The 72,089-nt window shown below is 37.7% G+C and overlaps 1 protein-coding gene across 1 annotated transcript; it reads right to left on the bottom strand.

Moving 5' to 3' along the window:
* Window positions 1–15,254: 15,254 nt before the first annotated feature.
* On the bottom strand, window positions 15,255–21,097 carry LOC149795192 (peptidoglycan-recognition protein SC2-like). Its single transcript, XM_089964928.1, has 3 exons — window positions 20,758–21,097; window positions 19,014–19,208; window positions 15,255–15,804 (listed from the first exon to the last, which is right to left on the bottom strand). Exons 1-3 carry the CDS (start codon window positions 21,080–21,082, stop codon window positions 15,476–15,478), a joined length of 849 nt encoding a protein of 282 aa, XP_089821054.1. The 5' UTR covers window positions 21,083–21,097; the 3' UTR covers window positions 15,255–15,475.
* Window positions 21,098–72,089: the final 50,992 nt, after the last annotated feature.

The raw sequence follows: 72,089 nt of genomic DNA on the forward strand, positions 1-72,089 counted from the left end.
GTAAGGAGGGTGTAGACTTACGAACCAGAAAACGTTAAACCGATTAAGTGAATAAAGTAAGTTTTATACTTTGTACCCATCATGACCAGCGCTATATGTTACAGTACTACCAGCGACCGCAGAAAATCTGTTGTTTGAGTGACGTCACTATTATGAGAATGGCATCATTCACTAAACTTTCGAGAGACACATTTTTGTTATTATTGGCCTGCCGTATTGTCGTGCCAATTAGGCATATATGTGGTGCTTGCTTCTCTTAACGTACGCTGTATCACTCCATTGAATTTCCAAGTGGATGTTTAGTAGAAAAGCCTCAAGATATTCTGTGACATTTTGCGTAGTGTGAAGCGTAGTCACGAAACCTGTGCGATTTTCAAATGTTTATTCTCTGATTTTGGTTTGTGGTACGCTTCATTTTACACTTCTTAATTATTCAAATATACCCCAACTTTCATATGAATCATCACGAGATCACTTTTGCATACCATGACATTGCATGAAACAAGAAAATTCACAATACTAAATTCCTGAAAACTAATCATAGCTAACATTACATCAGTAAGTAGACTATGTACTTACGATTTAAAGACATATGATGCAGTTGTATATTCTGCACTCGGGACCTACATCGTGACAGACTGGGGTCTCGGTGTGGTGAATAAATACAAGACTGACGGGTAAATGAAGGTTGGAAACAGACTTTAGCGCGGCAGCACCCCAGGCCGACCGGGACACGATCTTCATGTTAGCACACGATGCTGTGCCTGAAATTAAATTCTGCATCACTTATACACCACATGTCATAAATTAGTTTACGTAAAAATCCATTAAACCTTTTTGAGCAATGCATTTGTGTACTCTGATTTCATTTCTTCTTTTAATTTATTCCAAAGGAACGCAGTCCATTGCGTGTCACTTGATGTGTAAGAATGTAGTATGATATATAAAAAAATAACAGTCTTTGTGCTCTTGCAGTTGACAATCATTTATGTATCTAAATTCAAGATATCAGAACATGTATTCAAGATATCACAACATGTCTCCTAATTTGTGCAAAAAGCAGAGTATAAATGTACGCTATCCGCTCTTCGTTAAATACGTTAAGCTTCTCCAATTGGTCGAGGAATATATAGCCTTGCAGGGGGCGCTCTGCATATATTATGTACATCTGAGAGTGTGCCTTTTTTAAGGTGAAGTTGTCTGCATTTGCCACATGCACAATGGAGAGAATAATGGCATACATCTATGTTACGTTCATGTACTGTGGATCTTGTATTGTGGAAACTGTACGTTATCTAAGCACGCAGCTAACCAAAAAAAGCTGATTCCATGCGCTAGAAAAAACAGCCTGAATTAGAATAAAGTACACTGTCTTTTGCAGTTATTAAAATAATGAAAAAAAATTTGCAAGACTATAAAATACCAGCTTCTCAACGTACAACGAATGAATTAAAAATATATAAAATGTGATCAGCTATTTTCAAAAAAAAGTTTACATTGTCATCAGCGCTAGCAGTTTTTGACAGGTGCATTTCTAAAGTAAGGCCATGAATTATACTATATAACCTAAGTTACACCCATCAATTTAACACCAAAAATAAAGGGAATTACAAGTTCGTTTAACAAAACCTAAGATATATGAGGGTTTTATTTGAAGAAGAAGAAAAAAAAGACAATAGGATAAGCAGTATGGAAACAGTGGGAAATTCTTTTCGTTTAATCCTATGCAAATTACGAAATTGTATAGCTCCACCATAACAGAGGTAAAGTTTTGAACTTTTTGTCTCGCTAAGGTCTCCAAAACATACCATGGAATATTGTGTGATTAGAGCTTGAAATATTTAAGTAACACATTTTAAGTGAAATACAACTATATGTAGTTGTAAATGATTCCTGTATCAGATATAAATAATAAATTACAATTTCCTCTCTGGTGACAAAAATTTGAGCACCTGATATTTTTCATTTCTAAATTTGTGCATGTTGCATATTCTATCATAATAACACTTATCTTTACTTTTGTTCATTTTTGGGTGGGTGGGGATGGGAATGATTATAACAGTAATTGATCGTGTCTTACATAAATGTTATTTTACTCAAATATGTCATTATGAACTTACTAATACATGAATCGAAAGTAAATATCTTGTACAGCAAAATCATTTCAAACAAAAATACGCACAGGCACAGGATACGCAGTTCATGATGTTTTGTGATATTAACCTTTCCTTTTAGAACCTGCAGGAAATAATATCTATAACATCTTCCATTCTTTCATACACTTTCTTGAAGGTTTGTGGCTGCTGCAGCACAATCACTTGTTAAGGTCTGACACTCCTTTTGTTTGGCATAGAGGACAATAACATTCATTTGAATATAGAAAATCAAAAAAAAAAAGGCTGCATATTAATTCAAAAACAATTTGGATGTGTCGGGATTATTAGTGCTACAAATTTTTTATTGCATTTTTATATAAGAAGAACTTGCTTTGCCGTATTTATTTATAAATATCCATCCTATCAACATTTATATTATGGAAACGGAACCCATTGTCAGATATTAGTAAAATGTGTAGTGTTTACTCACGTGAATATGGACCTGATGTTACGTGTTTAGGCTCGAATAAATAGTAACACACGAAAGAGCGAAAACAACAAGCTTTGAAAAAATATAATAATTTATTTTCCTGGAAAAATGCTGTAAATTTGTTTTTAAAAATATGAACGTACGGTTTTATAGAATGAAATTCAAAAATAATCCAAGAATAATCCAAGAATAAAAGTTTAGTAGTCCTAATAACAAAATGTTCTACTGATTTCAAGTTCGAATCCAGACGAAGACTCCAAGATGGAAGACGATGATGAATGATGTAACCTGTTGTATTGAAGTCTACAGTTAATTGTAGAAACTAGAATTATTACTCCGGTTTTGGAAATCTAAATAAATTTCTTATAAGAACTGTCTTTGATTAAGAATCTCACATGATCACATGTATTTTCCAGGAAAAAATAATTAATCCTTTCGAATCCTAGTAATTTGAAAAAAATAATTAATCCTTTCGAATCCTAGTAATTTGAAATAACTCCAATCCAAGTAATTTGAAATGACTCCAAACAGCACAACATACACCTTCCAGTGTAATAGCCCAGCTTCTGCTGAGAACAAATCTCCAAAACAGAGGTCATATCGTCATCTAAAGTGTAAACAGGGGTCACGTGATCATGTTCTCGAAGCTCTGTGCGGTCCTGACTTAAACCAATCATGTTACTCTAAGAATAAAAATTGCTTACATCTTAAACACATAGTCCCATCATGACCTCGACAACAAACAATCATTTTAAAATTAAAATAAAACTTGTTTACGTGGTTGCTACAAATTTTGAATCAAGGTTAAGATCTAGATCAACACCTGGTGTTTATAAAACGATCAGTCAAGGTCAAACTATTTTCCGAAAAAAAGTATCTTCTCTAGTGAATACTTTACAATACAATAGCATGAAATGAAAAATAAAAAAATTTAAAAGTGACAAACAATTAAATTAAAATAAATATATATTAAATCAGATATAATTAAATCAAATATACATAACACTAGCCATAATGTTAGCTACGTCATGAGAAAGTATACCCAGCATAGTCCAATCAATTCCGTCAATTTATTTCAGTCAAAGGAAATTCAAATTATGTTTAGACTTAAAATATAGATGTGCAATTAGAAAGAACACAAAACTACACATTTTCAGGTGACAAAGCTTAAAAGTAACATGCACGGATTAAAAATGACAAACCAACGCTGTCGATACCGCCATGTAAACAGCATCTTCGTGTCGCGCTCTCAGTGCAAAGCCTGCTTACGTAATGTCCGCTACAGTAGAGACTGTCCTCCTGGCAAGTTCCGCCCCAACACAAACATCCATAGTCGTCATCTAAAACATGGTGATGATGACAAAGATTATTATTATTATTATTATTATTATTAGAAAGAGAAATTAGTGTCGTACAATCTATGACATGTAACAAATGATGCTAGAAAAATTTATGGACAAAATGTTACAGAAAAGCAGCCGAATCTCAGAACTACATCAGCCATTGTCTGGTCATTTACGAGCTCATTTTAGCCATACAAACCCAATTTCCTCCATTGGGATGCAATTTTGCATTTATTAGTAGATAGAAACTATCTCATTTCTATTTTGAGATTCTAAAACTCACCTCATACTATGCATGGCAAGCCACACTGCTGTTGCGTTGCTAATAAAATGTCACAACTCCGAGATAAAAATGACAACAGATATCTTTCACTTGAAAAAAGGGTCAACGACTCTGAAATAAAAATTTAAACAGAAACCTATCAGATGAAAATGGGGTCAAGTCGGAATGAACGGTAGACATAATAAAACATGTCATTTGCATCTGTCGGATAAAATGTCTTCAAATTACATGTTTGGGGGACAAAAACTAGGCTGATAATAAAAAGGAATTCAGCGATGTGGTAACTTTTGAAATAAAATGTCTTTAAACATAGATGGAATGTAAAGTATCGTGACAAAAATGCCTTGTTTAACGAGGAAGATCACATTACCATGTACATGAGTCCATAACATTATTAGTACAAGTATAGACTTCATGGCAGTGGTCTGACACTTGCTCTCTAACGTTCTCTTTTATACTAAAACTGGAATGATGGTCTTTTCTAATTAATGACAACTGAACAAGATATTGATATCTATATCTATATTTGATATCTATAGTTGCCTTACGTCTTTTCCCAGTATAAGATAATAGGGTTCTATGTTCTCATTACGGTGATTGTACACGTTCCTGTAATTATGCAAAGATATCTCTCTCTTTCTCTCTCTCTGTCTTTCTCTCTCTCTCTTCTAGTTCAAACATGCACAAAGTTTTCAAGATCTCAGAGAAATGTATTTCGACAATGTCCACTCAACCATTAGAAAAATATTGCCTTTTATTACCAAAATATTTTTATAAATTTCATACGGTGTGCATGTTGTTACCATTTTGTTTTATGTAGAAGAAGAAAGTATATTACTTCAAACTTTAAATGTTTTCATGAAGTGTATTTGTAGTATGGTCCTATTCTTACTGAATTTTGATTCTTGATAATCGAGGTATGAATTAGAAACTTATCGTAAAAAGAAAACAATCCAAAAAATTACACCAAATCAAAAATAACCAAACCAATATTGTATTCCAAACATGAAACGGACCCAAAAGAACCTGTTACGATTGTAATGTAGTAGATTGATTGATTCAGTCACAAAATAATTCGACAGTATTTTGCTCACCTTTGCTCACCTTTGTCATAGTAAAAAGAATTAAGCAGATTAAACAAAACACGAAAAATAACAAATACGCATATGCTATAATATATACACAACTGGAGAGTGACAAATTGTCATTACAACGGATATAGAAAGACAGAGAGAGAGAGAGATAGTATAACCTAGTAAAACAAATAGTCAGTTTTGTAACTCATTCAGCGTGATTGTATAAAAGGAATAAATATAGAGATAGTTTTCTTGTTCTACAAATTTGATAATGATCTTCATAACATGCTTCTGCAAAAGTAGAAAGTACTGAACTATGAATAGTGAATTCAAACCAACATCTAAAATCGTGCATTTCTATATAAGAAACCATTTCTGGACAATTTCTAGTTTTTACAACATCAATGCTTCCAAGTCTCTAACATAAAAGTGATATTTCGGATTTACATGATGGAAGAAATATAAGTTTGTAATATAGCATTACTTAATCCTACTCAAGAATATTTGAACCACTTCTATTTGTAAAAACAAAAATATCCAAAGGTGTTCTTACCAAACTTATATCTCCATAGCAGACCACTTTACAACAAAAATCCATTTTCAAGAAAAGTTTCTGAACTTTCCCAACATCTTAATAACAAAAATACCCGTAGGCCTCTGGAACTAAGAGCCATTTTAGCGCTGGACACTCAAAAAGTTACATTGTTTATCCATTAATCACTCACTATCCTATAATTGTTACTGGTTACATAGTGTTTGTTCGTATTCTTGTTGGTATTATTATTATTGTTATTATTATTTCGAAAGTCATTAGGAAACAATGAATTTTCATGGATATAATTTACCGTCATACCACGTGACAATAAGAATATATATGGCGCTACTGCTCCTCTTCTGTTGCAAACTTCATTAAGTTCCGCTTCTTTTCAAAACGCAGCTACTTCTAGTTAGGTACTATGTTATTGTGGTCTACATTCGAGATTTGCTTCGAAATTGAAGAGCTTGAGAACGTGCGAACTACACAGCTCCCAAACTAAAGATTTGACTGTGGAAGTGTTCCAATAACCATTTGCAATTCTATGTTTGCGAAAATGAATATAAACTCATGTTTTTCGAAGAATTTTGATTAGTTTGACGCACAATCAAGATATTTACTAGATGCGGTCTTAGCAAGTCACGAAAATAAACAAAAGTAAAGAGGCCTAGTTTTGTTAATGATTTATTACTCTTAGGATGCGTACGTGTCAGTCAAAGTGTTCGTAGGATACTATCCAAATTTGATTGTACATCGAAATATGGCAGAGGTGCTAGCGTGGGAGCGATGGTGCAGAATGCTTTTAAAGGTCAATACAAACTAGGTTTCCACTTTATCACCGGAGTTTAAACCAATTAGGCACAAGATCTAAAGTTTTAAAACAATTATGCCATAGGACTTATCCATATAAACGTTTGTAAATTCGATGATTTACTTTGTGTTTGTTATTTATCTAGTTTGTCTCAGTTTTGTAATTGCCTTAGACAAAGACTCATTGAGCGTCGAAATTGCACATTCCATTGTTATGTATATTTAATTTGCATTGTTTTTTGGTTAGTTTTTTTAAAATATTTTGTTTATTTCATGATACGCAATGGATTATGTAAAGTTTTATTTTATAGCTGACCTTGTTCAAAATCAAGGTCATTTTGTGCTTGACCTAAATCGTTGATTTTTTAATTCTGTAAACAACTAATACATAGCTAATAGTTTTCACCCTTAGTAGGGGTTTAATTTTAAGATCATTATTAATAGAAGAAGATATATTGATTGTGGTCTGAGTTAAGGGCATTATTTTTTCCATATTCTTTAATATAATGTTAGTAAAAAAAACCTTCTACTTATAACTAATATTTTATCTCGCAAACATTTGGAACCTTCCAGAATGAAATGTTACATTAAATAACAGTTATAGTTTTAGAAAATGCTAATTGTGACCTAGGACAGGTAGAGGAGTATGAAATCTTGTCGCTGAAAAAAATATTTATTCGTGCTGTAAGATGTGAGGTCTTTATTGATAGAAATAATGTAACAGAAAAATAAAAATCGTATTGAAGAACATTTGCAAAGTATGAATGCCTACTTCTGTCTTCGTACAGAAGATACTGCTGGTAACATTTACTACTAGTACAGACTTCATGCAAGTGGTCTTGCACATATGATCACAAGCTTGCAAAAATGACACAGGTTTATTTCAGTTCTCGAGATATTGTAAACCTCTATCGCGCCAGACGATGCCATTTACATAGTATCATTGATAACAGGAAACAATTATACATTTTCCACGTGTATAACTATCTATATATTATTTATTTATTTACTAGGTCAATTGTAAAAATGTGGGATGCCGCCGCGAGTTTGGAACTCGAGATCTCTTGTTTGGCAGCCAGGGCACATATAGAAAATATAAGATCTCGACATAAAAAAGTTAAGTTGTATTAATGTTTAAACAACATAAACAAAATTTGCGCACGAATTATTAATTTCCGTGACAATTTAAAAATTTTGTTCTGCTATCAGAAGGTAATATGTGTGACTTAGTTTTTAGGAGTGAGGTATGAAATAAATAATAAAAAAGAAAGATCGAACAAAAATATAAAAAAGTATAACAAAATAAAAACTGGAAAGAGCGAGTTAACGAAAGTTAGATCATAAAAAGCAGAAAAGAAAAGTTTTAACAAACGTTGGATGCCGCTTTGAGTTTCTGCATACTGTAAGCAGGTAAGGGGACATGTTCATAATCTATATATGCTCGTGTAAAAGGCTTTGCATACAGAAAGATTATCCCAAGTACCATTAATAACACTTGAAAGCAGCCAGACAGCCCCTTAGTAACTACTCAGGTACGGATAATTCCACACTCCTTTTCCCATGTCAAAACCACAAACAATGATAAAAAATAAATAATATATTTGTGAATAATGTAGATTGTCATTTATCATGATAGCGTATAGTTTTTCCAAGCTCATTTGTATACACTTTTAAGTTTTATTCTTAACTTGTATAATACCATTGAGCGTCGTTCGCATATTTATTATTATTATTATTATTATTATTATCACGTAGTACAGATACGTTCAACCAAAACGTACTTTTAAAGATAAGTATTTTAACATTTTCTTTGAAGATTGAACATCCGTGTCGTTTAACAAAATTTCAAAAAGCCGTTTTTAAATAACAGTCCACACAAATACTTGATTAAATATTTTGAAGAATATATCATCTTTCAAAATACAAAATACACATTACAAATGTTTCAACAGCATTTTTGATAAACCTTAAAAAATAATCAAAATTATGGTTAAATTATGTAGTTTTATTTTTTCTTGTAAAATTGTATGAACTACACGGGGACTAAAATAACCGTTAGAATAGAAACATCGAAACAAAAAGGAATATATATCAGAAGTCCAGTCTGTATTGCCAGAATGAGAAGCCATAACCCTACTTAACACAAGCAAAACTCAGAGGTTCACTAATAATATTGTCCTCGTGCTGGTAGTTCGGTCGTACCTTCAGCCACTATTCTTTCGTAAGAACTTCTTGTTTACACATGGGTATGTAATCCCACCATTTTCCGTTTCACCTTGACATGGAGTCTATAAAATGTGTCTCTGCGGAACAAACGTGAGCAACATGGGCTCCGAATAAAGCAAACTGAATTTATCAAATACACTACCTAATAATGAAAATTGTTAATTTATCTAATTTGCTGTACAATTTCGTGACCTTTACGACTGTTTGGAACTCTATTCCTTATAAGAGGTTAAAGGCGATAGGCCTTGTCTGTAAGCACAAGCGGCTGCATTTCAGCATTAAAAGGTGTTGCCGGTTTTGATAAGATGAACAAAACCAGTCGTTAAGAGTGTTATATTCAACTTCTTATTCCCTAACCCAACTGACGAACTAGACGTGTTTATTATTTTAACACATTATCTTCTGAATATGGAAAGCTAGAAAGAGTTATATCCCCTGACAGTCCAATATCTACAAGAGGAATGTTTACCTTATTCGACGAACACTTTTGTTGTTGTTGTCGTAGGGTTTAACGCCATTTTTCAGCACACGATAGCTATACATGGCGGCCAGTATTAATAGTGGAGGAAGAAACCGGGAAAACCCCCGGAAAGAACCACCGACCCACGAGAAGCTACTGGTAAGCTTTCTCACATACCCACGTTGGCTGAATCCGAGACTCGAACCCACACAGACAGAGGTGAGATGGCAATGATCCGTAACGGAGAGCGCTTTAGACCACTCGGCCATCCGAACACATTGTCAACATTGTACACACTTTGTCACAAAACGAACACTCATGTCCTAATTTGGCATAAGGTCTGTTAATAGTCACGTTCCATATGTGAGAATGAGATAAGTATAGTCTTTTAAACAGAAAACTTCAAATGCATCGTTGTTTTCCATCGCTGGGAACTTGAACAGTAAGGCTAGTATATCCCACAATGGAAATAGTAACAGATTTTGTAAAAGAGGATGAGAGACAGACAAATAACTACAGAAGCGGATTGTTGACTGCGCAACGATAAACGCTTAAGTTACTGTTTGGTAAGGTTTCTTGTCGAATCCGTACTTAGTAAAACTGTGATGCAACACGCTAGGTGATTCTCTCACTCAAGCAGAACAGATTTCAGATATATATTCTCTTCTATACTGTTTATTCACGGCTATAAAGGAGAAAATTTCAGTACCGGTGAAACCTAGAGTGTTTCGCATTAGATCCTGACAGAACTTAAAGAGATTAGAGTACTTTGTCAAACTTCGTTTGGAGAAGCTAACAAAGAAAAGAGTATGTAACAAGAAAATCCACAATACTAAATTCCTGAAAACAAATCATAGCTAGCATTACATCAATGAAGCAGATTGTATTTACTTAAAATTCGAACATATGTTATAATGTCGTATATTCTGCACTCGGGAGCTACAGCTGGCCGGATCATGTTAAGCTGGGGTCTCGGTGTAGTGAATAAATACATAACTGACGGGTAAATGGCGATTGCAGACAGACTTAAGTTCGGCCGTACCTCAGGCCGACCAGGAAACGATGCTCACATTAGGACAGGATCCTGTGCCTAAAATTAAATTCCGCATCATCATTGGTAACCATAAGTTTTAAATTAGATTACTCAACAATCCCTTGAACCTTTTTAAGCAATGCATTTATGTATTCGGATTTCATTTTCTTCTTTTTATTTATTCCAAGGAATGCAGTCCATTGCGTGCCACATAGAGTGTAAAATGTAGTATGATAAAAAAATAATCGTTTTCGTGCTCTTGCAGTTGACAATCATAATGCGTTTTCGTGCTCTTGCAGTTCACAATCATAATGCGTCTAAATTCTAGATATCACAAGTATGCGTGTCCTAATTTCTGGAAAAAGCAGAGTCTAAATGTACGGAATCCGCACTTCGTTAAATCCGTTAAGCATTATCTACATATGCAGGGGGCGTCTACATGAAGTATGATGTGCTTCTGAGTTAGTGAAAGGTTTATGGTGAAATTGTTTACATTTGCCACAACGAATAGAATACTTGTATACACCTGTTATTTTCATGTACTGTGGATATCGTAATTGTGGAAACTGTACATGATTTAAACGCACAGCTAAACACAATGGCTGATGTCATGCGCTCAAAAAGTCAGCATGAGTTAAGCCTAAAGTACACTATCATTTGCCATTATTAAAATAGAGAAAACGAATTTTGCCAGATTAGAAAATACCAGCTTCAGACAGTTCATTGAGTGAACTAAAAAATACAAAAGTAAACAAAAATCATCAGCTCTTTCTTAAACTTTACCTTTGAAGAAAAAAAATGTTCAAGCAGCGCTAGCAGTTTTTGGCAGGTGCATTTCTGAAGTAAGGTCAAGCAGTACACTTAATAACCGAAGCTACACCCAGCAACCATACACCAGAATAAAGGGAATTAAAAGTTCGTTTAACAAGATCTAAGATATGTTACGGTTTTATTTGAAAGAAGAAAAAAACAACCAAAAAACCCACAAGAAACCGTAGGAAATTCTTTTCCTTTAATCCTTTGCAAAAAACGAAATTGTAGAGCTCCTCCATAACATAAGTAAACTGACATAATTGCTATTTTACTTTCACAAACGTTTTGTCTCGCTAAGATCTTCAAAACATGCTATGGTATATCGTACGACTAGATTATGCAATATTTGTGTAACACATTGGAAGTAAAATACAATTCTGTCATTTTAAATGATTCTTGCATCAGATATGAGCAACAATATGTAATTTTATGTATGGTGACAAAATTAGAGCACCTGATATTTTTTCATATCTAAATTTGTGAATCTTGCATATTCTATCATCATGACTTATCTTCACTTTTGTTCCTTGGGGGGGGGGGGGATTATTGCAGTAATTGGCTCGTGTCTTACGTAAATATTATTTTACTCAAATATGTCAATATGGAACTTAACAATACATAATCAAACGTAAATATCTCGTACGAAGAAATATTTTTTTTTAAAACATACGCATTAGCACAGGACACGCAATTCGTGATGTTAGGTATACTAACCTTTCTTTTCAGGATGTGCAGGAAAAAATCTATGTCATTTTTCATTCTTTCATACAATTTCTTGAGGGTTTGTGGCTGCTGAAGCACAATCATTTTTAAAGGTTTAATTCCTTTTTGTTTTGCATAGAGGACTATGACGTTTATTTGAATACAGAAATTCTAAAATAGGCAACAAATTACTTCAAATACTTCAGAAACTATTTTGATGTGTCCGGATGATTAGTGCTACAAATTGTTTATTGCATTGTTATATAAAAAATGCTTGCTTTTCTTTAATAATTCATAAAGATCAATCCTATCAACATTTCATTTACGTACACGGAACTCATTCTTAGCAATGTTGTATATATTGTCATAAGTTAGTAAATTAAGTTGTGTTTCCCATTGTGGATTAGGGACCGTTGTATAATGTTTGCTACATCGTGAGAAACTATACCCATCACCTCCGATGATTCATTTGCCTAATTATGGGTAAATTGTACTTAATCCATACACGAAACAGAGTATTACTGAGTAATATAGATGGTGAAAAAAGTCAACCTTCATTAGCATTTGCAAGAAATACAAGCACACAAGTCTCGGTATATTTCATTTCGAATATATTTCATTGAGATATATATGTAGTTGGGATCAATTTCTTTGAACAAAGGTTAAAGTTCACCTTCAGGCATCAATACGTCTGGCGAAATAAAAGCCCACTTACATTGCAAACGCACGAAGAATAGACATATCCCCAATACACACACCGGAAATGCAACGCTTCTCACACTACTCTCCGCCATCTTGACAACGTAACGATTCTTGGCAGACCAGTACATTTCCAGTCATGAAAGTTATACGGAACTTTTCAATCTTTTAGACTTTAATATAACTTTTTCAGGATTATTTGGGATTCATTTCATAATACTATAATACACCTCCATTTTATAATCCTCGCACTTTTGGATTTGTTTAACCCTTGACACTTTAAAATTACAACTTTTTCAGGATTATTTTGGATTCACTTCATAATACTGTAAATTCCTCTCACATTTTCGTTTATGATAATTAAATCATTTATCAAGGTTTATACACTTGTTCATCTTGCTTCTTTCTTACTTACTTATGATCATAGAATCGTAACAATTCTACATGACAGCCAATCCGAAAAGGGATAAATAGATAGCATAATGATGGGGACCATGTTAATGCATTGTATCAGTAGCCATCTTTGAAGATATTATCAATGCGTTTGTAACATATGCAACCAATAAGTTTTGTTGTGCGGAGATTGTTGAATATAGGTTGAATTCACAGATCCATTGCAATTTGTAATTCAAGGTCGATATTACAACTACCTATCACCCGGCATGGCAATATCAATCATCATTTATAGATTATGATTTATGCTATGAATGTCAGTTAGTTATATGATATATATGTTATTTTATGTTTACAATTTTTTTACTTTCTATATATATATATATATATATATATATATATATATATATATATATATATATATATATATATATATAATTTAGATAAGTATGGGCTATGTAGTCTGAAATAAAGAATTCTTTTCTTGTCTTACGTACAACCATCATATTGTTCTGTTAACAAAGTTATTACATTTCTTTACGTTTCAGTTTTAAGTGTAATATGCGACACATGCTTTATTGGACGAGATTTTTCAACTATGCCTTTTACCATCAAAGCATTATTAATCAAAGCTAAAAATGCATTGATTCGTATGAAACTTAATAAATCAGAAACCTTGTCAAGACTAACCAGTGCATCCATGCACGCAGCATCTCCGTGACGCATGCCCAGTGCTGACGTAATATCATGCCTAGATTTGGCAAACACCGAAAATGAGAACGTCTTTAACTATATCATGATCATCTGTCAAATGTCGATTTATAACAAGATTACAGCAAGGAATGTATTCTTAAGGACGACAGTAATTGTAATAGACCATAGCGATAAATGAGAAATATATAATGCTTCCCAGAGTTCAATGATTATAAGACATGTTACAGCCTTAAAGTTAGGAATATGCATTAATTTCAAATCTGACACAAATACTTTTCCTAACGCGAATTGTAGACCTTTCAGCCATCGCACAATATCTCTGCAATGGCTCACAAAATGCAGAGAAAGAATGTTCTGAACGTACGACGAGATTTAAGAATGTTTTGAATAAGTCGAATGTGTTGCTAAGACTGTTTCAATATGATATGTGATATGTTCAAGACCGTTTCATTTAATATATTGCATCTCCATGTTATAATCCTCGCACTTTTGGATTTTTTAACCTTTGACACTTTAAAATTTCACCTTTTAATTATCTTTTTTATAGCAAAACTGAATATGGCCTCTTAAGTTTGTCAATTCCTGAGAGAGCCGACTAGGAGAATTTGAGCTCCTTCTAACCATCTCTGACACAGAACTCGTCATTTATTTACAAGTACTGTGGGTAGGATTTGTCGCTGATTCGTTTTTTACATAAAGTAAGTCGGCATGTTTCTACAATCATTTTAATTGCACTCCTGAATTGAAATTCTCTTTAAATCCATGGGCGAAACACGTTTTCGTTATAGCAAAACTACTCCATAGAGGATTTTGAACCACTGTCAATTTTGCATAACTTACAATCTGAATCCTGGCCTGTTTGATTCTTTTTAGAGTCAGGAAACTTTACGTAGTATGGAAGATATGAGAATCCTTCCGATTGCGAGAAGATTATACATTGTATCAAATAACAAGCCACGAACACAGAACAACATACTGGTTCGTGCACATACTGTTCCAGATCGTATCATAATTATGACGTAATGAATTAGATAATGTAAGTTATGTAATTCATCTGCAATAATTACCTCATCACTGTAAAATGAAGAACTGTTTATTTTGCGACCGTACAGGTTCATTCGTTTTGTTCTGGACTAAACAAATCTTGTTGACGAGGCAGGTTAAACATGACAAGTATATGTCATGTAACTTTTATATTTTACACTGGGTTTGATGAAGATTTAACATTGTGATTTGTTACCTCTGTTATAAGTATACGGAGAACATACAACCAATTTGGCAGAAAAGCACAAGGGAGACAATGGTGACATGCCTCCATGCAATATTTTATTTACAATAACTGAGAATTCTTATTAACTGATATTAGGGAAACATAGCAGAACACTGAAGGAAATGGTTGTTCCCGTGTGCTCAAGAAATGAACTCCAAATTGTCTAAAGCATACTTAATTCAGCAGTTTTTTTAAAAATAAATAAATATTAACTTTGCCAGAGTATACTAAACGTTATATATGTTCTGGTACATCCTTTTCTTTCTGGCTATCAGACCCCTATCCCCGAAAAGAAAAACAACAACATGGTATCGAAAAATGTATTCCGTTTATTAATTCTGTATATTATATGAATCGTCCCAGAAGCATGGATTCTTGAAAATGTTGATAGTCGAATTATGTATGTTAGAATTTATAGAAAACGTGTTAAAATCTAGGTTGGAATAATATAATCATTTTGAAAATTACTTCAAAAACAATATAGCTGATCGGACATATTAATTCTTTCAATGATCTAGGAACTCATTCATTTTTATGGTTTCGTATGGCTGTAGTGAGGCCACGTTTGGATTTCATGGTATAAAGCATCGCCAGGACATGAAGTTTGATTCACGTCTCTGTGACCGTACAGATGATAGCCACTGGTCACTTTTCCAAGTGAGATTCCGCATTGAATCATGTTTTTGACAGCAGTAAGTGCAGCAGCAGGTGGCTTACCACCGGAATAACTTCCAATAAAGGAAAAAGCTATTCCGCGTGAGTTGTATCCCTCAGTATGTGCCCCAACTCGATCCCATCCTCGCCCTTCGTAAATAGTACCGTCTTCTGCAACTAGGAAACTGTAACCAATATCAGCCCAACCTGCATAAAAACAAAATAAACATATTAGAATATAAATAAAAGGCCAAAGCTGCTGGTTGTTTAACGATTTCAAATTGACATGAGAAAACTCTTCATAGGTTTGCCATTATTACATGTTTACATGCAACTCTTATCGAACAGCATATCCATAATGATACGTCTGTTCAGCATAGTTGGTTATGACGAGCAAATCATATGATAAGAATAACATTCATACACAGATATAGAGAGCACTTGAGGAGAAAATTACACTCCTGAAATACATTCTGAGGTATTATAATTTATGACTTTAACCATCATAAAATTTACCAATAATCAAGGTGATGTGATGAAAGCAATACATGTAAATAGAAACGTTCGCCATCTTGTAAAACGTGTAGAAAAACAATTAGCCTGATGGAGCCAATTTTATTATGGAAAACATAGAAAAGTCATTTTTAATAACAGACAAATAAATTCGACTAATATATCCAACTGCATGAACTTTGGAGTAAAATATTCACGAATAAAATCTTTATATTTCCATAGCATGAAAATAATCATTACGTTTCTGTCAGTAACGAAACTTCACTCAATCAGTGTGGCGCCAGTGCATCAACGGGCAGGAAGGCAGTTTATAATGATCACTATTTACACCTGACTTTGTTGTTTTACTTCAGAAATGACTGAGAACGACCAGAGTGTACATGTATTTACATCTGTACATTGTTAACTGAACTTTTGTCTGACGTCAAAATTATCAAAACATTCCTTAGCATAGCTCATATGTTTGAGGGATTTCCTTTTGGTCAAAACATTAATACAAATGTGCAAAATTATCCTGTGTTAAAAATCCCATCAGGTTATAATGATGTTCTTAATATGTTCTATTATGCAAGACACGGGCAAATGTCCTCAACGCTCTCTTTGTGACGGACTTGTAATCGTAATGATTCTTCCCAAGTTGTTATGCTTTTAGTGGACGGATATCCAGTTAAATTATAGATAAATATATTTTTATAGAATGACATGTGGTAAAGATAACACCAGGCGACGTTTCGAATGGTCTTTAACGTTTTTCCTAGACATTTTATGAAACCAAAATGGAATAAGTCATTCAGTTTCAATTTTACTTTCTTATTACGACAACACGTCATCAAATTAGTGTGCCTTCAATTAAGTTATTATGATAAAACAACAACAACTGGCTTGAGGGCTGTTGAAAATGATTACAATTTACAGCGAATGTCTTGTTCTTACATGCAGAATAAAACGCAGATGAAGTTCTGATTAAACACTCCCCCTATAAACTATGTCATCGGATATGATGCATTCGGGAAATTGTAAGACAATATGACGAATGTTCGATTCTATTTAAAGTACGTATTGCTTTAACTTTTGTATTATTTTAACCTGTCAGGTAAATGATGATCTGTACCAAAGACAACAAGTTATCAGTAATCTTTGTTTGGGTATTCTATGACGTGTACTTTCAATTCAACCAATCGATCATCATTTGAGGTGTTTAAAGTTATGAGCATCACTTTGAAAGATTAATTAGCAACGATAATACTCTGGGAACCTGCTGACTTTGGTACACTAGGTATGTTTGCATTAAAACTCGTCAAAATACGTGCACATTGAATAAATTACTTTTAATCGACAGTTTTCAGTCAAATATGGAGGTGCAAAATACCCGCAATGCAACACCACCACTACCATACTAGGTATGTAGTTGGCCCCTGGAACAGCCTTAGTCAAACCGCTACTTCACTTTTATCGTTATAAAGTCAAACCAGGGCCTGTTGTTGAAAACCCGATGTCAAACGAAAACGATGCCGAGCTTCCCACCCCCACCCCTTCATCCCGAGTCCGTTAGTTTAACATCCTCCTCACGTCGTGCTTATTGCGACATCTTTAATTTTCTGAAGCAAGCATTGCACACGGGATGGAATCAAAATGTTGATATCTGCAAACCGCTATTCGGATACAATCTCGTCAGGTCGATTGTATGGTCTTGAAGTAGGTTTATCTCCATTTTTTGGATTAAAGGCTACTGCCACTTAGCGATAAATTTGGTGATGAAATGCTTCCACCTGGAGAAAACAAGACTTTTCGATAACATTATCAAACTCAGTTTAGACTGCACTGAGTGCAATCTTTCTATTAAATGTCTTAAGGCATAATGTAAACTTTTTTGTGCAATATGAAAGAGAAAATAAAATCAGGCATTCTTTACTTGCAATAATGGAGTACAACTTCAAGGCAGAAAATGTAGGAAATGAGCAAAGGTCACAGTGTACCAAAACGTCACAATATTTGGAGGGGGATCATCGCCATAATTATATGCGTATATTTCCTAATCTTCCTTGAGCCTTTATTGTAAATGGCTGCTTGCAAGTGCTACTTTAATAATTCTATCAATGTATATTGTACTTTCAAAACGTCACAATGAAGTACATCTGAGCCGCGATGTCTGATTCTTTTTCATTCTTTTATTATTGGAATTAAATCGTAGACAAGGGAAGCAAGATAGGTTTCATTCAGGGTGCACGAGTAAAACTGTGCATAGACAAAGTCTTAGATGACTTCAGTACCACAATTGATTTATGGCAGCCATGAAAGTTAAACCAGTATGAGCCGTAATGAGATCTCGAAACCCGGAAAACTATAAACTGTATTCTTTGCACAAGGTATAGGAATTGTATACTTTATACCCATCATGCACAGCACCGGATGTGAGAATACCGCCAATAACCACAACTCAGAGTTTCTGGACTTAATTCAGAGTAACCGTTATTTGTATGACGTCACTATTGTAAGAATGGCATTAATTCGATGACCTTTCTGGGGATATATTTTTGTTGTTATCATTCTGCTATATGATGATGCCATTTTTGTCATGCGTGTCCTGTTTTCTCCATTTAATACAAACTGTATCACTCAAACGAACTTCCAGTGGAAACGTTTCGAGGCGTCTGAGTATAGTTAGTGAAGAGAGATGCGTAGCTGCGACATCTGTGCTATTTTTAAATGTTTGTTCTCTGCGTTTGGATAGCTGCACCTGTCAATTTACACTTCAGACTATTCACATATACGACATATTTATGATCTCGAGGTTACTAATGCATGTAATGGGGTTGCAAGTAACATGAAAATCTACGATTCTAAATTCATGAAAACAAGACATCGCTAACATTATATTAATGAAGCAGATTGTATTTACTTACCATTCGTTACCATGTGATAATGTTGTATATTCTGCACTCGGGACCTACAGCTGGCCGCATCGTGACAGGCTGGGGTCTCGGTGTGGTGAATAAATACCAGACTGACGGGTAAATGGAGGCTGGAAACAGACTTTGGCGCGGCAGCACCCCATTCCGACCGGGACACGATCTTCACGTTAGCACAAGATCCTGTGCCTGAAATTAAACTCTGCATCATCATTCACACCCACATGTCATAAATTAGATTACTCAATAATTCCGTAAACCGTTTTATGCAATTTATTTGATTACTCTGGTTTCATTTTCTTCTTTGTATTTATTCCAAGGAAGGCAGTCTCATTGTGTGTCACTTGGTATGAAAGAATGTAGTTTGATCAGATGAACTGTCTTTGTGCTCTTTCACTTAACAATCACTTATGCAACTAAGCTCAAGACATCACTTGCACGCGTCTCCTAATTTCACGCAATAACCAAAATAAGTAGTGCGTAAACGTGGGAAATTAAATTTCTTTATAAATCTAACTCTATGCAAAATGCAAAACTTTTGGTCATAGATCTCCAAAACGTACTATGATATCTGGTATGACTAGATAGTGCAATATATTGTTTACACATTTGAAGTGAAATACAAGTATGTACTATTTTAAATATTTGCTTCCTCAGATGTGAATAATAATATTTAATTTAACATATGCAATTGAGTACCTGGTGTTTTTCTTATTTCATTTCTAAATTCATACAGCGTGCGTATTCTATCACCAAAATGCGTCTCTTCGTATTTTCCCCATGATTTTGGATTTGATTATTGCCGTACTGGTTCGTCACGTTCGTTAATGTCATTTTACTCGGGTATGTCAGGATCAACTTAACCATGCTTCAATCAAAAACTAATATTTTATGCAACCAAATCATAATAAATAAAAAATGGCCACAACACATAACCTTCTTGAGAGTTTGTGACTGCTGCCGCACAAACACTTTTTCTGGGTCCGATACAGATTTTTGTTTGGCACTGAGAACAATTACATTTGTTTGAACACACTAACGTTAAAAATAGGCAATATATTAATTAAAATACTGGATTACTAGTGTTACAAATTGTTTATTGCTTTTAAGAGAAGACGAAATCGTGTTTACTATATTTTGTTGATAAATATCCATCCTATCAACATTTCATTGACGGAAGTGGAACATATTCTTACCCTCGTTGCACATATTGTCAGAATTTAGCCACTTCATGAAAAAGTATACGTATCACTTGCGACACATACTTTTGCTTAGTATAAGTAAATTTTATTTCAACTTAACATTACTTAGCAATATAAGTAATGAAAAAGTCAAAGTTTATTTGCATATGCTAGAAAAGACACGCTCACAAGACTCCACATATTTTCTCCACATTATAACGATAGATAAATTATGCAGTTGGACTTATTTCATAGAACTAAGATTAAATTTCACATTCATTCATCAATGAATCTGGTACGATTTTAACCCAATCATGCAAAATACAAAACTGTAGAGCGCCACGATAATAGATCATTACCTATTTAAAATAACATGTTAAATATCACATTTTGGATTTCGTAAGTAACAAAGGTAAGAAATTAAGGTGATATGATCAAAGGTAATTCAAATTATGCTTAGACTTTAAAATATATGTGCAATTAGGAAGACCATAAAACAACAAATTTTCAGATGATAACAGGTTGCAATTAATAGGTTCGGAATAGCTATGACGAACCAGAGCTGCCAGTGCCGCCATGTAAACAGCATCTTCGTGTCGCACTCCCAGTGCAAAGTCCGCTGACGTAATGTCCGCTACACTGGAGACTGTCCTCCTGGCAAGTTCCGCCCTGAGACAAACATCCAGAGTCGTCGCCTAAAACACGATGACGATGATGATGATGATGATGATGATGTTGATGATTATTATTATTATTATTATTATTATTGTTATAAAGAGAAATTATTGTCGTACAATCTAAAAGATGTAACATACAATATTGGCAAAAATTACAACAAAATCTTCCAGGAAAGCAGCCTAACCTAACGATTTCATCAGCCATTGTCTTGTCATTTACCAGCTCATTTTAGCCATACATTCCTCCAACCCAGGTTCCTCCACTGGAATGCAATATTGCATTTATAAGTAGGTAGAAACTATCCCATTTCTTTTTCAAGATTCTAAGACTCACCTTATATCAGGGGTCTCAAACTCAAATTGCCCTGAAGGCCAGATGAGGACTTGTAAAGTAACCCGACGGCCGCATCATCAGATGTATTTTTTAAAATGATAAAAAGTTAATAAAAAACAATATCATAAGAACATAGTGCTGTACAAATTTTATTTAATCCATTTATTTATTTATTTATTTATTTATTTATTTGTTCTGGCTACTTAGCTTAGACTTCAAACGGCGGCGAGAGAAAAAGAAATAAATGAATTGTCAATTTTTTGAAAATCCCAAAATGAGTCGCGGGCCGCACAATATACCCTTGCGGGCCGCGTGTTTGAGACCACTGCCTTATATCATGCATGGCAAGCCACACTACTACTACGTCACTAAAATAAATGTCACGACTTCGAAATAAAAATGGCAAAAGACACCTGTCACTGAAAATAACGTAAACGATTCCGAAATAAATATCAATATAAACTTATCAGATGAAAACCGTTTTCAAGTCGAAATGAAAAGAAGACATAATAAAGCATGTCATTTGCCTCTGTCTGATCAAAAGTCTTCAAATTACAGGTTAGAAGAACACACACTAGGCTGATAATAAATAGGAGCTCAGCAATTGCGTAACTTTAATAAAAAAAATGTTTTTAAACATACATGGTGTATTAGTATCGTGAATATAACGTTTTGTTTAACTATGAAAACCACTTTACCGAGTCCAACACGCGATCATTACTAGTATAGTCTTCATGGCTGTGGTCTGACACTTGCTCTGTACCGTTCCCCTTTGTAGTAAAACCGGAATGATGGTCTGTTCTATTTAAAGACAACTGACTGAGATATTGATATCTAGTGTTGCCTTGTGTCTTTTCCCAGTATAAGATAATATGGATCTATATTTTCATTACGGCGATTGTACACATTCCTGACTTCTTAATCATAAATAACTATGCATATGACGTAAATGAAAGACTTGTAAAACCATGCATGATTTAAAGTTACACTAATTTTAGGCAGTCGGTCCTATGTTCATTCATCGTTTAGAAACATAAAGCTTTTTGTCACCATAAAAATGTATCAGTTACATACGGTATTGTTACCCTTTTCTATGAATATTTTTTTTCTTAGACATGAAGCTTATATGTCTTTTATTTATAATACGGAATTATATTCCTCCATATCAAACTATTTTATAAATGTATTTGTAATATGGACCAATTTGTACTGCATTTTAATCCTTGATAATCAAGATATGAATTAGAAATTTGTCACAAAACCCAAAACCAAGACAAAACAAAAAACTCCCCAAAACATTGTATTTCAAACTTAACGCAGACCCAAACCAACCTGTTACGATTTTCATCTAAGACCTGACAACCCTGACGAGTCCGTCTCAGTAAGGCAGTTGATTTTGTTCGGTGAGATTGACCAGTTTTCAGTAAGGTATAAAAAAAATATTAAGAACTGTTATTGTAAAGCTGGAAAACGTAATTAAAAGTTCGATGCATCGATGATAAATATTATGTTCAAACTGAAAAGTTTGTAAAGTACGCGTGGACTTTATTTACCATTAGTACAGTTGCACAAACTTTAGTTCCAAACCCTATGCAGCTCAATGGCATGTTGCTATCTCTCAGCTTGACACAATTCTTAGAAATTGTTTTCCATTTCACACGACGATGGTAATCATATCTCCCGTCCCGAGATATACTCCAATTGACACGTGATGTCCAATTTTCATAATTGTTTTCTTTCCAGCGTTTATTCACAAAAATCTGAGTACTCCTTTTTATTCTTCTGTGTTGATTAGTAACACTTTTCAAGAAAGCTTATTTTCCCCTTAAACTTGCAGCACGTTCTAGACGCCATTTTGAAAATTATATAACCAACAGTTTGATCGTGCAGACCCTTCACATGAACAAATAGGTGCATTTTAAAACTTCATGGTGCTTTTTTTAAAGTTAGTCTGGTAAGATGAAACCCGGATCCAAATAAAACACGGATGAACCAATTATCCGGACTTTTCGGCAACGATAATTTTTCCGTAGCTTTTGCGTGTATGCCTTAAGTCCGTACTTTAAGGGTAGTTTTCGTAAGACTTACGGCAAAATCGTAAGTGTTGGCAGGTTTGTAGTAGTATATTGACTGATTCAAGCACAAAATAATTCGACGCTATTTCTTCCGCCTTTGTCGTGATAAAAAGAACATACTTAAACCATACTAATTGATGAATACATTTATATACGATGAAAATTGAATACGTACTGAAATAATCAATTTTTCCATTTATCCAAGAGTGTATTTCGTTTGTGCTTTAGCTATAAGCTCTGTCACTATCGTGTTCACAAAATGTAAGGACTTACAGGCAGTAAACTATGACTGGCAAACTGCTGCATGTTACAAAACACGTAAATAACAAATACACTTGTGCTATAGTATATATATCTCTGAAGAGTGACAAACTCTCAGTTCAAGAGAGAGAGAGAGAGAGCGTGAGAGAGAGAGAGAAAGTATGATCTAGTAAAAATAAATAGTCAGTGGTTTAACTTATTCAGCGCGATTGTATAAAAGGAATAAACATAGCGATAGTTTTCTTTTGTACAAATGTGATAATGCTCTTCGGAACAAACTACAACAAAATTTATAGAAAGTACTTAGCCAATCATAGTGAATTAAAACCCTCCTCTAAAACCTCGTATTTCCATATGAAAACATTTCTAGAGCATTCCTGTTTTTTAAGAACAACAATGCTATCAAATTTCTAATAGTGATATTTCGTGTTGGAAGAACCATAATTTTACAACATAACGTTACTTAATCGTACGCAAGAATATTTAATGGACCACTTCTATTGTTAAAAACAAAAGTACCTGAAGGCGCCAAGATCAATCATATTTTTAGCACTTTAAAACAAATTCCGCATCCAGAACATTTTCTGGACTTACACTATATCTCCATGACACAAATACTTATAGGTCTCTGGACCACTTAGAAGTTGTATTTTCCTTTTTAACCCATTATTTACTGGCTCACCTATAATTGCTACTGATTTGTAGTTTTTCATCGTATTATTGTTATTATTACAAAAGTCAGCACAGAAACATTGCATTTTCAATGATATAGCCTACCGCTAAACCACGTGACAATAAGAATAGATACTGCTCCTAGTAGTAAAGTGGGGCACATTAGGGACAATGGGACTTAGCATTAAAAAGACCCCTGGGTCAGATTAGGGACAATGGAAATTTAACATGGAGAGAAATCGGGGGTCACTTTAGGGACAATGGGAATTTAACATAGAGTTTGGGTCTGTCTAGGGACAAGGGAAATAAACATGGGGAATAGAGTTTGGGCTTTTGGGATTTTTTTTTTTTTAATTTTTTTAAATTTAAATTTAAATTTAAATTAAAAAAAAGGGGTAGGCAATGGAAAGGCTATCTCTTTTCGAGAAATATGGCTGGCCCTGAAAAGGGCCTTTGGGTTTTCTTCTTCTTCTTCTGCTTCTAGTTTCTTCTTTTTCTCCACCAAGTTCTTATTTTATCTCCAACACTCTTTCTCTTCTTTTGGGGCCCCGAGTGGCCGAGTGGTCTAAAGCGCTCTCCGTTACGGATCACTGCCATCTCACCTCTGTATGCGTAGGTTCGAGTCTCGGATTCGGCCAATGTGGGTATGTGAGAAAGCTTGCCAGTAGCTTCTCGAGGGTCGGTGGTTCTTTCCGTGGATTTCTCGGGTTCTTCCTCCACCATTAATACTGGCCGCCATGTATAGCCTATCGTGTGCTGAAAAATGGCGTTAAACCCTACAACAACAACAACAACAACAACAACAACAACTTTCTCTTCTTTTCTTTCTTTTTTTTCTCCTGCACTTCTTTCTTCTTCTCTTCCTCCTCTTCTTTCTTCCTCTTTTCATTTTCTTCTTCTTTTTCAATTTTTTCATTCCATGCTCTCATCCTTATCCTTTCCTCTTCATCCTCCTTCTCGTCCTTTATTTCTTTCAACAGATCACTGATGATTACCTTCATTTTTCGTAAATTCTTTATCTCCATCTTCACTCGATGGGGACTATAAGAATAGTGATCCTCGTTTAGGTTAACCAACATTTGCTCTATCATTCCTAAATTGTCGAGGACGTTTTGCAATTTTTCCATTTTGTCCATTTGGTTAGAAGCCATCTTCTTTTTTTATTCTTTGCAGAATGGTTTGAACGACGAATACTGTGGGTTCTTATACGAAAAGCGCGGACGTGAAGGAAAACATCCCCCTACTTTTTCATTTCATATAATAAAACCCAAACTATACTTTCTCATTTCATATAATAAAAACCCAAACTATACTCTCCACATACGCTAAGAAACAATAAACAAAATCCATAATCTACTATCCACACAATCTTACGTGAGCGCTTACAAAACCCAAACTATACTCTTCACATACGCTAAGAACAATAAACAAATCCATAATCTACTATTCACACAATCGTACGTGAGCGGGTACAAACACAAACACAAACACACAAACACAAACACACAAACACATACGCTAAGAAACAATAAACAAATCCATAATCTACTATCCACACAATCGTACGTGAGCGGTTACAAAACCCAAACTATACTCTCCACATACGCTAAGAACAATAAACTAATCCATAATCTACTATCCACACAATCGTACGTGAGCGCTTACAGAACCCTAACTATACTCTTCACCTACGCTAAGAAACAATAAAGAAACCCATAATCTACTGTTCCCACAAACATACCTTAGCTCTTACAAGCACCAACACACAAACACATACTCTCACACTATCTTAAAAAAGAGTTAGTGTTTATAATCACACTACTCTACCTACACACACTGGCAAATCGATCGTTATTTCTTTTCTAGAGTATTGGGTAGCCCTGAAAAGGGCTGTTTTTTTTATTGGAACTTCATGGACATCTGGTTAATGGTGACACCTTCCAGGCCTGGCGCCGCATACACATCTTGTCCCCCAGTTACTTTTTACCTTTTTGGGGGAGAGAGCAGAGGCAGGATATGTCGCTTCAGGATCCCAATTTTCGCTCTCTGGGATTCTGAAATTTCTTCTTCTTCTCTCCTTTTCCTCCTCCTCCTCTTCTTTGTATCTTCTCTCCTCCTCTTTGTATCTTCGTTCCTCTTCTTTTTTATATCTTCTCTCCTCCTCTTCTTTGTTTCTTCTTTCCTCCTCCTCTCTTATCCTTCCCTCCTCCACAATGGCTTCCGCGGCCAGTTCATTTAATATGCGCCTGGCATATTCCAGATGCACATGAAGTTCCAACAGTTTCTCCAGTCTCGTGTTCATTTTTGGTGTTGATCAATCAACAAGGGTAGCTGGACTGCCGAACGAGTTTCAATTTATAGTGAAAGCGCGGACGTGAAGGAAAACATCCCCTAAAAACATAAAATTGATCTTACCTACATCATGACCAAAAAACAACAACAAATGAACCTAAAAGAAACACTCACTCACTTTTTATGCTACCCATCACTATTTTAAATTTTTTTTTATAAATCACTTCAATAGACTATCCACATACGCAAAGCAATCCAATCTAACCCCAAATTTACACCTCAAACACCAAAAAAAAAAAAAAAAAAAAGACATCATTTTAATCTACTATCCATACCAACTTACTTAACCACTTACAAACACAAACACATACCCTCACATTTTTTTAAAAAAAGAGTTAGTGTTTATTTTCACACTACTCTGCCTTCACACATTGGCAAATCGATTGTTATTTCTTTTCAAGAGTGTTGGGTAGCCCTGAAAAGGGCTGTTTTTTTGTTTGCTATGGCATTCTTTTTAGTTTCTAAGAATGCGATGTCCTCTGAGGATAGACTTTCTGGCGTAGGTCTGCTTCTTCGGAAAGAGAAGAAGAACTCTTTGGTGTCGATACGACAATCGACAAAGCCTCTGTCAGCTTCAGGTTGCTGCTGCTGCTCTTGTTGTTGTTGTTGCTGCTGTCTCTGAAGTCTGTGCTTCTCTGTCCATTCTTCTTTTTCCCTGTTCATTTCTTCTCTGAAGAGCTCTTCTATCAGGTCTTCAGTGATTTTTAACATTCTCACATTCTCTATTTCTTCTGGCTTCGGTATCAGACTGTGTCTGACCCTATGCAAATTCACGTAGGCCTCGTTGAGTTTAGCTAGTTTGGAGCACATCTTCTTAGGAGGATGAGTCGACAATGGATGGTTAGACTGGAAACAACCCGGTTCTTAAAGTCAAAGCGCGGACGTGAAGGAAAACATCCCCCACACGGTTTTTGAGTCGCAACGTTTAGTGAGTGTCATGAGAGGAATAGTAAGAAATGAAAGAGCATCAATCCAACATTCTTATAGCTAAACAAAAGACAAAGGCATTTTTTTCAAAACACAACATTTTTATTCAAAAATCACTTAACACTAAACAACAACTCTAACATTTTTAACAATAATCCAACAATATAACATCAAACAATTTTTTCAAAACACAACATTTTTTATTCAAAAATCACTTAACACTAAACAACAACAACTCTAACATTTTTTAACAACAATGCAACACTAAAAGTTTCTCCACTAGGTAAAGAGGGATAACAGTCATCCATGGTTTCTAGTAATCTAGGATGACTTCTCTCAAACTGTTGATTTCTATGGTATTATCGAATTCTGCATACAGGATGACGTTCACCGTTTCATCAGGGTCTCGGTCTTTAAACTGAATTTCCACACGAATCTGGCCGGATTTTATAGGGTGGAAATGTCCCTCGTCGCTGCCTTGGTCTGGAGTGAAATCGAAAGCCCACAAAGCGTAGCCTCCTGCATAATCCTCGTACGTAATACCGTGACTGGTATTGGTTCCTAACTGTCCGGTGGCTTCGTACACGGACAAGTACGATCTCAAGTAATTCTTCTTTTTAAAGTCAGGTTCGAAAGGTCGGGTACACAAGGTCTTGCCATCGCGACTGACTTCGATTTTGGACACGCCAAAGTGTTGAAAGTAGAAAGGATTTTTTTCGGCAGCTCCGTTGAAGGCTGTATTCTCGACGATACCAACGATCAAACGTTTGGGTAACTGTCCTTGGAACAGATGATCTTCGATCATGGATCGCTGTCCCTTGGGAATGGTGAAGGTTTTCACTTCCACGCGTCGTATGGGATACTTGGCGGTCGTTCTGCTCAACGTCTGACTGATGTCGTTTCCCACTTTAGGTAACACTTCCACACGGCGTACGTAGAGTCTGGCTTCTAGGATTTTGGTTTTGTAACCGTCACTATCAGCCATCAAATGGAAAGCGGCACTGCTACGATTCAGTCTCAGGCGGACATCCACCCCGTTCAGCAAATACTTTTCTTGCAACCACATGTCCAAATGCAAACGATCCATCAGTTCTAAACTTGTGTCGGCTCCCGTGATTCTCTTTCTTCGTTCTACAAATCCATCATTGTTGTCTTTCTTTTCATCAGTTTCCAATATTTCAAACTTGGTAGGTTCGTCAGCTTCCCATACCACACAGGCATTGAGATGAGTGTTCTTGGCATCTATTCCGTACGTCAAGAGATTTTCCAGGTAGGCACGATAAGGGTAAGTATCCATGCTGCTACTGACCAGTTTGTTATTCAAATACAAGTCCACTCCACTGAACAAGGAATGCATGAAATTGTTGACGGGAGCTACTGCTTCATCGTCTATAGCACCTCCAGTCTTATCTAGAATTTTGACTTTCAGGTACAAGTAACTGCTATTCAGATCGAAGTAATCTTCGGGCTGTCCTTTGATTTCAAACTCGATGGGAGCGGAATCGGTCAGTGAGGAGACGGGGTGAAATTCCACCCACTGGGATTCTTGCATCGTCATCATTGTGGGGGGCATGGCAAACAGATCCAGTTCCGTCTTGGAACAAGCGCAAGATTCTCGGTGCATCATTTTTTTGTCTCTTTTCTCAATAATCGAAAACGTCTAAGTCTCGAACGGTTCTTCTTTTCTTGGCCTTTCTCGCTTGAAGTCTGGTGAAAGGGTGTTTTCTTCGTCGTCTCTTTCTGCCTTGTCCTTGCTGAATGCCTGACTCGGTAGCGTGCAGGGCATTTATAGGTGTTTCTCGTTGGCCTAAAATGTCTTTGCCCGTTTGCAGCAAGACATTTTTGCCTGCTCTCATGAAGGCTTCTTTAGGGTTTTGTTTGTCGATGATGACATTTTGGAGAAATTCTTTGCCTTGCGTCAGTGCCGCATCATTCAAGGCGTGCAATCCGCGTGTCACCATCGGTTTCAACACCGGGGCCACCGAACGAAAGGCCGATTTTAACATATCTCCTATGCCGTGTCCTCGCTGTCGAGCAACCCCTCGGTACACTGGATACATGACTTAAGAGTCGTGAGAGAACCGTTTTCGAAAATGGAGTTTCACCGTGACTTTTCCTTTGGTGAATGGAATATTTTGTCCCAGATCTCCTTTTATAGCAATGTTGACCGTGTCCAAATACGACTTACTGACAGGCAAATAGTGAGGATGGACAAATTCGCGGTGGACGTGGTAAGTGTTTCCACCTTCCTCGTCAGTGTTCGTGGCAGAATCCACTTTGAAAGGAATAACACGCAGTAACGGTACGGAGGTGTGTCCCACCACGTTGTACTCCACCACATCGGAATACACGAACATCAAATTCAGTCCTTGGTTCAGTTCTACCGGGGCACGAAATAACTTGCTAAAAGACTCGTTGTCGTAAACGATGGGTAATTCGTTTTTCTTGATCATGGTCTTTCTCATGTCCATGTCTCCGCCCAACATGTCAAACAATTCAGGACAAAATAAAATGGACAGAATTTTACTCCGTTCAAATTTCATCAAGAAGCGACGAGTTGCTTTGTGGTACTCCATGGTGACATTTTTGTTGACATGCTCCAAAGCTTTCAGAAACACGACATTAAACCTGGAGGTTATGGTGCTGACCAAATGTTGACCACTAAAATAATAGCCTGGGGGAATGAACAAGTGATAGGTGGTGTACTTTTTTGTACGGGTTTTCTTGTCATATTTGACATTGCTATCCATCCACTGTTGCATTTGCTGGTCATGAACTTCCACATCAAAAAAATTTTGATTGGGAAGGACATTGAGGACTTGGGTCGGGTGAATCATTTCTACTAAAGCCACTTCCCAATGGGCTTCATGATCTAACTGGATGGCTTGAGGTAATTTGGCCGTGTAACAGCACAACGTGTTCTTGGGAAACACCTCCATGGAACTGTCACTGGGTAAGGTTAAGTAAAATTGGTTTTGGTGACTCATAATTCCAGAGTTCTGTGGCTGTCCGAGGGGTTACTGGACGTCAGAGGCGTGTCTCCGTCTAAAATGGGGTTCTGGTTGTGATTGAAGTGGTGACTGGCACTGGCACTGGACACAAGGTTCCCGGGGTTCCCGTTCGAGGTGAATTTCAGGGAGGGATTAGGAAGCAGGTAACCGATGCAACTGCTCAATAAAATGGTCCACAATTGTTTGTCTCCTTGTTGCAAACTCAAATTGGCGATGGCTGCCCCGATGACACAATAAACCACGAAGATTTGGCAGAAAAAGACGATTTGCGTTTTAGGCACACGTTCTCCACACCACACCCACAAGGGTTGTTTTTGTAAAGCTTGCACAGAAGAACTAGGTGAAGGAGGAGTGGTCGACGTAGCTGCGTCTGCTGTGTGAAAGGGCATGATGGTCACTTCTTTTATAGTCGATGACTTGCGAAGCGTCGATCCAAGAATCAAAACTGGGTGGATGTCCTTTCCAACGTACTTTGACTTCTTTGACACGTCGTTTGCCCACTTTACGGGTTCTGCGTTCGAGAATGCTTTCGATGTCGTACACGTCGTCTTCTTTTTTGGTGACACGTTGTAACTCGGGCAAACAAAACGTTCCTTTGAGCACTTCTCCGTTCATGTCTTCCAATTTATAGACGGCAGGATGACGGCCATGCACTCGTCCAGTGACGCGAAACAATTCGGTCGTCCAGTTAGGTAAGTAACCTTTGTCGAAAGTGCGTTTGGTTTTGCCAATGCGCACCCAATCTCCTACAGCCAACACTCCACTTTTCTTGGGGACAGCCCTCGTCGGGGATGTACCAAACAGGCGCTCAAACACCAGCACTTCGTTGTCGGGAGTCACGTCTTGCGGGGCACGTCCGATGCTTCGATGGTAAGATTCGTTGTACGCTTGCACCAGGTGCAGTAAGATGTCGATGTACTTCAGAGTGTGGTGATGCGTAAAATATTTCCACATGCGTTCTTTCAAAGTGCGTTGAAAACGTTCCACGATGCTGGCTTTGGTTTCGGGATTCTCGGTGGTAAAAAAATGAATGTCACGTTTCTTTAATTCTTTTTGGAAAGCTTGGTTCAGAAATTCGGTACCTTTGTCCGTTTGCCATCGAAGAGGGTGACGACCGCTTTGTTTCAACACCCGTTGCAGGGCTCGCACTAACTCGCTGCTCGATTTGGAAGTCAAGGGTACGACCCAAGCAAATTTGGAAAAGACGTCGCTGACACAAAACAAATATTTGTAGCCACGATTGTAGCTGGCCAAATGAGAGACATGGGCTAAATCGGCTTGCCATTGATGATCGATGCCTTCCACTCGGGTGCGACTTCTGGCAAACTTGCGTCGAATGGGTTTGTGTAAAGTGTAGGTAGCTGGTTCTTGTAACCATCGTTGCACTTGAGGTAAACGGAGACTTTTCAGTCGCGTTTTGGCAGCACGATACAATTTTTGAACTCCTGCGTAACCTGCAGGATTGGAGGGATCGTAGTAAATGCTGGCTAAGACTTTTTCCATTTTTTTGTGTTGGTTGGTGTGTTAATAAGACACCCACTCTTGGAGGACGCTACTCTTTTTCTCTTGGGGTACTTTCTTGGATTGCAATGCTTTGCGTGTGCGGCCAGCAATAGGTGTCGAAGAGGAGGAGGATGTCTGAGCGGGGGATATCGGTTCTTGTTTCACTTCTGTCTTCACTTCTGTCTTCACTTTCTTTTTCTCTTGTGAGGAAGAAGGGGTGGCCATCATCTTTTTAATCCATCCAATTCTGGAGGTAGGTGGTGTTGTTAACTTGCGTACTTTTTCTGGTGGAGTTTGAAACCCTTCCTCTTCTTCTCCTTTTTCTGTCTTGGTCACGGGTACTGGTGGTACTGGTACTGGTACTGGTGCTGGACTTTTCATCAAGGTCTTAAAATCTTTCAGAGTGGGTAGAGCTGTTTCGTCTAAAGCTTTCTGGTGAAAGAGTTGCAGTCGTTGCAAGAGTTGACCGTACTTTTGTGATTTTTCTGTTTCGGACAAATCTTGGCGATCCATCAAGGACTGCAATTCGTGTTGTAACTGGGACATCTCGCTCAAATTGGGATTGGGAGGTAAATGCGGGGTGTGTTGTTCTTGCCACCGATGGTATTCCATCCATCGTTTGTAAGGCACTAAAGCTAGTTTTCGTCCTTCCATGGGGTTGTCAGGGGTCGATTCTGAGATCTTGGAACTTCCGAGGCCTTTTTATCTTGCTCCCACCAGTCCTCCTAACATGGTTCCCAAGACTCCTTTCAGTATGGGGCCTAACAAGAGAGGTAAAATACCTCCACGTTGCACTAACATCTTCTTTATTTTGACGAATGGGAATTTTCTTTTGAACCATTTGGCGAAGAACGTGACGATGTTTGCTTAAGCATTGTTTCTGGTGTTTGGACAAAGGGATCGTGCCTTTCAAAACGTTCAAACAACATTCGCACACGGTATCGATGACCTCTTTGGAGGCTGTTTGAATGAGTTTTTTTCGTAGGGGTGGAGAAGCTTTGGACAGGACAGATAACATGTCCCATGTTTGGCTAAACGTGGTGGCAGTCCTTTCCTTTTCTTTCCTTGGGGTTTTCTGGAGGGTGACATCTTTGAGTCTTCAGGAATCCAAAAAAACACTGATACCCGACTTGGTCACAGGCGTTTTTTATACTGGAACGCGTCGCCACTGATTGTCTTGACGTCGTATTAGTTTGAGGACAGGCGTGACACGTCGTGCAGGGGTACGTAACGGACTAAATCGAGCCAGTTCTTGCTTGGACAAATCCAGTAAACTTTGTAACATGTCCGATCTTTCTTGAACTTTCATTTTGGGAGAAGGTACTTTGTGAGCAGCAGCCACTGCCACTAAATTGGAAGGTCCTGCCACTAGGGAAGTTCTTTTGGGGGTCATCAACGGAGAAATTCTTGGTGTGATCAACGTCTCCAAGTACTCTTCAGTTCTGGGTGTCATTAACGGAGAAGTGGACAAACGTGAAGCTGCCGGAGACGCAGTCACTGCCGTGGCAGGTCGTGGTTTGCGAGTGTAAGGTTGCGTCCTGGCCGAAGTGCCTCTCTTGCGGCTAGTTTTCTGTGGACTTTTCTTTTTCTGGGGGCTTCTTTTCTTTTTCCGGGGTGGTGGTGTCTGGTCAGAGGAGGGTCCTGCCACTGGAGAAGTTCTCCTTGGGGACCTGGTCTTTTTCTTCTTGGGGCTTCGTTGGACTTTTGTCTTGGGTATAACTTTAGGGGCATTAGGATCCCATCTTAAGAGAGAGCGAATGATGACCCCTCCTAGAGTACCGCTCCCTCCAGGTTTCAAAATGATTTGTTTTATGGTTTGAGTGTCGATGCGGGAATCGGCCAGTTGGACCAAAGCGACATTGTTTCGATCGAAAAAGCGTTTGGTTTGATGAGGAATCTGAATGATTCCTTGGAGTAATTGACGTGCCGTCACCGTGAACCATCGTAAGACTTCTTTGAGACTAGCTTCTAAGACACGAGCTCGTGTTTGTGGATCTTTTTCTCGACTGATGCCATACAAGGCACGAATCAATTTGACGGGAAGATGCGACTGAAGGGACGTCATGTTCGCACTGAGAGTGAGACAGACGAAAAAGGGTCTGAGGTTTTTATAGTTTTTTTATGGGGAGTGAAATGAAGTCGAGGACGGAGACGTGTACAGGACAGGCCCTCCGTCTTGGCACCAGTGGTGAAACAATTGGGTACGAAATCGCAAATCCTCGGGAGTCGTAGGTTTCAAATCGACGAGAAAATAGGCGTGTGGAGTTTGAGTGGCATCGTCGTACGCCTGAGTCAGCCAAGGCGTTCCTAACTGTTTGGCTAAGACTTGCACTTGCGATTTATCTCGAGGGCTTTTAAACAAGACCACGTAATGCGCATTGAGACTGATGGTGCGATGAGCTTTACTTTGTTGAAACAAATTTTGGGTGATGTAAACGACACTGGCATTACGGTGATGCCCTTTGCGCGTGAACCACAGTTTAATTTCTTCTTCGTCTTCTCCTAACATGCCGTCGAAAATGACCAAATGGGTTAGACGGGAGTCAGAGACGATGTCGTCGTCTTCTTTAGGAATGCCTTCCACAAACACGATGGAATCGCCTTGACTTTCTCGCAAGAGGCTGTACGCCAATTGCCACTCTTTGTAACACCACACGATTCGTTGAGGGGGTCGATCGATCAAATGATGTTTATGTTCGATCAAACGTTTGACGAATTCGGTTTTGCCTGAACCGCTAGGTCCAGCAATGAGCATGTTAAAGGGATGGCGAAGATACAAAGCCTCCCAACTGGCACGATCTAAGTGTTCGTCGATGACTTTGACAGTAGAGGAAGAGGGAGCAGAGACAGCAGAGGTAGCCATGGTGTGAGAAATGTCACTTGTGACACGAAAAACAAACAAGACAAGAGTTTATATACTTTTTCAGAACACGTTTATTGAATGTTTCAAACATGAATACGAAAGACAAAAATGCATAAAAGCCAAAGGCTTAAGTACAAGAATAAAAGGCACATGATAACCATGAACGTGGAATAAACACAAGTGTCTGTACAACATGTTTTGGGTAAAGTTCTAACCAGTTCTATAGTAGGGGTAAGGTCACACAAGTGTCCTCCCGAAAGGGTCTTTCAGGCCTGTCCACGACAGTCCTGTCCTGGGTGACGGGTTCTTCTGGCACCGTCACTAACACAGGTTGAAAAGTAACTTTTTTCCTTGAATAACTCTCGTGCATACTGGACCACCTCTTGTGTCCAAGCCTCAAAACCCTGGTCTCGGTGATGTCCAACATTTGACTCCTAACCAATCTGGTTTCTTCTTCGTCAACGACATGGTAAGTTACTTCAATGAACAATGAACTATCGATCTTGCCTAGGGTTCCTTTTCATATACAGACCAATACCGACGTGACCGTACGGTAAGGTGAAGTGATTGGGAAGTCGCACTCGCTTCTGGTATACAATTTGATAGACTTTTTCCAAGGGTCGACTGACGATGTGGTGAGTGGGTAAACGTACAATCTTGTTCGGTTGATAGGTGGTCACTTTAAAGTTTCCATCCTCTCCCGATTGCAAGGCTTCTTTCAATACCCCAAAGTTGACCACTCGACTGGTACGATGATTCAGAGTCAGTCCTTTCACTTTGCACGTCGTGTGCACTTCTCCTTGTTTGTCCCGGTATTCGTAGCCGTAATTTTTGGGACCACCACTGACGAAACTTAGAATCTTGTCGTCGGGATGCTCGTCTGTCCAGGCTCCTAAACGGTCTCCTTCGATGTCAGGGTGCTGTTGAATCGGGTGATGGATGTAAATGCAACTGTCCGTGTCAAAGTACAGGACGCGTTCTTCTAACAGTTCTAAAGCTTCGTACAATTTTAAGCGAGCATGAGCTGTCACGTAAGCCGCAATGATGACATTTCCAAAAGGGTCGTCTTGTACAAAGTCCAGATCTTCTTCGTAATTGACCAAGATCAAATCCTCTCGAACGAGGTCCACGTGTTTCATGTATTTGGTTTTGTCGTGAATCATCTGGAAGTAGCGGGAAGGTTCTGTCAAATATTCCGTCTTGGGTAAACACGGTCGTTGTGCCATTTTACCCCACAAGCAATTTAACATCACTTTGGCAAACGATCGCCTGCCTTCGTTTTTTTCGATGTGGTCTAAAGAGATGCCTTCTTGTGCGTAGTATTTCTCTTTGAATTGTATTTGGTCTTCGGGAGTGTGACACCAGGAAGGATAGCCGCTGGCTTCTTGTTTCAGTTTCAAAAAGGCATCCACGTAATCGGCGAAAATGCCTTTCTGAGTAGGGTCACCCTTGTGGTACTGTTGTGTCTTGGGAAAGTGGCAAATTTCGTACACTTCTAACAGTTGGTATCCCATGTCCAGAGCTTTGAACAATTCCACGCTGACCCAGGTTCCCGTCAAGGCACGTTCTTCCTGGCTGTGATGGCAAGGTTGGTCCTGGTTGCACGTTTCGGCACAAGTACGGCACAAGGGAAACATCAGTTTGCCTTGACAATGGTGAGGTAAGACGGGATGGTATAGGTTCGTGGGAGGCAAAACTTTACACTTGATCAAGCCTTCGTATTGTCGAATGTTTTTCAGGTCGATGTGTTCCGTGAACAATTGCCGGTGCACTACAGGAAAGCGACAATATTTGCACACGTAGGGATACAGCGAACACACGTCCAAGTATTTGATTTCTTCTCCTTTCTCTTCGTCGGCTTGGTACAGCAAACAGGTGGCATTGGTCCTTCCTCCGTACAAACTATCCCTCGGGTTCAGCGGGTCCATGAACTGGTAACTTTCCACGAGGCGTTTAAACTCGGGATCGGTTTTCAAACGGTGATCGTACTCGTGTTCCCACATTTCCACCACTTGGTATCCTTGCTGTTCTAACTTTAGGCGTCGCTGACAAGTGTCCTGGTACAAGTCTTCCATGGTTCGTTGCAAAAACTGATTTTTAGTGTCACGGTCAGGGTAACAGACGGGACATCCGTGAAATAAGCAACCGTTAAACTCGTACACGATCTTGGGGTTTTCTAAGTCCCAGCCATCTACCGAATACGTTCCGATGGTCTTTTCGCCTCCTCCGTTGCGGGCATGCTGAATCCATTTGTCTTCCTTGTCGCACAAGTAATGTAACCAACGTAGGGCTTTGACCGAGTATTGACGCTTGACATAGTGGGTCGTTTGAGGACTGATGACAGCCACGGTGTTTTCAGGCATGAATCGTTGGCGGTACACTAAGGAACACGCTTTGGCAATGGTGCAAGCTTCTTTCAAAGGATCGACCCCTCCGTGTTCCATGAACAGTTCTCGAAATTTTCCACAGCAACGTCGTAAAATGTCCACGTCGGAACGACAATACTTTAACATTTCTTCCTGAAAGTCGAAGGGGTCAGAGGCATGAGCCTGGTACCAAGCGTAGAAATCTTCTCGTTGTTCGGTACGCATGTTGTCGGGGTCGTAATAGTGAGCCTCAGGTAAATGGGGTAGAACGGCATGTTGATTGGCTTCCGTATTGAAAAAGTGTGGAAAGTACCCTTTAGCCATTTCTGTCATTCCAAACGTTTTAGGCATTCGACTCAAAGGCATGGCCAAGTAACTCATCGAATCTTTAAACTGCACTTGTCCCACTTGCATGAAAATGATTTTGGCTCCGTTCAAAGTGACTTTAGGACGCTCGGTGCCTTGTTCCGCATAGTACCTCAAAAGAAACTGTCCATCGTATCCGGAGAAATTGTGAGCCATCACCGTGGCATGACGATGACAATCTCCGTAACGTTCGATGTCCTCTTGGCTCCACGTCTTGTCGATGGGGTCTATGACCCATTGGGCAAAATCGGCTAACGTGTTTGGTCCCCGAAAGATTTTTTCACGTCCTCCAGGAATCTTGCTGCAGTGAGGGCAATGACTGAAGATAGGCTCTTGAATGCACTTCTCGCACGCTCGATGAGCCACGCAGAAATTAGGGATGTGAATGCCAGTCTCTTGCATGCATTCGAAATCGAAAAAGATGAAATTGCCTTTCTTCTTGTGACCGTCCTCTTTCTCTGGTAGGGGTTGGTATTTTTGCACGTAACATTCGTGTTCCAAGTCCACGATGTGGTGACAAATGTGACATTTTTTCTTTCCTCGACGTACGTGTGCCTTGGCATTGTTGGTAAGTATGCCTTGTCCACACGTAGGGCACAATCTCAGGAGTTGACAAGCACATTTCTTCTGTGAGCCTTGTGTTTTCAAATGTTGCTGGTAACAGGCAGGGCTGACAAACGTGCGCAGACAAGTCGAACAAGGTACTGGTTCTTCGCTCAGACAGGGTGGAGAGGCCAAACATCCTGGGCATTTCAATCCACAATGCTTGTGTTGCTCTCGATTGTTATAACCATAATCACATTTCTCACAATAATAACTGTATCCCAGGAATCCGGTGATACTGGTAATGGTATCGAAATGGTCATCGTGATAATAAAGGTGAATGTATTTTCCGTCCTTAAAATCCTGGCCTCGAAACAACAGAGACCCGCGCATTTCTTGAGGGTGCACTTTCAAGGTGTAGCGTGGAGCTAGGGCATCTTAGGAATGCCACAGGGTGTGTCTTTGGACAGGCCAGCTTGTTGCAACAGGAATTCTGCTTCGTTTCGTTGTTTGGCTCGATCGGATCGTTGAATAGTTTTCCAGGTTCTTTTCCATTCTACCGTGTCGTTCTTGTTGGCATAGGTTCGTCCCACCACGATGGCACGGGCTATACACATCTGGTCTTGAGGGTTGTGAATTCGGACGAGACTTGTTTTGGTGTTGCGAAGGTTGTCCACCAATAACATCTTTTTGCGTCCTGTCCCTTGAGGAAGAGAGACGTGGACCATTTTCAGTGTGGCTTTACCATCGGTGATGTCAAACTGGTCATTAGATTGTTGTACGTGTTGAATCTTGTCCATGATTTTGGAAGGGGTTAGTTCTGCGGGTCTGCTAAACTCGATCCAAACAGGGGATTTCAAACCGTCGTGATCTATGGATAGTGTCAAGCGATCGTCTTCTTTGGGTTGACATTGTTGATTGAGTGCGGTGAGCAAAGAATCCCACATCTCGGTGATAAACCCTTCTGCTTTCTGCAAGGGTACGTCGGCCTTGAAATCTTTAAACTTCACCGTGTAGGTGTAAGCCGTGGTTCTAAATTTTCTAGAGGAGCGCTTTTCCGTCTCTCGAATGGAATAGTACTTTTCAGGGTTGACTAAGGGTGGTGAACTTGGTTTAGAGGGTTCGGATTCTGGTTCACTCATGTCCTCTTCAAAATCACTGGCATGAATTTGTGCCAAGATTTCAGCCCTGGTACGAGGCGATAGATTACGTTTCTGCCTCTTACTTTCTTCTTCTTCTTTCTTCTCGAATGAATAGGATCGTTTCATCTTGAGTGCAAAACGTCAAATGACTCAAGTTCAAACACCATAGACTAATTTATAGTCATGGCAAACCAGCATATATAAAAAGGGTGTGTCTTGTCCTTTCACTATTCATTTCACTCTCAAACCGAGGAGAACGATGGAAGAGACTAACCAAATCGAACGTTTCGTCAGAGCTTTGCGAGGAGTCATTAGAAAATTCTCTTCAGACCAGCCGACAGACTACTCTCCTTCCTTTCGAGATAAGAGTCAGGATACTTGCTATATCTGTCAGAAGAAAGGGCATTGGTCTTCAGAGTGTCCAGACCGTCGAAAAAGAAAAAAACAGGGGCTAAAAGAGACAAAAGTCAAGATGCCTGTTATTATTGTAAAGAAAAAGGACATTGGTCTCCAGATTGCCCAAAAAAGAAACAAGAGGAGTCAGAAGAAAAGAAGGATTCTTCAGAAGAAGAGAGGGATTCTTCGGAAGAAGAGAGGGATTCTTCGAAAGAAGAGAGGGATTCTTCAGAGGAAGAAGAGGAAGAAAGAAGACAATTCTATTTAAAAGAAGCAAAGAAACAGGAGAAGAAAAGAAGAAGGGAAGAAAATGAGGAAAAAACGGTGAAGAAATTCAAAAAACAGAGAGACTAAACAAGGAGAAAGAAGAAGTCAATGAACTTTTAATTAAAGTGTTCTGTGGTGAATTGTGAATTGGATTGTAAAAAATGGATAAAAGAATACATGAATGATATAAGGTAAGTGTCTTTGAGTTTTGATTTTAAAATAAGAAGTTACACTCACGCACTCATACACAGACACGTACTATAAGGGTAAAATGGGTGGGGTTTATTTTTGAGTTATTGGTAAATTGAAATTGTATTTCTTTTCGAGAAATGTGGGTGGCCCTGAAAAGGGCCTTTTTATTTTGGTGTAGGGGTGAGTTTAACCAATCAACTTTAACTGCCTTAAGCCTTTGCCACGGCCAAGGCCTACTTCTGATGATTGGATTGAAATCACTAAGGGTGGTACGACAGGCTTAGTCACAGGGTTGGCGTGTTTAGCTCGGGAAGGTCGTATTCTCTTCGGTCGTGATAAAGAAGTCTGATACATTTGTTTCAGACTTCTTAACTCCGCTAAAATGTCCAACAGTACTGTAGCCGTTTGATTTTCACCCTCTTGTTTCTTTGCTGCTACTTCTTCTTGCTGTTGTTGCTGTTGTTTTTTTCTTACCTCTTCTTGTTGCTGTTGCTGTTGCTGTAGGAGAAAAGCTTGTTCCGCTTCCTTTTGTCGTTGCATAAATTTCTCCAATTCTTCTTTCTGTCTCTGTCTAAAATTCTCCACTTGCGGTAATGAAGAAGGTAACGAAGGTTCCGGAACAAATTCTTGCGAGGTAAGAAAATCCACAAAATCCCAATGTACCTCTTCTGAAAGTAAGTCCGGGTTCCCTTGGGCAGTCTCCCCTGCTGGTGCACCCCAATGGATCGTTTTCTGAGTTTCCGTCATGTTGAATCACTGTCGCATAGATTGACTGAACACAAGCGCTAGCGAATCTATATAGACCAACTGACGTCACAGACTACTCTCTTCGGATTGGATGCGGGCTGACTGAATTTTGTAACGCGTGTTTGGATTGGTGAATGAACTCAATCCGTTTCAATCCTGCCTCTACCTATAAATAAGCGCAGTTCAGTGCACTGATTCACTTGTTCTCGTCGCTTCAAGATGTTGACCGATGTGCAATCTTCTACGCTTGTGTCTTCCATGATGTTCCGGACGGACATACCCATGTATGTCCGATCCAAGTGGACCGTTGTCCAGAGGACAAACACCAGCCTGTGGATACGTAGGATCTACGTAGAAAGACAAGGATGCCTGAAAAGAGTGCTGATTTACGGACCAACAGTGAGACGTAGCCTAAGGACAAGAAGAAGACCAATGCGGTACCATTTATGTTAATGAATACATTAACATAAACCCAAAGGCCCTTTTCAGGGCCAGCCATATTTCTCGAAAAGAGATAGCCTTTCCATTGCCTACCCCTTTATTTAAATTTAAATTTAAATTTAAATTTAAAAAAATTTTTAAAAAAATCTTAAAAGCCCAAACTCTATTCCCCATGTTTATTTCCCTTGTCCCTAGACAGACCCAAACTCTATGTTAAATTCCCATTGTCCCTAAAGTGACCCCCGATTTCTCTCCATGTTAAATTTCCATTGTCCCTAATCTGACCCAGGGGTCTTTTTAATGCTAAGTCCCATTGTCCCTAATGTGCCCCACTTTACTACTGCTCCTCTTTTGTAGCGAACTTCGTTAAATTCTGATATTTTTCTAAAACCAATCGCTTCTTGTTAGGCCTTATGTTATTGCAGACTTCATTAAAGATTTACTACAAAATTGAAGACATTGAAAACATGCGAACTACACATCAATGAAACTAGTGAGATGACGAAACAAGTGTTGAAGTGTTATAATAAGCACAGGCAATTTTACGTTTGTGAAAATGCATATAATCCCATGTCTACAAAGAATATTACTTAATTTAACTCAATCTAAGACATTTACTAGACTGACCTTAGTCATGAAAATAAATAAGGGTAAAGGTTCCTAGTTTTGTTACTAATTTGTTACTCTAGGCATACATACGTATCAATCAAGGTAGTCGAAAGGAGAATCTCCGGAATTGCCTTGTAAACCGAAAGATGGCAGAGCTGCTTACTTTGGGGCGATGATGCAGAATGCTTTTAGAGGTCAATACATATTAGGTTGCCATTTTATCACCGGAGTTCAAACCAATTAGGCACAAGATGCAGAGTTTTGAAACAATACTTCTAGTAGATTTAAGTCATGTAAACATTTGCGAAAATTCGGCGCTTTCTGTTACGTTTGTTATCTATCTCGTTTGTCTCTGGTCTGTAATTGTCTTAAAACAAGACTGTATGAGCATCAAAAATGCACATTCCATTGTATTGCATATTTAATTTGAACTCTGATTTAGGACATTTGTTTGAAATTCTAGGATTATTTGGGCTTTAGATCGCAATACCGTAAGACCCATTTTTCACTTTTCATTTTGTATTCCAAGGAAATTATTATTTTTGTTGACTTTTACAAAACTTGTTGGTTCTCACTCTTTTCTATTACTTATGTAAGACCATAGAGTCGTTATACTCCTATGACACATACGTTTGGGCAATATTGGCAGAACACCGCATGGGTATATGATGCTGGGCAAACGTCAGACCATTCCTCAGATCGTTGACATTGAAAAAACACTAGTTGGGTCAACGTTATTCAGCTGTTGTCATGCCGATGGTGGTATATAGGCGATGGCTCAATGTTGAAACTTGATCTGTAAAATTGCCACGTGCAGTAGAGTACATGCCTGCACGGTTTAGTACGTGATCTTTATTATCTTTATTTTACGTTATATTTTTTGGAATATTTTTTCACTCTGTATCATGTAATAAAATTTGTTTCGATGACTTTAGATTTTTAAAAAATATATTTGAGAATTATATTCAGAACAAAAACTACAAACATTATTCGTGGAAACCAGGCGGCATATTTCATTCAAGAAAAGCATGTCCAGATGTTGGTTTGACCGTTTATGTGATTGCTTTATACGTAGATGTAAGCAAGATATTTATTTTTTACTTACATTTTGTCGCTTGGGGTATTGAACTAATCAGGGTAGAATCGTTTTTTTAGAATATTAAGAACATGGATTCTTGTAATATATATTATCAATATATTTTGAATTCACAGATGCAATTTATTTTGAAAAGGACTTCTAGGTAGATATTACAGTTACTTATCACCCGACATGATAATATTAATCAAGATTTACAGAGTACTATTTATAGTATGAATAACAATCAGCAATTACAGCCATGCAAATGTCTTGACAACAGACTGAACACGTGTATTTGCGTTTCAGATTTAAGCTTAATATGTATTACATGCTTCATTCGACAAGAGTCGGAAAACACACCTGGAAGCTTCAATGCCTTATTAAGAAAAGCTAAAAATTGTTAATTTTGTATGATATTTAAAAAAAATCAACAAGCTAGTCAAGAATAGCCGGTGCCGCTAGTGCATCCATGCACGCAGACTCTCCGTGATGTATGACCAATGCTAATGTAATATCAGCCATAAGGGATAATGTCTTCGTGGCAAGTTCCACCCTGAGACAAACATCCCGACTAGTCAGCTAAAAGGGGTCCCTAACACTGTCAAATTATTGGCGTTTCAACGCAAACGGTAGCCCATGATGTATACAAGCAGTCAGACTGTTCGCTGTCCGTTTCTCATTTCTAGAATAGTCTATCGTATCAAAAACTGTATCGTCGGTGTCCGATATTTGCAATATCTAGTTTCAATATATAAAACACAAACTGAACAAAGGCATAGGAGGAACTCTTGTATACATGTGTTGAAAGAGATGTAAAACCAAAGTCTACGTAGTTCTTGAGATTTTCAAACACTGAAATACATCACATCTGTTGCTTGAAAACATAGTCTGGCCCAGCAAATATGGTGACCGTGTTGTTAAAGAAACACCAGTTTGATTCGAAACATCAACAAGTTGAAAGTGTATGGGACCACTTGGCGACCACCAGGTTAGAAATTATAACTCAATAAATGAAAGGACTAAGCTTTGTACTTGTTTTATGTCCCTGATGCTTGCTGTATTTAAAATCGGTAAGGAGTGTAAAAATAATCGGGATGGTTTGAGAATACTATATTGGAAAGAAGGTACAATGGGACTGACAATCCAAAAATATTGATGTAATAATGCTTCTATTAAGTATGAAATGAAACTATGTTAGCAAACAAAATATGATTTGTATGTCTCTTGCTGAATTTTGTAGAATAATAAGAGACAAACCGCCATACATACAATTACATTTTTATTAATGATATACAACATATCAATTTTTTAATTAACATTTTATACAATTTTATATAGTGCCTTGGTATTAAGGCCAAAAAAAGTCATCCGTTCATTCAAAATATGTGCCTGAAGAAGCATACAGAAAATGCGAAACCAGGCACATAATTACACTGGTCAACAGTGAAATCATTACTGACTTGAAAAGGCCCTAATCTGTAGTATTTTGGTGTGCCGAACACGAATATAACCGTGAAAAAATTTGTATTGGCTCTCGTTTTGAAGATATTCATATACCTCATTTTCTAGGTTTCACTGTGTAAATTTCTCCAGTAGGACTGCAGCAACATCCGGAATAATGATGTAACATTGCATAATACCATCATGCTCACATCATCCACAGTTGATTGCATCATTTTCTGATGCAATGCAATACTAATGCCATGCGGCTGCTGAAGTAAGTTGACGTCAGCAGTGTACTATACATGTGTAGGCCTATTATACTAATGCCAGGCGGCTGCTGAAGCTGACGTAAGCAGTGTACTATATAAAGCCCAATCAGATAGGTTCAGCATTTAAAATATTTTAGACGTTGTGCGAGACAGTTCAAGCTACTGTTACATAAAACTTATTATTTTATCCATTTACGTACAATAAAGAACAGTAATGCCTCGAAAGTGTGTTAATACCGCGGACAATTTTTGCTATATTTGTGGGGAAGTGACATTTGCCAACCAGAAGAAAAGTATCAATTCTCAAGTGAAGAAGGCATATCATCTTTACTTCGGATGCAAGGTTGGTGACCAAGACAAGCCTTGGGCTCCGCATATATGCTGTGCTACATGTACAACACAGCTTTCACAGTGGTTGAATTGCAAAAGGTCATCAATGCCGTTTGCAGTCCCAATGGTGTGGAGAGAGCCAAGCAACCACCTAAATGACTGTTACTTCTGCTTGGTTCCTCCTCTTTCCGGCGGAATAACGAAGCGAAAGAAGTCGAGAATAGTCTACCCAAACATTCCGTCTGCATTGAGACCAGTTCCACATGGTGAGGGACTTCCTATTCCAGAACCTCCAGCAGAATATTCTCTTGATTCATCTGACGAAGACAAAGGTGAGTCGACCTGTTCTTCTCCTGGTCCATCAGCATGCAGTGATCCAGATTTTCACTGTGGTGCATCATCAACCCCACACAGAATAACACAGGAAGAACTAAATGACCTGATTCGTGATTTGGACTTATCAAAGAACAAGGCAGAATTGCTAGGATCAAGACTCCAACAATGGAATCTTCTAGAAGAAGATGTCACAATTACTGCATATCGAAAGCGCCACCAGCAATTGGAGCCTTTCTTCAGAAAGGAAAGTAATCTGATATTCTGTTCCGATATTGAGGGCCTCATGAATGCTTTAAAAATCACTCATGACCCACAAGAATGGAGACTATTTGTGGACTCTTCGAAACTGAGTCTCAAGGCTGTGCTTTTGCACAATGGAAACATTCTTCCATCTATTCCAGTAGCGTATGCTGTCCACATGAAAGAGACATACGATAACTTAAGGCAGCTACTGAATTCCATTGAGTATAACAAGTACAGCTGGCACCTCTGTGGTGATTTGAAGGTAGTTGCCCTTTTAATGGGACTGCAGCAAGGATATACAAAATACATGTGTTTCTTATGCGAGTGGGATAGCCGAGCAAGGGAAATGCACTACATGAGGAAGGAATGGACTCACAGGCAGAATGTAGCCATTGGAGAGAAGAATATCCAACACCCAGCTCTGGTTGAGGCTCAGAAAATCTTGCTACCACCCCTTCACATCAAACTAGGTTTGATGAAGAACTTCGTGAAAGCCATTGACCGGACTTTGCCAGCATTCCGATACCTGCATGAAAAATTCCCTCGACTCAGCGAAGCAAAGATTAAAGAGGGAGTTTTTGTGGGTCCTCAGATTCGAGAGCTTTTCAAAGATGACCGGTTCAACAACTTGCTGGAAGGTGACGCGAAACAAGCATGGAATGCTTTTCGCCTAGTTTCTACAAACTTCCTCGGAAATGTTAGGGCAGAAAACTATAAGGAACTAGTAGAAGACATGTTGATGAAGTATAAGAAACTTGGCTGCAATATGTCTCTAAAGATTCACTTCCTTCATTCCCATTTGGATTTCTTTCCTAGCAACTGTGGTATTGTTAGTGATGAACACGGCGAACGTTTTCATCAAGATATCGCAACAATGGAACAAAGATACCAGGGAAAATGGTCCACTACAATGCTGGCTGACTACTGCTGGACACTCCTCAGAGATGCTCCCGAACAGCTGTACAAGAGACAGGCGAAGAAATCTAAGATGTAGTCAATGACTTGATTTTTTATAGGTAGGCTATTACAGTTGACCTTTTACTATTGGAATGCATTTCGTTATGTAAACATTAATTTCTTGCAGATTACAAAAAAACTAGAGCCAATTTTGCAATTTGACTGTCATATTCGTGTTCAGCACATAAAAATTGATAAGAATTGACTAATTTTATTTCAGTAACATGACTTTTGTAAAAATTTGTTGTCCAGTGTTATCGGTTTGTGTTGTTTTTTATCCCATTTGTTGAATTTTGGAAACATCCGCTGCAATGCTTTATTGTTATAAATAATGGTACAGAAAACTAAAACTCGTATGCAAAAACATCAGTGTAAGAAGAATGCCTACTTCTGTTATTGCACAGAAGACATTGCTAGTAACATGTACTACAAGTACAGACTTCATGGATGTTGTCATCACCCAAAGCTTTTAAAAAGGACACCTTTTTATTTCAGTTCTTAAGATATCGTAAGACGAGGCCATTTACTTAGCATTATTGATAATGGGGAACATTATACATGTTCCTCTCAAGCGAATTATCAATATTGACTGTATTTGTAAGTAAAGTATGGTAAACATTATATGCTTACATTTTAATTTTACCTATTTAAATCTAAATCTGTCTCTCAGGTGAGAGAACGAAATGAATGGGAAAATATTGAATCGTGAAGAAAAGCATTGTAAGGTTGGGATGCTCTAGAAAAACTAATAATAAAGGAAAGGTCTTCCGTATTAGTTTTGTTGATGTTTTCTGCATGCGAATGGCATATTTTATGCCAAATCGGTCTTTGTGACTTCTATTTTAGTTATGAATGAATTTTTTTTTTAATTCCGTTAATTGTATGCAGTCTTGTTTTCCAGTCATCAAGAACAACTTTCAGGTTTAGGTGGTGCAGTATTGTAAAATGGTTAATATGCATGTATTGGTGTGATGCCACTTGGACTAATTTTGTAATTTCAATGCACTTAGAAATGTTAGGGTTTATTCTAATCTAGGGAGATGTTGTACATTGCACTCCTTAATACAAAAGATGCGCACCCACAATAGTATAGCACGATTTGTCTTGCCAGGTCATATTTAAGTTAACTAATGTGATGTCATATTTATGTTGACTAATGTGATACTATGTTTTGGAAATTTAAAAACATGATTATTGTGTCATTGTTGTCTTGGTGTTGAGGAAGCACAGTCCAAGTCATTGTATGTAATTTTCTGCAAGGCACAGTATAAAACCTGGTATTATTGTTTATTTAACCTAGATTATCCCTTAAGCCACTGAAAATGTCTTGCAGTTAATAACTGAACACAAGTGATACGGTCATACCTTGTAGAACGTTAGCCGTTATTATTGGTAAAAGATGACGTAAATTTGGCCAGAAATTTCAGTCGCTTGACTTAGTCTAGAAAAAAAATATACTTCTAAAATTTGCAGAAAACTACTGGGATCCAAGGTTTATACATATCATACTTGGTTAAATATTATTTTCAGAAAACTCGAAGGGTGTAGCTAAATCATAAACATATTTTAACTTCATGCAATGTCAAACCAAGAGTGAAATGACATTGGTTATTTCAATATTGACTATCCCAATATGACACTGGCAAACCTGACATTTTAAAAGTGTCTTTTTGTAACGGATTATCCATACGTATAAAAAAAAACGATTTTTTAACGTTTACCGTACATTACGTGTCATTTGGTGATAATATCATCGCAGGCACACTAGCTCATAATTATATTTCATCTGTTTCAGCACGCGCTTTCATAATCCTCTGTAACTATAATAATATTTCGTTCAGTGAATATTGCTATGTGTACATAACTGTATGTATGTTTTATCATTCTGTCTTGCACATGCATACACACGTATTTCATCACAGTAAGTTCATTGCTATTACCAGAAAACTGACAATATTTACATCGCTGTGGAGGGAATCTTTAAGGTTAAATTACACAATAATATCGAATCCTGCTTAATGAATAAATGAAATTCTTGCTTTAACATTTAAATAAAATCACAAAATAACTTCCCTATCTTATTTTCATCCAGCATGTATTCACAAGCTGGAGAAAAAATACAAAGATTTTGGGGATAAAAATTCGAAGGCAAAGACTTAAAAAAGAAAATTACCGGAGGACAGTTAAAACGAAATATTGACTTCCTTTATAGGCCTCTGTCCAATTTTATTTTTGAAACATATTTCAGTATATATCTTGCAGAACTGCATATGATTAAGGTTTAACAGTACTATAATGTGGTCATGTTGAGACATGTGCATACAGCATATCTCCAGGACATGCCGTTGTCCTATCATATCTATTTCACTGCCGTAAAGCTTATAGTCTGGTGTTACCATTCCACTCTCGACACCATATTCCGATAATTTTCACGCATTCCAATCGCAGAATCTACAGGCATATGATCCATAAAGTTGCCCATGAAGTATATGGCAATACCCCTATTGTTATCCCCTTTGACATGTGCTCCTTCTCTCTACCAACCTCAGCCCACATAAATATTACTGTTTCCTCTGACAAAAACAAACCGTATCTGATACGCCATACCCTTAAGTTTTGCAATTAGAGCTCCAAACATCAAATTGATTGACATCCAAATATGAGTTATGGATTTCATAAATGTATACGTGACAGGCTTGTAACTTTTGATGTTCCTTTTCTGATATTTTGAAGCATTTAAGATTTCGTCCAATTTTGATTAATAAAATTATATTCGAAGAGAATTTTGTTGGTCTAGTACGCCAGAACAAGTTGACCTTCTTCCTGAATTTGGCTCTTTTGCATGGGATCTCCGAATGTATATCTTGTCACAATAGTTACGACTGAGCAGAAACCTGTATCTGGTGTAGTAAGGCAATTATATAAAAAGAATCATTTAAATTTGCTATTGCTTACACTCAGTACATTGTTTCAGACATCGTAATTTGAACAAAAATTCATAAACAAACAACTGGTAAATTTTAGACGTAATAATGTAGCATGAAACTGTAATATTATGTGAATATTTATATAGCTAACATTTGTAGTAGATTTTGTCAATTAGCGTGATATTTTCTTAATTCCATCAACATCGTAATTTTTTCTCTACCCAAGAATTAAAACAAAGACTCGGGGCGGCCTTTAGTTTCAAAAACAGGTTTCCTATGTATGATCATTTCAATCCTAAGTTGACATGGCAATTTGTGTGTGTGTGTGTGTGTGTGTGTGTGTGTGTGTGTGTGTAACCTAATTTTGCCAATGGTTGAATGAACCTCACACTTTACCAATGGCTGAACGAAATTAATTTGTATATATTATTAGCATCGTCAGACTTTGAAATACAACATTTCCTATTAATATCGACTGCAAAACATTATCGTCTGAAGTGGTGACAATAAAAATATTGTATTTCTTCTTCTTCGTCTTCTTCTTATTATTATTAGCGACAGCATTATGCGTCTGCGATAATGTTAACAAAACAATCTACAACTATACTGTTTCGGTAGAAGGTATTGTCACGTAGAACGTACCACCTGTGAAGGAATCAAAACACCTGCGCGTGGCATGACCTCCATAATTATTGACCGAGGTATGTTTCAGTACAAAGAAAGATATCTTCAGGCAAACACCATACACTCTAAGGCCTTTAGAGTCGTGTCCTATTTAGAAAATGACAATTACAATTTAGGCAAACGACAATATATTGGAATATTGAACAGAGTTGGATTAAATTGCGTTAAAAAATACGGGAAACAACTCAATCGTCTTTCGACATCAGCTCAAGGGGCCTTTGTGACATATCTTTAGGACAGGACAACAAATGATAGAGAAACCATCTGGTCTATAAACTGATCTTTCTAAAGACGAATCATACCGTTAGATGTATGGGGGCCGATGATGCTCTCTCTCTCTCTCTCTCTCTCTCCTGGTGGTTAGTGTGTCCGCCTCGGATGCAAGAAGTCACGGGTTTGAAACCCGTCCGAGTTATACCAAAGACTTATACAAATCGTACTAACCAACGTTCTCTCTAAGCCAATGGTAGATGTGCGCGCTATGCGCGCTATACTGTGCAAGCATTATGGTGACTTTATTTATATCTTCGTCTATTGCGATGCGCGGGGATGTCTGAGTAGCTTAGCGCAAATGTTGGTACTAACAGCTCCATCGCTAGGCGATCAGCATTAAGAGGTTAGTGTTAAGACTGGTTGGTCTGGCATCAGAATAATGTGACTGGGTGGGATATCCTGCTACACATATATGACATTATGCCCCAGTGCTAGACATCAGTGTAACCTGACACACTGCAGACATCGTAGCGATATGACTGCAAGATTGTTATAGCTACGTTAAAAATCCAAATCACACACACATACTACCTCTCTCTCTCTCTCTCTCTCTCTGTATAACGTTTATCGCACCTTTTGATGTTAACCAGTAATAGAACTAGCAATTGCAAGTTAATCATTGTTAACCTTATTATATTTCATTTTTGTTCATAATGTTGATTTTTCTATTAAATATTGTACACATGATTAGCCACGAACTATTAAATTTAAATACAAAGAATAGTCCGTGCCCACAGCAGAAAAACCATTGCTTCTTAAAAGAGTGAAACTAGACGAAGTAAAGTGTTTTTTTCTTCTTTCCGGAGTTGAACCCGTCCAAGCAGTCGTATTAAGTGATTAATACTTTTTTTTAGCAGATACTATTTTTTACAAGGATTACATAGGAATGTTACATGATAATAATTTATACAGCAAGAATCTGCACTAATACCGATGATTATTCGATAAGGTGTTAGTGTTTGTTCCACACATTCACTGTATATGTACAACCCTACCTTTGTGTGTGTTTTTTAATTTTGCCTTTTTTGACGCTGTTCTTCACCTGAGATTCAAAGAAATGATCTTCGCGCACAGTGTAATCCAAATTAAGGATCTATTTCTAAATCTCATGAAGGACTTATTAGTTGTATCCATCTGTATCCATGGCAACATTTTGCTGAGCGGGAGACATTCCATATATATATATATATATATATATATATATATATATATATATATATATATATATATATATCAATTATCTTTCACAAAATATATAGCAATATAAATTTTGCCTTTGGTCTCCTTTTAAAGATGTCTATATATTGATTTTGATAAAGGAAAGGTTCTGTAGTCACCAATGTCTGAATAATTCCAAAACTATGTAATTGAATTCTATAAAATCTGGTTAGCTATTATGGATGATACATGCAAGAAATGATTAAATATTGGTGATTGTTCAAAGGTTCTGTAGTCACCAATGTCTGAATAATTCCAAAACTATGTAATTGAATTCTATAAAATCTGGTTAGCTATTATGGATGATACATGCAAGAAATGATTAAATATTGGTGATTGTTCATCGACAGTCTGTATAGTATTTAGATAATGAACTTAACATTGCTTACTAATTATGTTACAAAGATCAGTTTCGCGTCCCACTTCAGCTTTAATTGTTCGCCATGAAAACGATTAGGCGGCCATGCCACTGAGTACATAATCGGCCAGAGTTTGCATATAAAGACGATCCTCTGTAGCTTTTTCTTAAAGAGGTGAATAATAAACGTCAGTCTTAAATAACAAACTTCTCTATAGGATCAGTGTTTTTGCAAGAAAAACAAAATCGTTTCATATGAAGTTCGTGAGATTTTCAGTGTTACCAGTGTATTGACACGAATGTTAGGATAACGGAAAAAATAAATAGCATCGCAGTAAATTTGACATAATCATTATCGTCTGAGTTCCTTTCTTTCTCATTTAGAGAAATGTCGAATCTTTAAGATGTAATGAGCCGGTGATCAGATTCCTCGGTATTAAGTTTCACCTGGACACGTAGTACTCTCTATACCTGTGACTGTACATGCAATAATCAATGTTATAGTTTCGTGTTTGATCAGGAACTTAATCAGGTTTTTGTTTTTAGCACTTAGTGCTGGCACAAACGGAACGTAGTGAGATTCGTTTCCAATTAAAGCATGATAAAAGCTACGACAATTGTAATCCTTGATATATATTCCTGCCTTGTACAATCATGGTCCCTCTTAAGCATTCGCGTCCTCTCTGATGAGAAGAATATAGCCAATGTCATCCCATCCTGTATATAAATACAAGAGAGAAGAATTGCATCAGGGTTTATGTAAGTTTTTTTCATAACATCCCCCGCCCACCCGTTTCTTCCATTAACGATCTTTATAATGCCCAAGAAGTCCGTGATTGGTTTATAGAGATTGTACACATTTACTCATTTCAAACATATTCGAGCACGGGGAAAGACTTTAAGTTAAGGTGTTCAGATGTCTCTCCGAGTGCTCCAGCAAATTTTAAAAACTTTATGTGATCGTTATTCTTACATGAACAACTGAACAATGAAAGCATTCCTTAAGAATTGCCAGAGGAATTGGACTTTTTATAAAGCAAATTACCTAATAATCAAGAGTTATTCCGTCATTAATTATAGTTGGTGTCAGCACCAGCCAGAGACGGTCTTACTTTGTAAATATATTTGCTTGTTTTTATGCCATGCTCCACAAATAATAAATGATAAAATGTCAGTCGGGGATAGGACCAATTAGTCTGCGCCTTAGAAAGTAGTGGCTGTGGATGAGTGGTGATTGATAATAAAGTAATACAAGTCTTGAATTTTCAAATAAGGAGACTTAAATCCATGTTAAATGAATTTTCAATTTTCCAATAAAAATCAACAACTCTTTTGCCAGTATCATATTGTCTGTAGATATGGATGATATTTTATAGATACAATTCATGTATACCAACAAATTTTTAATCTGAGGCTTGATAGTTGAACACTTTAATTGCTTATCAAAGAGAACATAAAATGCGCTCGTAGGTTAGATAGCACACATTCTTGGGCCTATATTGAGCAGGATATTTGATCCGTAGAGCAACAGATTAGGTGCAAAACTATGATCTGGAGCACAGTCATGTTTTATTTATGTTGTTTGTGTAACTTAGAATAAAGGCCAAACTTTGTCTTTCTTTCCTATTTCATGTTTTGTTTTTGTTTTTTTGTACGCGAGTTCTCAAGAATTGCGTACGATTACACATATGAAACGTTCGGACTTATCTCCAGCATTCCTGTCAAAACTATATATAGAAACTCCTACATGATACCTGAAAAAACTCTACGATACCGTCGTCCCAACCTACACCCCAGCCCATTTATTTAAAATAAACACACAAACGTATGGCAGGAGAGAATTCAAATCTGCATTTGGATTATTTCTACTAAAATGGTGTCGTATTTAACAATTCACGCTTCATTGATTTCAAACACATAGAGAAGAGAAATGGATCGTTTAGCAATAACTTATTTTTGCCCTTGCAAAAGTATACAAACGAAACAAGATATACAACAACGACGACGATGTAAACATCAATAATAACATGGGACAATATAGGCGGCAGCCACAACAATAATGTAATAATTTAGAAGCAAATGATAACTTGCAAATACGGTAAAAATCCTATAGCTCGAACGTACGAATAGGCTCGATTCTGTGGAAGCGAACCTTAGTACCAGTCAATGAGGTAATATTCAGTTATGTATATTGTAGAGTCTTCAAAGCAGGTACGAGTAATTCCCTGTATTCCAGGCAGGAATCTTCTACTGTACACATAACATGACACAGGTACATGTAGCATACAAAGTAAAACTAGTACGTAGTTCTATCCTCCTCAAAAACAAATAACTACTAAAGCCATCTAAATATAGGTATACTCCCAGGATGAGAAGCCATAATCATGCTTCAAACAAGCAGGTAATATCACTTAGATCATGCTCATAGATAGTTCAGTAGTCCTTAAGCCACTGTGACAGTATTTCATATGAAATAATTGTTTAATTTCGCTGATTCGTCAATAAACTCTGACCTGGAGTTCACAGCATGCTTTCAGCGGGTTCCAAAATAAGAATATGTAATAGACAATATTTATTCTGAATACAGAATATCCAATGCATCCTTTTTGTCAGCTTTGTAATGAATGGAGTTAGCCCATGTGATTGTATCGTTCAATTTTCTGGACGCACGAACATTTTCTGAATTACTGTAGATTAGGTAACATGAGAAAAGCTCTAATTCGGAGGTAAGAAAAATTATTCTCTTGGATTTAGCAGTTAATAAGATGTTGAGTTACTTCCTGAACTTGAGAGAGAAATGTTTACCGCCTTGTAAGGGAGAGAACCCATGGCTACGTTCACTCTTTATGCCTTTGGCTGTTTTTGCCGTCGCCTTGCCAAACCATCTTTATTATTATTATTATTGTTATTATTATTATTATTATTATTAATGCATACATAACTGTCAACGTATAGCTAAATTTCTGCACAATAAACGCTTATAAGTTTTCTGAACCAGATTTATAAAATATGATGGTGTTATAATTATGTACAAAATGAAGACATGCATGGTCCTGCTAATCAAGTGGTAAAGGAAACAAATCTATGTCATGTAAATGAAGTAAGGAAAATTAATGGCTGAAATGGATTAGATAAAGGTTTGCAGCAATTTATATGTATGTGAGATAATTAGGTCTCAACAATGGATCATCTTACAGCTGACAAGTGTTTAAAATAGAATATCTTCTGATATAGAAAAAAGATATGCAGCTATATATATATATATATATATATATATATATATATATATATATATATATATATATATATATATATAAGTAGTTAAGTGGGATACATTAGCGACAATGGGAATTAGCATTACAGACGCCCCCCCCCCCCCCGGGAACGATTAGCGACACTGGAAATTCAACATGGCGAAATATCGTGGGTCAGATTAGCGACAAGGGGAATTAACATGGTGAATAAATCGTGGGTCACTCTAGCGACAAGGGGAATTTAACATGGAACTATAGTGTGGGTCTGTCTAGCGACAAGGGGAAATTAACATGGGGAATAGAGTTTGGGCTTGTCTAGGGACAAGGGGAATGGAACAGGGGACTATAGTGTGGGTCTGTCTAGGGACAATGGGAATTTAACATGGGGAATAGATCGTGGGACTGTCTAGGGACAATGGGAAATTTAACATTACGGAAACCCCTGGGGGATATAGCCTCAAGGGAATTTAACATATGGAAATTGAACATGGTGGATCTGTATAGCGTCAAGGGGAATTGAACATGGTGGGACTATCTAGGGACAATGATGGTAGAGGGTCAAACACAACAGAGACAGAAACATACATACACTAGTACAAGCGTGGGATTTATATATAAAGCATTACCAAGACCTGAAATCTTGCTGGGGTGTTCAAAAATTTGCATAATTGTAATGATGCTATAAATAGCTATAATCAAGGAAATGCTCAACGACAAAATGGATGTGACTAAAAGTAACGTTAAAATGACGAAATTGTCCCAGAATTTAAAGGAAAATAAACATATCCCCGAAAATTAAGTTACAATGGTTTAGACTAAAATGGATAAAATTAGTAACTACTTACAATATCAACTTCTGTGACGATCGTGGATAAATACCTATGTATCTATAATCAGCTGAAATTCCTATGAAATCCCACTATCTATTTATAGCTCCAACTTGTGGGTTTTTCCTTTGGAAAATCCCACTATCTTTTTATAGCCTCAGCTTGAGTGACGTTCCTGTTTATGAATTCTAGTATATATGTATAGCTACAAAATGTGGAAATCCCCAAGTCGATATTTATAGTCTCAAAATTTCCAGCGTCAGTGACGTCACTGTACTGAACACTAGGGGATAAATGGCAACAGTGTTGCAAGTGGCTGACCTGAATACGCGCTACTGTAGGTAGGTAGGTAGAGTGTATCTGATAGGGATAAAGTGAGTTTTATAGGGACAAACAGAGACCAATACACACACACACACACAACATACGCGCAGACACACTCACACACACACACGCACACACACACACACACACACACACACACACAACATACGCGCAGACACACTCACACACACACACACACACACACACACACACACACACACACACACAGAGGGAAGAGGAAAACACAAACCCCAAATATACTATCCACACTCGGGAGGAAGAAAAAAAAACAACCAAATATACGATCTACACAACGTACGCTAACACACACACACACACACACACACACGCGCGCGCGCGCGCGCGCGCGCGCGCACCACAGAGGGAAGAAGAAGAAAACCATTATACACTATCCACACGGAGTGAAGAAATAACCCTTTATATATACTATCAACAGAGAGTGAAGAAAATAACCCATTATATTCCATCAACACAGAGTGAAAAAGAAAAATTTTTTTGAAAGCACCTAAGCCCTCACCTGCAATGACCAACTCTGCCAAACACCTACACCCCACCCCACTCCCAACACTACAAAACCCATTTAACCCGTTATTTTATGGCATCAGTGTGTGCTTTAGGAAACATCAAGACACAAAAATGATGGATGAATAGACTGACTATTGTTTACGGACTTGCATGCCTAAAGAGCGTGCGTGAAGGAAAACATCCTTCCATTTCAATTCTAACTAAAACATGATCCAGAGGGATAGAGAGAGGTGAAAGAGCACAATTTCATAAAGTGTGAGTAAAAACAAAACACGCCATCCTTATTATACAATGTCAAGACCAAGAGACACTTACGTTTTCTTTCTAGTCTATTCTCTTTTAGAAGGTAGTATGAAATTTCACATCAGGGCCAACGCATCGGCTCACATTGTCAATTTTTCCATTTCCATGTCTTTACTGGTACAAGTTCTTCATCATCTTCAATTTCTTCTTCTTCTTCTGAATCCCTCTTCTCTGTTTCGTCTTGTTTTTTGTTTATTCTCTTTTCTCGTAGGGCACTCTGAATTCCAGTGTCCTTTCTCCTGACAACGATATTAGGTATCTTGACTTTTGTCTCTCTTTCTTAGACGAAGCAGGTATTTTGGAGACAAATACCCATTTACCTTTGCAGATATAGCAAACTTCATTAGCACTTACACACTTTCGTATGACTCTCATCAAATCAAAGAGTAAGTTTTGTTGCCACTTTCGCATGTGAATTATGCTTTCGTATGACTTTTAGCAAATATTTGACCAGCAGGTCGATCTATGCTGACTCTTCCATCTTTGATCGTTTGAGAGCGGAATGAATACTCTGACGCTAAGACACTCTCCTTATATACAGAGACCTGCTGCGTATGAAACCTAGTCAAATGTAATTTTGCAATAAGATGAAACGATTTCATTGAGGAAGTAAAAGGCAATGATGTACCGTATCGCCTCACACAAAACCTGAAGTGTTAGTTCAAATCCGTGTCAGCGATTTCGAAGACGACATAACTGGGCTTTAATCAATGCTCTCCATTTCTGCCACAAAACCACGAGTCCTGATTCATGCCAAAAGAAATTTCGTTCGGTCCATAAAAAATAGTATCACATCTGATAAACGCAAAAACGAACTTCCAGAAAACTGAGAACGACGGCTTACACCTACAACGTAAATGTATGAGTTCAAGTAGTGCGTAAAACTTAGTCAAATTAAATTTTTATAGTCAAGACGAAACGATCTCTTTTCGAAGAAGAAAGCAGACACCAAACGACAATGGCGATCCGTGTCACACAACACTTTTCAAAATGAGTATTATCAGAGGTTTATTTAGCGATCTGCACGGTTAAATTAAATGTTGATGTATTTTGCAATAAGACGGACACAATTTCCATGGGATCGCCCATGGTACGATTGTTCGTGCATTAGTTTAATTTTTAAAAATATTTTTTTATATAAATCGCCTATAGGATAGACCCAGTAAAGCATGGCCATTCTCGTCACTGCCTGAATAGCTACTCAAGTCAATTCGAAGCGAACGCGGTAAGAAAATAAGTATAGCCAATGAAATGGCTTACAACGGGTGATGCATTGTTTTGTTCTAGGACTGTGTGGCATAATAATCCCTATGTTCTTGCGTTGTTACCATTACAGTGCAGACACTGAAATGTAAACTTACAAGCCCTCTTTGTGTGTGTGTGTGTGTTGTACCATTTCCTCTTACCACATCAAAATACTGAGCGTCACAGTATTGGTTCGCGTTTTCAAGCTGACCATTTTTTTATATCTCACTTAAACATTTCGACATAAACACTCACACTCACATCGGTAGAATCAGAACAAACGTGTTACAGTATTGATGGGCATGTTATCTTTTTTTTCAAACTAATAAATTTGGGGTTTGTATGAAGTAAAGAACCGAAAGTACAGTGAAACTCAAGGATGATGACCCAATCTGTCTGTCTATTGATGCGTGTATTTACTTAAGAAGAAATATGACCTCTAAAACACAAAGAGATACGGCAAGCATGATTAGATTAAACACAACGATGTTTTTCCTTCACGCCTGTGTAATTTAGAGTTTCAATCGTCTTTGAAGACAAACTTGGTCTCCTTTTGTAGGGCTTGAAATAATAAAAAAGCTGAAAAATCGTAAGCACTTTGCTATAGATAATTTCATCAACAGACTAAACAACATAAATACCGTTACAATAATAGAAAGCCTTAAATCTTCTATCAAAAAGAAATGCATGAAAAAAATTAAAGATTAACGATAACTAACCAATGAAACCGAATTTAACAAAGGCAATGACATGTGAAGAAATGCCTCTCACTTTGGAAAGGTAGGCGAATGTACTCTGTCATGCACCATCAACTTGAAAAAAATTATAAACAGAGAGAAACCTGAATTCAAAATTCAGTTGTTTTTTTTTTTCTTCAAAATTATTTCGTTTCTTTTTTCTTTTTTTTTTTTTGGAACAAATCTAAGCACTAATATAGAGTGGAAAAGGGAAAATGCACATACAAGCTTTGATATTTCTGAAAAAATGAGGGGATATTCCTAACGTTCATAACCACCTATATATGCTTGGACTTGTCTGTGACTTATCCACAAAACAAGATGTACATATTTCTGGTCAAGCTGCAAGTGTGTGCGTGTTTTTGAAAATGGTAAAAACTTGGATATACAATTTTCTCGTGACACTTATAAAGTGAAGAGTCTGTGCAAGTGTCAAAAGCCAAAGTCATATAAGTTTTGTATTTTGTACGGCTTGTAAAGATTTCCACTTTAGGAAATGTGAAGTATCACAAGTTATTATCACAAACAGAAGTGGAACATAGGGGCTTGCAAAAAAGAAAATAACCCAGACAGTTGGTGTCATCAAGAGTGCTAGAGACGGTACCCGAACTTGCTTGCTTGCTTACTTGAATTAAAGTGATTTTCGCTCTAATGGAGCATGTATCACTGGTTTAATAACGCACCGCGTGATTTTTAATTACTTCTGGGGAAGGAAAGAGAGCCTCATCCCCCAGGCTTTTATGTACTCACAGACTTTTTTTAAATTTAGCCACTCAGGTGTAGGACTAACTAGTCCTTAACAACCTGACTGAAAGGCTTTACACATGAGTGGGAATTGTCTCACCACACACTCATTTTTCTGTCCGAGCGTGGTAAAGGAGGAAAAAGGTGCTCAACAAGACAGCCATGGATGTTAAATACTCACCAAAACGCTAGCCCGTACTTATTTCAAATCAAGTCGTGTCACCAAAAAAAGACGACGTGTACGACATCAAAGGCATTGTCAAACGCAGAATGCCTCAGTGCTAACTGGCTAGGTCTGCATTTCTTGCTCCCGCTGCTGTTGCGTATATTTCTTCCCTCCACACCGAGTTCTGGGCCTAATTCTTTTAATTTCGTTGTACCCGAACTTACGTTATCCATATTATCACCAACAAAAAAAAAAAAACAAAAAAAAAACACACAGACCTAAAAGAAACACTCACTCACTTTTTTACAGAACATTACTATTTTTAAAATTTTGATAAGCGACGGAAACGAACAACTTAGAGTCACACTTTCTAACCAAGATAAAGAAATCATGTGCTGATAGACTCACTTCTGTATTTTTTCTTCTAACTGACTAACATATCATAGGCAATGGAATGTTATTTCTTTTCGAGAGTATGGGGTAGCCCTGAAATGTTTTTGGGAACTTGAAGCTATGGCGATCGCTTAGGTTATAAGATGGCGGCCTTCTCTGACGACAGGCTTTCTCACAGGATAAGATCTGCTTCTTCGGAAAAGAGAAGAAGTACTCTTTGGTGTCGATACGACAATCGACAAAGCCTCTGTCAGGTTCATGCTGCTGCTGTTGCTGCTCTCTCTGCCGTTTATGAAGTCTGTACTTCTCCATCCATTCTTCTTTCTCCGTCTTGAATTCCTCCTTGAAGAGCTCTTCTTTCAGGTCTTCAGTGACTTTCAACATTATGATATTGTCTATCTCTTCAGGTCTCGGTATCAGACTTGTCATGACCCTATGCAAATTCACATAGGCTTCGTTCAACTTGGCTAATCTTGAGCACATCTTCGTAGGAAGATAAGTTAACAATGGATGGGCAGACTGGAGACTTCCCCGTTTTTATTGTCAAAGCGCGGACGTGAAGGAAAACATTGCTACACGGTTTTCGAGCCGGAACGTTCAAATAGTGTTATGGGAGGGATAGAAAGAAGTCAAAGAGCATGAATCAAGATTCCTATAGCCAAACAAACCACAAAGGCATTTTTTCTTCAAAACACAACATTTTTTTATTCATACTAACAAACAACTCTAACATTTTTTTAACAATAATCTAACACTATAACATCAAACATTTTTTTCAAATACCAAACATTTTTTTTCAATTCACACTCTACTTTAAACAGGGCTGACAACGTTGTGAATGAAATTGTGATTTCCACTGTTGGAAGTCATCAGGCCATTGATGGACACTACGTTTCCTAGCTTGAGACAAAAGATAAGCATACTGGTCACAAAACCATTGATCTACTTTCACATCGTTTCTTGAAGAAGAACGAGGATCAAAATGAGTCACTAAATGTTCTAAGGAATAGCCCAGGCTGCGATGATGCAGAAAATACACACAGTACTGTCCACACACCAAGGAAACTGTGCCTTGTAATTTCACATTATTGAATCGGGTGGTCTGAGCATTTCTTCTCATAAAGTCGATGATATCGTCTTCCAAAGGGGGCAATCCGTACGAATCGAAATATTTCACACATCCTTCTTGAGGAAAGTAAACGGCTACCCAGTGGGTTCCTGGGAGATGACTGTCGTCCGTGTTAATGACATAAGCTTGATGGTTTTGAGGTTTGCGATGAGGGAGTTCATCTTTAGCACAGACGACAGGATTCCAAGAAGCAGTGTACGAACTGTGGTTCAAAAGGTAATAAAGTTCTCAGGTATCCATTTTTTGTTTTTTTCTTAAGTCATCAATTCGATCCTGACTTTCTGCTTGAAAATGTCTGACAAGTAACCGTTTTCTTCGCCTTGTCTCCCAACTCTGATCCAACAGAGCTTCGATGCGATGGATCTCTTGAGTTGTTAATGGAGGACAATAATGTTCACGCAAGCCTTTATACCACTGTTGTAACACGTCTTCTTCCGAGATGAGACTCCAAGCTTCGTCCAGATATTCGTCCAATTTTTCTTCTTGACTCAGCATTAGGCATTTATCGTGTTGAATTTGACTGGGATGATCGTTATGACATCCATAGCAATCTTTCTTGATCAATTCCTTAATTTTTTTTCTGTCAAGACTATAGCATAACAGGAAAGTAAATGTGATTCTTGTTCTGGCCATCTAGACTTCATCATGATGACTTCTTCGTCTTTGTCTTGGGGTTCTCCTTCCTCAGGATCTTCACATTCCATGTCCAAAGAATCCCTACTATACAAACATTGATAAAAGTCTTCCATGACTTCTAATAGTGTAGAATGACTTCTCTCAAACTGTTGGTTTATATCGTATTGTCCAATTCAGCATACAGGAGGACGTTCACCGTATTATCTGCGCGTAGATTTTCTGCAAACTGAGACTTACAATTCGTTAGAGAACCGTTTTCGAAAATGGAGTTTCACTGTAACTTTCCCTTTGGATAAGGGAATATTTTGTCCCAGATCTCCTTTTATAGCAATGTTGACAGTGTCTAAATACGACTTACTGACGGGTAAATAGTGAGGATGTACAAATTCACGGTGTACGTGATAGGTGTTTGCACCTTCCTGGTCATTGGTTGTGGTACTATCCACTTTGAAAGGAATGACACGCAGTAACGGACCAGAGGTGTGTCCCACCACGTTGTACTCCACCACATCGGAATACACAAAGATCAAATTAAGTCCTTAGTTCAGTTCTACCGGGTTTCCAAAAGCTCTGTAAAAATCCATATTACTTTTGATCTTGGGGCTCATATTGTTTGCGACCATTTCTGCATGTCCACCCAAAATTTCAAACAAACTACCATTGAAACTGAGGGACAATGTGTCCGTATCTTGAAATTTGATCACGAGACGATGAGCCACTTTATGGTACTCAATCTTCACACTTTTTTGGCTCTGTTCAGTGCTTTGCCAAAGGCTAAGTTGAACCTGTCCGCAATAGTGTCCACCAAATGTTCACCACTAAAATAATAACCTGAAGGAATTTTCAAGGTGTAGATAATGAAGGCTGGATTGCTGGCTGCTCTTGTGTCCCCTAAAAACCCGATTTTGTTGATTTCTTCCTCCAATTGGGCATTCAGGATTTCCACCTCGAAAGTGTTTTGCTTTTCGGTGATGTTTTTGATTTGTGTTGGGTGAATGATTTCCACTAAAGCCACTTCCCAGAGGGCTTCGTGATCTAACTGGATGGTCTGAGGTAATTTGACCGTGTAACAGCACAACGTGTTGTTGGGAAACACCTCCATGGAACTGTCACTGGGTAAGGTTAAGTAAAATTGGCTGCTATTGCTCATAATTCCAGAGTTTTGTGGCTCTCCGAGGCGATACTGGAAGTCAGAGGAGTGTCTCCGCCCAAAATGGAGTTGTTGTTGGAGTGGTGGCTGGCACTGACACTGGACACAAGGTTCCCGTGGTTCCCGTTCGAGGAGAATTTCAGGAAGGGATTGGGAAGCAGGTAACCGATGTAACTGCTCAATACAATGGTCCACAATTGTTTGTCTCCTTGTTGCAAACTCAAATTGGCGATGGCTGCCCCGATGACACAATACACCACGAAGATTTGGCAGAAAAAGACGATTTGCGTTTTAGGCACACGTTCTCTATACCTCACCCACAAGGGTTGTTTTTGTAAATCTTGCAGAGAAGAATTGGGTGAAGGAGTGATCGCAGTAGCTGAATCTGTGTGAAAGGGAATGATGGTCACTTCTTTTTATAGTCGATGACGTGCGAAGCGTCGATCCAAGAATGATAACTGGTCGGATATCCTTTCCAACGTACTTTAACTTCTTTGACGTCGTTTGCCCACTTTACGGTTTCTGCTAGTTAGCACTCCACCCACCTCGAGAACACAAATAACATCTAGTCAACAGCCGACTATACTTAACAAACAACCCGTCCCGGAAAGAGTGGTGGCAAAACAAAGGTCCAATTATGTTAGACAAAAGGTATGGCAAACTCAAATGTAATTATCGGTGGCACTACGTTCTTTTCTCACTCCGATACTACAGGCAATCTCAGCTGAAATAACAACCACAACAACAATAACAGCGACAGACACCATAGCGGCGGATTTGAAACTATCTACCTCAACTGAGGAATTAGTATCAGAACCAGAAAAAGAAATTGAGGCGGTTGAGGAGGAGGAGGGGGACGCTGACCCTCGTTGAAAAGTACACCGAAATGGGGCTAGATCAAGCATTGTATGACGTCAACATAGCAGGGCAGTTTATTAGAGCCATACAATACGTTGCCTACAGATCTCTAGACACCTTTAAACCAAGACCTTCTCAATGGGGATTAGGGGTCAGAGTTCTTCCCCAATTCTACAGACAAACCTACACTGGATACCCCCTCAGTCAACTGGTAGAAGCCGCTACTTACATTATCGCCCATCATGGCTACGCATTTCCTGATATCAAGACTCATGAGACTAGGAGTGCGGGAAAGAACGTGAAAGCAAAAGAGAGACGTGTTACCTTCTAACAGAAAAAACAGACTTTTTTTAGGGCTCCAAAAGATTGCTTTTAATTAAATAGGGAACCATATTTGGCTTGGTATCCCTCCTTGACTAAACTATTCTCGAAACAAACTTGACCCATTGGAACACTGCAACAAACTTAACTTTTTAAACCTAACAGTGACCAAACTGGTATATGTCGCTTAGACATAATAATTTAAATAAGATCAGTATGGCTATTTTTATGTACACTAAGTACTAATATTAGACAGATATGTTAGGAAATTTAACAGACTCGTTAGATTTGAACTAATTGCACAGGTGGTTAACACATTATTGGTACTTATTATTGTCGATTAGCAAAAAACGGGACTTGATTTGAAATAAGTACGGGCTAGCGTTTTGGTGAGTACTTAACATCCATGGCTGTCTTGCTGAGCACCTTTTTCCTCCTTTACCACGCTCGGACAGAAAAATGAGTGTGTGGTGAGACAATTCCCACTCATGTGTAAAGCCTTTCAGTCAGGTTGTTAAGGACTAGTTAGTCCTACACCTGAGTGGCTAAATTTAAAAATAGTCTGTGAGTACATAAAAGCCTGGGGGATGAGGCTCTCTTTCCTTCCCCAGGAGTAATTAAAAATCACGCGGTGCGTTATTAAACCAGTGATACATGCTCCATTAGAGCGAAAATCACTTTAATTCAAGTAAGCAAGCAAGCAAGTTCGGGTACCGTCTCTAGCACTCTTGATGACACCAACTGTCTGGGTTATTTTCTTTCTTGCAAGCCCCTATGTTCCACTTCTGTTTGTGATAATAACTTGTGATACTTCACATTTCCTAAAGTGGAAATCTTTACAAGCCGTACAAAATACAAAACTTATATGACTTTGGCTTTTGACACTTGCACAGACTCTTCACTTTATAAGTGTCACGAGAAACTTGTATATCCAAGTTTTTACCATTTTCAAAAACACGCACACACTTGCAGCTTGACCAGAAATATGTACATCTTGTTTTGTGGATAAGTCACAGACAAGTCCAAGCATATATAGGTGGTTATGAACGTTAGGAATATCCCCTCATTTTTTCAGAAATATCAAAGCTTGTATGTGCATTTTCCCTTTTCCACTCTATATTAGTGCTTAGATTTGTTCCAAAAAAAAAAAGAAAAAAGAAACGAAATAATTTTGAAGAAAAAAAAAACAACTGAATTTTGAATTCAGGTTTCTCTCTGTTTATAATTTTTTTCAAGTTGATGGTGCATGACAGAGTACATTCGCCTACCTTTCCAAAGTGAGAGGCATTTCTTCACATGTCATTGCCTTTGTTAAATTCGGTTTCATTGGTTAGTTATCGTTAATCTTTAATTTTTTTCATGCATTTCTTTTTGATAGAAGATTTAAGGCTTTCTATTATTGTAACGGTATTTATGTTGTTTAGTCTGTTGATGAAATTATCTATAGCAAAGTGCTTACGATTTTTCAGCTTTTTTATTATTTCAAGCCCTACAAAAGGAGACCAAGTTTGTCTTCAAAGACGATTGAAACTCTAAATTACACAGGCGTGAAGGAAAAACATCGTTGTGTTTAATCTAATCATGCTTGCCGTATCTCTTTGTGTTTTAGAGGTCATATTTCTTCTTAAGTAAATACACGCATCAATAGACAGACAGATTGGGTCATCATCCTTGAGTTTCACTGTACTTTCGGTTCTTTACTTCATACAAACCCCAAATTTATTAGTTTGAAAAAAAAGATAACATGCCCATCAATACTGTAACACGTTTGTTCTGATTCTACCGATGTGAGTGTGAGTGTTTATGTCGAAATGTTTAAGTGAGATATAAAAAAATGGTCAGCTTGAAAACGCGAACCAATACTGTGACGCTCAGTATTTTGATGTGGTAAGAGGAAATGGTACAACACACACACACACACAAAGAGGGCTTGTAAGTTTACATTTCAGTGTCTGCACTGTAATGGTAACAACGCAAGAACATAGGGATTATTATGCCACACAGTCCTAGAACAAAACAATGCATCACCCGTTGTAAGCCATTTCATTGGCTATACTTATTTTCTTACCGCGTTCGCTTCGAATTGACTTGAGTAGCTATTCAGGCAGTGACGAGAATGGCCATGCTTTACTGGGTCTATCCTATAGGCGATTTATATAAAAAAATATTTTTAAAAATTAAACTAATGCACGAACAATCGTACCATGGGCGATCCCATGGAAATTGTGTCCGTCTTATTGCAAAATACATCAACATTTAATTTAACCGTGCAGATCGCTAAATAAACCTCTGATAATACTCATTTTGAAAAGTGTTGTGTGACACGGATCGCCATTGTCGTTTGGTGTCTGCTTTCTTCTTCGAAAAGAGATCGTTTCGTCTTGACTATAAAAATTTAATTTGACTAAGTTTTACGCACTACTTGAACTCATACATTTACGTTGTAGGTGTAAGCCGTCGTTCTCAGTTTTCTGGAAGTTCGTTTTTGCGTTTATCAGATGTGATACTATTTTTTATGGACCGAACGAAATTTCTTTTGGCATGAATCAGGACTCGTGGTTTTGTGGCAGAAATGGAGAGCATTGATTAAAGCCCAGTTATGTCGTCTTCGAAATCGCTGACACGGATTTGAACTAACACTTCAGGTTTTGTGTGAGGCGATACGGTACATCATTGCCTTTTACTTCCTCAATGAAATCGTTTCATCTTATTGCAAAATTACATTTGACTAGGTTTCATACGCAGCAGGTCTCTGTATATAAGGAGAGTGTCTTAGCGTCAGAGTATTCATTCCGCTCTCAAACGATCAAAGATGGAAGAGTCAGCATAGATCGACCTGCTGGTCAAATATTTGCTAAAAGTCATACGAAAGCATAATTCACATGCGAAAGTGGCAACAAAACTTACTCTTTGATTTGATGAGAGTCATACGAAAGTGTGTAAGTGCTAATGAAGTTTGCTATATCTGCAAAGGTAAATGGGTATTTGTCTCCAAAATACCTGCTTCGTCTAAGAAAGAGAGACAAAAGTCAAGATACCTAATATCGTTGTCAGGAGAAAGGACACTGGAATTCAGAGTGCCCTACGAGAAAAGAGAATAAACAAAAAACAAGACGAAACAGAGAAGAGGGATTCAGAAGAAGAAGAAGAAATTGAAGATGATGAAGAACTTGTACCAGTAAAGACATGGAAATGGAAAAATTGACAATGTGAGCCGATGCGTTGGCCCTGATGTGAAATTTCATACTACCTTCTAAAAGAGAATAGACTAGAAAGAAAACGTAAGTGTCTCTTGGTCTTGACATTGTATAATAAGGATGGCGTGTTTTGTTTTTACTCACACTTTATGAAATTGTGCTCTTTCACCTCTCTCTATCCCTCTGGATCATGTTTTAGTTAGAATTGAAATGGAAGGATATTTTCCTTCACGCACGCTCTTTAGGCATGCAAGTCCGTAAACAATAGTCAGTCTATTCATCCATCATTTTTGTGTCTTGATGTTTCCTAAAGCACACACTGATGCCATAAAATAACGGGTTAAATGGGTTTTGTAGTGTTGGGAGTGGGGTGGGGTGTAGGTGTTTGGCAGAGTTGGTCATTGCAGGTGAGGGCTTAGGTGCTTTCAAAAAACTTTTTCTTCTTCACTCTGTGTTGATGGAATATAATGGGTTATTTTCTTCACTCTCTGTTGATAGTATATATAAAGGGTTATTTCTTCACTCCGTGTGGATAGTGTATAATGGTTTTCTTCTTCTTCCCTCTGTGGTGTGCGCGCGCGCGCGCGCGCGTGTGTGTGTGTGTGTGTGTGTGTGTGTGTGTGTTAGCGTACGTTGTGTAGATCGTATATTTGGTTGTTTTTTTTTCTTCCTCCCGAGTGTGGATAGTATATTTGGGGTTTGTGTTTTCCTCTTCCCTCTGTGTGTGTGTGTGTGTGTGTGTGTGTGTGTGTGTGTGTGTGTGTGTGTGTGTGAGTGTGTCTGCGCGTATGTTGTGTGTGTGTGTGTGTGTGTGTGTGTGTGTGTGTGTGTGTGCGTGTGTGTGTGTGTGAGTGTGTCTGCGCGTATGTTGTGTGTGTGTGTGTGTATTGGTCTCTGTTTGTCCCTATAAAACTCACTTTATCCCTATCAGATACACTCTACCTACCTACCTACAGTAGCGCGTATTCAGGTCAGCCACTTGCAACACTGTTGCCATTTATCCCCTAGTGTTCAGTACAGTGACGTCACTGACGCTGGAAATTTTGAGACTATAAATATCGACTTGGGGATTTCCACATTTTGTAGCTATACATATATACTAGAATTCATAAACAGGAACGTCACTAAAGCTGAGGCTATAAAAAGATAGTGGGATTTTCCAAAGGAAAAACCCACAAGTTGGAGCTATAAATAGATAGTGGGATTTCATAGGAATTTCAGCTGATTATAGATACATAGGTATTTATCCACGATCGTCACAGAAGTTGATATTGTAAGTAGTTACTAATTTTATCCATTTTAGTCTAAACCATTGTAACTTAATTTTCGGGGATATGTTTATTTTCCTTTAAATTCTGGGACAATTTCGTCATTTTAACGTTACTTTTAGTCACATCCATTTTGTCGTTGAGCATTTCCTTGATTATAGCTATTTATAGCATCATTACAATTATGCAAATTTTTGAACACCCCAGCAAGATTTCAGGTCTTGGTAATGCTTTATATATAAATCCCACGCTTGTACTAGTGTATGTATGTTTCTGTCTCTGTTGTGTTTGACCCTCTACCATCATTGTCCCTAGATAGTCCCACCATGTTCAATTCCCCTTGACGCTATACAGATCCACCATGTTCAATTTCCATATGTTAAATTCCCTTGAGGCTATATCCCCCAGGGGTTTCCGTAATGTTAAATTTCCCATTGTCCCTAGACAGTCCCACGATCTATTCCCCATGTTAAATTCCCATTGTCCCTAGACAGACCCACACTACAGTCCCCTGTTCCATTCCCCTTGTCCCTAGACAAGCCCAAACTCTATTCCCCATGTTAATTTCCCCTTGTCGCTAGACAGACCCACACTATAGTTCCATGTTAAATTCCCCTTGTCGCTAGAGTGACCCACGATTTATTCACCATGTTAATTCCCCTTGTCGCTAATCTGACCCACGATTTTTCGCCATGTTAAATTTCCAGTGTCGCTAATCGTTCCCGGGGGGGGGGGGGTCTGTAATGCTAATTCCCATTGTCGCTAATGTATCCCACTTAACTACTTATATATATATATATATATATATATATATATATATATATATATATATATATATATATATATATATATATATATATATGTCCGTTGTGTTTTCTCTCCATTACATAGATAAACTAGAATGGAAGTTTGTTGGTGACTTTTGGGGGAAACTGGTAGATAAATACATGTGGATCCAACTAAAAAAAAGCGTCATCTCTTTATCCAAACTTTCAAGCATTGCTATCTCAAAATGTCCATACAATGTTAAATGATATTAATTATGGACCCTCAACCAATCCACCAAAACATTTATTGCTATTTATTATAATGTAGCCAATTAAGTGAACATAAAGTAGCAGACATCACATATAGCTGTGATATTTCCAAGCAAACATCCAAAAAGCAGAACCATAAAACTCTTAGCTCGTTTAGAATGCAAGACACAATGGAAACACTCAGAAAGTATGCATTTTCATAGAAATATGACTTAAATATCTTACAGGAAGCAAGCAAAAACACCATGAAGTAGACTCCCTCAACAAAAATAACCTTTTATCTTCACCATACCCTAAAAATGCGCCTTTGAAAGAGTCCCATTATTTAAGCAGAAGTCATTATCGAATCTGGCCCACTTGTTGGGTCTCGTAATGTCGGAAGGTCTGCGTGTCACAACATGTGGGCACCTTTAGGCTAACCAGTCAAATAATGGGTTTACTCAGCTCTAAGAAAGATCTTACCTTTCAGCAAAATTATGAGTTTCTTAGGTTGAACAATTTCTTATACATTATTACAGATTTTCTTCTGTGAATGAGCTTGGGCGAATCTGGCACTCATTTGATGTAGGCCAGAAGACTGATGAATACATGAATACAGGCGCTGAATTTTAGGAAAAAATCTACTCCCGTAAAATGATTCTTGGACTTTCAAATAAAAATCATCACTCTATCTGACTAAGATCAAACTCGCTACAGATGTCGATGATTTCAGATAAAGCAAAACTAAATAACAGCCAGTTAATATCAACGTGTCGATGGAGCTCCAGCCACTTGTTATTATAACTTTGTCATAAAGACACTCGCACACAAGCTCAAATCTGAAATTCCAACATTAAAAACTTAACAAGAGAACTTATGGTACTGAGAAAGACGGAATAATGATATATGTGTGTACTGTTATTTTTCCTGTGATTAAATGTTTCATTCCACGACACATCAAATTTGTGAAACATTCTGCTGTTTAGTACGCATTTCATCATTATCTTGAACAAGTTTAGTTAACTCTAATAGCGTGAACAGGGGTTGTATTTGCAATTGCACCAACACGGTAGGAGTAATTGTCCTTGATTTCAAGACTTCATCAAACCCTTGGGCTAAATGATTCCAATATAAATATCGATAGCAGCCAAAGATCGGATTAACGCACCCCTTGTGAACGCAAACTCGAAATTTTGCTGTCATTTTACTTAGATTAAAAAAGAAATATGGCATTCACTTGATTTCGCTTTATGAGAAGTTATTTTCACACGAACTAAATCTTGATTGACATTTAACAGGCAAATTGTGCAATGTTTGATCATTTATTTTCCAAGCGCTGTTTGGAGTTAATTACGCTCATCAATTGAACTCAAAATAAATATAAAATTTGTGATAAAATGCAACAAAAGCTGTTTTCAGTGCTTGGCATAAGTAGCTGCAAATTTGAATTAACAAAGAAACGAAAAAAGTGAACCGGTACAATTTAAATCTTAACACTTTATATTTACAAACGTTTCCATGTGAATACCTATTCTATTATTATGTATCTATTACTGAAATAATTGGCAAAATGTGGGATACCGCCGCGAGACTGGCAGCCGGAACACACAGAAAGACAAATATGGGTGTTGATATATAGATAAGATAAGATTTCGGTATAAAGAAATTTTACTATTGTGTATGCAATAGAAACGAAAAGTTGAGCAATAATTATAAATTTCCGTTACAATTTAGACATTTTGTTCTGCTGTCAGAATGTAATATGTATGCCTTAGATTTTAGGCGTGAGATATGAAATAAATAATTATAAGAAAAGAATGTTTGAACAGAAATAGAAAAAGTATAACAAATTAAAAACTTAAAATGGTGAGTTAACGAAAGTTTGATTATAAAAAGCAGAAAAAACTGGATGACG

Source organism: Sinohyriopsis cumingii, chromosome 7 (assembly GCF_028554795.1).
Source record: "Sinohyriopsis cumingii isolate HCF-2022 chromosome 7, ASM2855479v2, whole genome shotgun sequence".
In the NCBI taxonomy this organism is placed as follows: domain Eukaryota; kingdom Metazoa; phylum Mollusca; class Bivalvia; order Unionida; family Unionidae; genus Sinohyriopsis; species Sinohyriopsis cumingii.

Excerpts from the sequence above, each read along its gene's own strand:
- LOC149795192 (XM_089964928.1), bottom strand. The coding sequence starts at position 21,082 with ATGGCTGATGAAATCGTTAGGTTAGGCTGCTTTCCTGGAAGATTTTGT. Across the intron at positions 19,209-20,757 it reads TGGCGGCACTGGCAGCTCTG|GCACAGGATCTTGTGCTAAC; the intron begins GTTCGTCATAGC and ends GTTTAATTTCAG. Across the intron at positions 15,805-19,013 it reads TTATCACATGGTAACGAATG|GTTGGGCTGATATTGGTTAC; the intron begins GTAAGTAAATAC and ends GTTTTTATGCAG.